Below are 64354 nucleotides of genomic sequence, written 5' to 3'. Positions count from 1 at the left end.
GAGATGAGAAGAACTTTTTTCACACAGAGAGTGGTGAATCTCTGGAACTCCCTGCCACAGAGGGTAGTCGAGGCCAGTTCATTGGCTATATTTAAGAGGGAGTTAGATGTGGCCCTTGTGGCTAAGGGGATCAGAGGGTATGGAGAGAAGGCAGGTACGGGATACTGAGTTGGATGATCAGCCATGATCATATTGAATGGCGGTGCAGGCTCGAAGGGCCGAATGGTCTACTCCTGCACCTAATTTCTATGTTTCTATGTTTCTATATGGTTAAACCTGTTTGATCTTGTGACAAACCAAAATTGATCATATGTAAGAATATGGGTACTTTGGGAAATGGCTGATGGTGCTTTGAAAAATAGCTGACAGTGGCTGTGAGCAAGGTCAAGCTGGATGAGGTAACAAGAACACCAGGTGCATGGATGCCCTCCACCGGAAACGGTGTTTGAGACGGGCTGGGAAGATCATTAAAGACCCCTCCCACCCCAACCATGGACTGTTTGCCCTCCTCCCATCAGGGAGGCGGTACAGGGGCCTCAGGTCTCGTACCAGTAGGATGAGGAACAGCTTCTACAATTATACCATCACATTGCTGAACTCGGAGTCCCACCGATAGATTTCTTCGGTCCCTCCGTCCCCATTGTTTAATTATTCTGTATTTTTGATTATTCTGTATCTCCTTTTTTTTAAATTTCTATATGCACTACTACTACGGACTGACGCAAAACTGCATTTCGTTGTACCCATACTCAGTATTTGTGCAATGACATTAAAGTTGAATTGAATTGAAAAAAAAAGAAGCTATTGTGAGCTCGCGTGAGTGGATCTGAGACAGTCCCTGCAGTCTATACAAATAAAGAAGTGTTTAGACTTCTGTGTTCTACTCAGTTTCTTTTACTGGACCAGACTAGGGGTAAGATTAGATCCGGGCATTCACATTTGGGGGCTTGCCCAGGATCTCAAAGGATTACCACATGATTCTGCGGCCAAAGAGCTGAATCGTCTCGTATTGCGAGAGGAGAAATAGGCGTGTGTGAGTAGTTTTTACTGTATCGGTTTTCCCCGCTCTGCTAATCCGACGACGAATCAGTGAGTCGCTGACTTTGTGTGGGGTCCCGACGAGATCAATAAGGTTAGTAGTCTGGAGAACACTGAATTGGATCCCAGTAGGGTTAAAGTCCCCATCGAGGAATGGTTTAGAGTCCCTTGGTTGAGGGTTAGCCCCTGTAGGGTTAAAGTTCCCACCCCGTAGGATTTGAGGCCCTTGGATTTAGGGTTCGAGTCCCCAGAGGGGTTCGAGTCCCCGCTCAGTATTGGGGTACCGACTGGCAGGATACTTTCAAAGACAATATTGGGATGGTACCGTACTAAGCGGAGTAAATACTGATGCTCATCGCTGAGGTGAGATTGGCAGAGACACTTTAAAAATCAGCGCTGGGAGCCAGCATTAAGAGGGAGTAAGTGCTGAAGACCAGTGCCTTGCAGAGAAGTGGGGTTAGAGTTAATCCTCTGGGCTAACTCTAGCTTGCGAAGGGTTCGAGTCCCTGGTGGGACTGGGATCAGTACTAAGGTAAATTGGCGTTATACTGTAAAAAATAATACTGGGGCTTGATATAAGATGTGTCTGTAATAGTCTTGGATTTTGATCTAAATTTTGATCTAAGTTTTCCTAAATTGGAAGTATTCATATTGAATGCTTTTGCTTAATACTGTGTAATTACTTCTGTATTATAGTTGTCTGTTTTTGCTTTAGTGTGTATATTGTGTAATTTAAGATTGTGTAATTTATTCTTGTATGGTGTAATTGCTGAATGTTCACATATTATAGTTTGCTTCTCTATTATAGTAGCTAGTTGTATTTGTTCTTGCATAAGTGTAATTTTGTCTTTGTGTTATAAGCTTTTGTTTAAATACACTGAGTTTAAATAGTTTTGCTGCTACATTGTGATTGTTGGCTCCTTTTAGAAGGAAGCTGCTGTTTTGATCTGATTTAAAACTTTTTGTGAACTGTGTGTGAGTTGTTGCATTCGGAGTGTGTGATTAGTTTGTTTGAATACCGGTTTTATTGTGTGTGTGCGTGCAGATAGATCTTGTGTGTGATTGTGAGCTAAGATGGGTAATTACCTCGAAACCACTGCTGATCCTAAAAGTCCATTGCAAAAAGTGTGTGCTAGATATCCCGATAAGGCGGAACAATTGAAGAGTCTGTCTGGAATGTTAGGGTGTGAATTGTGGCCCGAGGGAGGAGTTGGAACCCTAGAGTATATAGAGAAAATAATATGGATTTACAATACAAATGTTGCCACGAAAGAGCTTATTGGGTTATGGAGACAGTATTATCAAGAATTAAGCGATGAAAAAGAGGCCAAGATGCGGGCTAATTGGCAAGAGACAGCTTTGAATTTAGGAATACATCCCCCAGACCCAGCGGGTCTATTGATAAATTAAAACGAGATTGCACCGATGCTTCTAGGGAACATAAAAGACGGGGGTCTGAGCAGTCTCCGGAAGGATTACACAAGAAAGGGAAAGAAGGACCACGTGATCCAGTGGTTGGCTTTGGCTTGGAAGAGGGAGACAATTATTATTCTGAAGACTGGGATAGTGTTCATATGAGGGCTAGATTACGGCCCCCACCATATTCAGATGTTGTCCCAGAAGCACCCCCTGTGCCCCCTGAATCAGATCCAGCTCCGAATTTGTTGACCCAGACAGCCCCGGAGTTAGCTGACACCCCAGTTGCACTCAATACCAGAAGTAAAACTAAGGGAAATATACCCATCCCACCAGAGGCAGAGACATCTGAACTACTATACGAGTGTACCATACAGAGTCAAGGGATTTGTGGGCTCTAGTGCAGCAAGTTTTGACCCCAGTAGAACATGTGAGATTCTTGGTTACTCTGGGATCCCCAACTCATGATGCATTGGCTACCCTGCTTGCTCAGAGTGAAAGAGTTTAATGAAGTAGTAAGTTACAAGATGGATTGTGCAGTAGATTTTGAAGTTACAAAATGGTTGCTTAACCTTTCCTCTCACCACTAGCAAAATATCAGCACAAAAACACCAGGTCTTTCAGTGTAGGTGTTTTGAGCACCCTGGATACGCTTCTGCTGCTGGTGATGACTACAAGAGACTACACAGCCATGCAAAGTCAGGAGGTGAAGATTTCTTGGTCAACTGCCTGAGAATCTGCTACGCCCATGAAAAGTCAGGAAGCAGAGACTTATGGGATCTTGGCATAACATCATCATCACTGTTTGACTATTGATATATGTACTTTTGTACATATTTCATTTCATTTTTCCTTGTTTGTGAAGAAGTTGTTATCTTGAAATGATAAAAGGAGGGAATGATAATTTGTAAGAATATGGGTACTTTGGGAAATGGCTGATGGTGCTTTGGAAAATAGATGATAGTGCCTGTGAGCAAGGTCAAGCTGGATGAGGTTACAAGAACACCAGGTGCAAGAGGTCCATGTGACCTAGCTGTTTCCACAAAGTCTAGCTCTTTGCAGAAGATCCAGGGAGATTCTGCACTTATGACCAACTTGCTGCCATTAAGACTAGGTTTCTGCAAGAGACCCGGGTGGTTCCTGTTCTTGTGGCTTCTCTGATGCTATTAAGTCTAGTTCTGGTGAACAGATGCTAAACCTAAGCTTGTGATTGGATAGAGGATTATCTGTTTACACTTGGTATCCATGTGCTAAAATGTTTTGTATACAGCGTTTGTAATTTAACAGAGTAAGTGCTTAATGTGTTTTCGTACCGGTAAGAAGTGATTGGCATGTAGGGGTGGCCTCCCCCATCGTATTTTAGTGTCCCCGCCTTAATTTAGGGGTATAAAAGTGTATGTAATTTGTTTGGGTGTGTCGGTTGTCTTCCTTCTATTCTGTTTGCATGAGGCTACTGTGGGCTCGCATGAGTGGATCTGAGACCGTCCCCGCAGTGTATACAAATAAAGAAGGGTTTGGACTTCAGTGTTCTACTAAGTTTCTTTTACTGAACCAGACTAGGGGTAAGATTTGATACGGGCATTCACATAATCAGATACTGAACAACTGATTTCTATTCCAAGCCTCCTTGCATTTTCACATGTTCTTCTGATATTATTATTATACAATTTAAAAAAAATCTGCCTATGCAAATCATCACAGTTATGCTATAAAAAAAATTTTAGTTGCAAAACAAACTATGGTAGAGCATTTCTTAAAAAGCTAAAATTGGTAAGGGATAGGACTGGACGCATGATTGATGGTGAAGTAGGAATTAAACTTAAACTTGCAATTTAGTTATGTTGGGAGTAGTTGGCAATCAGAGTAGTTGGTCCAAGTAAGGTTAGATGACTTAACAAAGCAGCACTGAAACCTGTCTCAGCTCTGGTTTATGGCCTGCTTTGACTCGTATACATAAAATAATTTAGTGCGAAATGTGCATTGAGTACATAGCCAGGATCAGGATTGAATATATGGAATGGTGCTTGGCATTCACAGAGAGATCTGACGATGGTTAGTAATTAAGTTTTAGATGAAATTCAGTTGAGTAGCATATTAAAATGTTATAATATTCTAGCCCATATTCGTTAAGCAGAAAAATATAATTAATTGGAACATGGGAACTTTTCCAGCTTTGAAGAGTACAAAATTGAACTGCTGCAGCAGCATCACTAGGTGATAATATGGGTAGATAAAGAAATAAATTACAATTATATAATGCATTTCCCAAATTCACGTTATCCCAATCGGTCAAGTTTAAAGTGTGCTAACAAATTGTACTGTAGAACATGAAACAAGATGACAACAAGGACAGGCAACACGGTGGCGCAGTGGTAGAGTTGCTGCCTTACAGCACATGCACCACTAAACACTCGAGTTTGAACACGACTATGGGTGCTGTCTGTATGGAGTTTGTACATTCTCCCCGGGACCGTGTGGGTTTTCGCTGAGATCTCTGGTTTCCTCCCACACTCCAAAGACGTACAGGTTTGTAGGTTCATTGACAATTACATATAAGTGTAAATTGTCCCTAGTGGATGTACGATAGCGTTAATGTGCGGGATCGCTGGTCGGTGCGGACTCAGTGGGCCGAAGAGCCTGTTTCCACTCTATCTCTAAAACTATAAACGAAACTAAGGATATTGTGATAATGACCAGATAGTTTGATTCTAATGTTAATTGAGGTCTCTGGGGACATCTCCTGCTTGTCTGCAAAAATAGTATTACAGTTCATTTATATCCATCTCATGGACATACAGGGACTCAACATCTGAGAAATGCAATCTTCGCAGAGGCGAGTTTCATTACGTGAGGCAAAAAATGGATTACAATGAGAAAATTTACAAAAAAAGGCTTCACAAAGCAGCGGAAGGATTCCATTCTTGTTTTTCCTGATGCATCATCTCTTGCTCTGAACTATTGCAATTCATTATGAAAAATGTAAGATTTTGGACTGTTATTTCTGTTGCTCACAATTAACCAGAATGGAATCATTGTAAGTAATTGCAGTAAACAGTGAAGGGTTTGATTTCAAAACATATTGTTAGCTTATCTTCATGATAAAAAGCTGTAGTAAGGATGTTGACTTTGGGAAGATATTCATCGCTTGCTCCACACCCAGTTGTGATTCATAGAAGTATCTAAAAAAAACATCAACCAAAGTGTTTCTTTTCAAGGCCAAGAAACTCCAATGCATTTTTGGCAAGAAGCTTTTCCTGTAAGGCAAGTGAAAAAAAATTAAATATGAATTCCCATGACTGGCAGAACAAGTTTTCTTTCGCCTCTTTTAGATTTTTTTTCTTATCAATCTTATGGGCTTTTGATGCCATTCATTACAATTCTGGAGAGGAATAGTTACTATATCATGTGATTTAAAAAAAAATAATAATTTCTGATTTACTGGCAAAAATGTGTTACACACTGTGCTAAGTGTGGGTCTTAGGTTTTTTTGTAAGACTGTAGAAAATGCAATTTTGTTCAAGCCAAGCTGTTTGAATGACAATAAAAGGCATTCTATTCTATTCTAAAAATCAAGTTTTGGATGTTTGTTACCTGGAGATGGCCTGTAATTTATTTCGTGTGTTTTAAAAAAAAAAAGGTTATCTCAAAATTATTTACTGCAATTGCTAATGCACAATGGCTTAATTGATTAAAAACAGAAACACCTTTCTTTCCCTTCCTCTCTCTTTGCTTAATTTTTTACACACTTCCTCATGATACCAGAAAAACAGCTAATGGCATTGGATACAACAAATGCTATGGGTTCAGACAACATTCCGGCAATAACACTGAAGACTTGTACTTCAGATCTTTCTGCTCCCTTGGCCAAGCTGTTCTAGTACAGCTACAACACTGGCATCTAACCAAAGATGTGGAAAATTGGCCAGTTTGCCCAGTCCACAAGAAGCAGGAGAAATCCTACCCAACCAATTATGGCCCCATTAGTCTACTCTTGATCATTAGCAAAGTGATGGAAGGGATCACCATTGGTGCTATCCAGCCGCACTTGTCTAGAATAACCTGCTCACATAGCTCAGTTTGGGTTCAGCCCTGACCTAATTACATCCTTAAACCCCTGTCCCACGGTACGAGTTCATTCTAAGAGTTCTCCCGAGTTTGCCCTGATTTGAACTCGGAGATTTACGGTAATGGCCACTCGTCGGTACTCAGGGCTCCCGTGGACATTTTTCATCATGTTGAAAAATCTTCACGTGTCTTCCCGTGCTTACCTGCCGTTAGCGAGTCTTCCTGAGTACCTGCCGTTAGCGCTAAGAGACGTCCCCGAGCTCCGACGTACCCGCTACGCTCATTCTCTGTGCTTACCACAAGTTTGATTTTTTTTTTTTAACTCGGGAGAGCTCTTGGAATGAACTCGCACCATGGGACAGGGCTATTAGTCCATACTTTGTGAAAAGAACTGGACACCAGCTGTGAAGTGAGAGTAACTTTCCATGACATCAAGGCAGCATTTGATCAAATATGGCATCAAGCTCTGGTTAAACTGGAGTCAATAAGATTCAGGGGGTATACACTTTGCTGGTTGGAATCATATTTAGCACAAAACAGGATGTTTTTGGTGGTTGGAGGTAATTATCTCAGCTATAGGATATCTGCAGAAATTCCTAGTGTCCGAGGCCCAACCACCTTCACCTGCTTTGTCAATGACCTTCCTTTAATCCTGTTCATTACCTGCAGATAAACAATATATTTTTCTCAGCTTAGTAATCACGAAAATCACAAAATTAACTACAGTGGTTAATATTCGATGGTTTCCCTGTCCCTCTCAGTTTTTTTTACACTATTTCTATTTCCCTGTTTTCCTGCGCTTTCATATGTCTTCCCCTTTTCGAATATTGGCCTTTCCCCAATTTTCTCTAACTTCTGTCATACAGTACATAGAACAGTACAGCACACGAACAGGCCCTTCAGCCCACAATGTCTACGCTGAACATGATGCCAAGACCATCACTTATCTACCTGCATAGCCACATGCCTATCCAACAGTCTTTTAAATGCCAGTAACATATCTGCTTCAACCACAACCCAGCAGCACATTCCAGACACTCACCATTTATGGTTTAAAAATCCTGCTCCACGCCTTAAACCTATGCCCCCTAGTATTCGATTTTAACATTTTCATAATTTTATATCTGCCCATAACTTCCGGTGTTCCAGGGAAACAATCCAAGTCTGTCCAACCTCTCCCTGTAACTAATCCAGGCATCATTCCAGTAAATCTCCTCTATATACTTTCCAAAGCCTCCACAGCCACTCCAAATGCAGCCAAACCAGAAGCCCTATAAAACTGCATCACGACTGCCTGCGTCTTATATTCAATGCCCTGACCTATTAAAGCATGCCATATGCCTTCATTACCATTCTATCTACTCAGGCCCGTACGAAGCTTTTCAAAAAGGGGGGTGGCATGACAGGATTACAAAAAACTTAATTTGAAATAATGTGCACGCTGCACACATCACGAGCGCGAAGCGTGAAGTCCCTCAATGCCAGGGTCCAGGGCCCGCTTAAGGGCCCTGGAAGCTCAGGGGTTTTAGATGCTCTCTGATCCATTCTGAGCCTTATTTTGGAGCATTTTTGCACCAAATTTATGACCAATATTTCAGAAATTAACAGGAATCTGAGGTAGCTTTTTCACACAAAGGGTGCTGGGTGTATGTAATGAGCTGCCAGAGGAGGTAGTTAAGGCTGGGACTATCCTAATGTTTAAGAGACATTTGGACACGTACATGGATAGGACAGATTTAGATGGATATGGGCCAAATGCGTGTGAGTGGGACTAGTGTAGATGGGACATGTCGGTCGGTGTGGGCAAGTTGGGCTGAAGGGCCTGTTTTCACACTGCATCATTCTATGACTTAAAAAGTGAAGACGAAAAATGCATGTAGATAAGTATAGCAGATTTGAAAGAGGAGTGAAATGTAAAGACAGAGAGAGGTTTATGGGTGGAAAGGAACATAGGAAAGGAGGGGGGAGAGTGGGCTTGGGCAAATGGGTGAAGGGAAAATAGTCACAAAGTGCTGGAGTATCTCAGCGGGACAGGCAGCACCTGCGGAGAATATGAATAGGCGACGTTTCACAGAATGCTGGAGTAACTCAGCGAGTCAGGCAGCATCTGTGGAGGTGACATATCACAGAATGCTGGAGTAACTCAGTGAGTCAGGCAGCATCTGTGGAGAACATGGATAGGTGACATGTCACAGAGTGCTGGAGTAACTTAGTGGGTCAGGCAGCATCTCTGGGGAAAAGGTATAGATTATAGTTCGGGTCAAGACCGTTCTTCAGTAATATTCATGATGTGCCATGCATAGACATTCCTGAATGTTACCCAAACCATCGTGAGCTACTTTGTTACGGTGCTTGCCCTCTCCTATAACGTCTCTGCTGCCTTGGGTGATGCAGGACAGGACACAAGCTTTGGGACATGGTGTGAAGCTGTTGTCGTCTGTCCCAGCCTGGTAAAAACCTGGATGGAGTGGATTTGGAGAGGATGTTTCCACTAGTGGGAGAGTCTAGGACCAGTGGCCACAGCCTCAGAATTAAAATATATTCCTTTAGGAAGGAGATGAGCAGGAATTTCTTAAGTCAGAGGGTGGTGAACTGTGGAATTCATTGCCCCAGACAGCTGTGGAGGTCAAGTCACTGGACATTTTTCAGGAGGAGATTGATAGAGTCTGAAGAAGGGTTTCGGCCCGAAACGTCGCCTATTTCCTTCGCTCCATAGATGCTGCTGCACCCGCTGAGTTCCTCCAGCAATTTTGTGTACCTTTGATAGATTCTTGATTGATAGGGGTGTCAGAGGTAATGGGGAGAAGGCAGGAGAATGGGTTTGAAAGGGAAAGATAGAGTCATAGGGTGATACAGTGTGGAAACAGGAAACAGGCCCTTCGGCCCAGCATGTCCCATCTGCACTAGTCCCACCTGCCCACGTTTGATCCATATCCCTCCGAACCTGTCCTATCCATGTACCTGTCTAACTGTTTCTTAAATGTTGCGATAGTCCCTGCCACAACTACCTCTTCTGGCAGCTTGTTCCATACACCTACCGCCCTTTGTGTGAAAAACATACCCCTCAGATTCCTATTAAATCTTTTGCCCTTCACCTTAAACTTATGTCCTCTGCTCCTCGATTCACTTACTCTGGGCAAAAGGCTCAAACATATCTATTCAAATCATGATTTTATACACCTCTATTAGATCATCCCTCAGCCTCCTGGGCTCCATGAAATAGAGTCCCAGCCTACTCAACCTCTCCCTATAGCTCTGGCCCTCTAGTCCTGGCAACATTCTCATAAACCTTCACTGTACCCTTTCCAGTTTGATGACATCTTTCCTATAACATGGTGCCCAGAACTGAACACAATACTCTGAATGCGGCCTCACCAACTTCTTATGCAACTGCAACATGACCTCCCAACTTCTATACTCACCCGACCCGCTGAGTTACTCCAGCACTGAAACGTCACAGAACAGGGCAAGATTAGCAAGTTTGCTGATGATACAGAAGTGAGTGGTTTTGCAGATAGTGAAGATGGTTGTGAAAGATTGCAGCAGGATCTGGATCAATTAGCCAGGTGGGCAGAGGAATGGTTGATGGTTGCATGGTTCCTTGAAGGTCGTGTCACAGGTATATCAGGTGGTCAAAAACTATTTTGGCACTTTGGTCCTCATCAGTCAGAGTATTGAGTATAGAAGTTGGGAGGTCATGTTGGATCAATCCAATCAGGGTTTTGTCATCCACAAACTTGAGAAGCTTGACAGAGGTGTCTGTGGAGGTGTAGTCATTGGGTGTGAAGTGGTGATTGGAGTGGAGTGGTGATTGGAGTGGGGTGGGTGTAGAAGGGCCCAGTCTTTGCAGACTGAGGTCAGGCTGTGAGTGGGTGTGAAGTCGTTGGGTGGGGTGGGAAAGGTTCCACTCTTTTCATACTGGAGTCTTGCCTTAAGTAGGTGTGAAGTGGTGAATGGGAAGGAGAGGGTGCAGGGTCCATTCTTTGCAGACTGGGATCTGGCTGTGTTTGTTGGGGAGGGGGTATCAGGGTTACGTCTCAGATTTTCAAGCCTGCAGTAATACTCATTCAGGTTGTTCGTCAGCTGACGATTGTCCAAAGAGCGGGGGGCTTTCCTCTTATAGCTGGTGACTTCTTGCATGCCCTTCCAAACTGAAGAAGAATCACTAGCTGAGAACTTGCTCCTCAACTTCTCAGAGTATCTTTCCTTGGCAGCTCTGATTCCTCTTCTCAGAGCTTTATCAATTAGGCTATCTTTTAACTCTTTAACGATTAGGCTATCGGCTTGACGCATATTTGCCCCCAACACCCCCTCCCCCCGATCTCAAAATGGAAATGTTACATCTGTATATAATGATCCCATTAAAATGTGTATTTATGTCACAGACTATGGAATTCATATTTTTCAGTATTGTTATCGAAGAGAAAGCAGTTCCAATTGTTTGATATTATTTGATATTGTTTAATATTATTCATATGGAGGAGAAAATATAATAGCTCTAAAACCTACCTTAATTTTGCAATCTCACTCAAGATAATCCCCCTTTCCCTCTCCCCTCCCCATGACTCTCTCCTCTCCCTTCCCCTCTCTCTCTCCCCCTCCCCCCTCTCACATCCCCCCTCTTTTTTGCGGGGGGGGGCGAAGATGAAGGTGGCGCGGGCCCAGTGGGCGGGGGGGATGAAGGTGGCGTGGGCCCCGTGGAGGTGGCGGGGACCCAGCGGGGACCCAGCAGGTGTCAGTGGGGTTGGCGTGGGCCCAGCTGGGGTGGCGTGAGCCCAGAGGGGATGGCGTAGACCCAGCGGGGGTCAGCGGGGGTGGCGTGGACCCAGCGGGGGTGGCGTGGGCCCAGCAGGGGTCAGCGAAGGTGGCGTGGACCCAGCAGGGGTCAGCAGGGGTGGCATGGGCCCAGCGGGGGTGGCGTGGGTTCAGCGGGGGTGGCGTGGGCTCAGCAGGGGTGGCATGAGTCCAGTGGGGGTGGCATGAGCCCAGCGGGGGTGGGGTGGCGTGGGCCCAGCGGGGGTCAGCGGGGGTGGTGTGGGCTCAGCGGGGGTGGCGTGGACTCAGCGGGGGTGGCATGAGTCCAGTGGGGGTGGCATGAGCCCAGCGGGGGTGGGGTGGCGTGGGCCTAGCGGGGGTCAGCGGGGGTGGTGTGGGGGGAAGATGGTTTGGGCCCCGGCGGCGGGGGGAGGCGAGGGGAGCGGGCTCCGCCGCAGCGTTGACTGGTGTTGGGGTTACAGCCGTTGGGGTCAGATTCAGCCACTCCCGCCGAGGACGAGAGAACAGAGAACTGGCCGTTTCCAAAGTGGAAACGTCTATTTTTTTTTTTGGATGACTTTTTTCTTAAGGGAAAAAAAGGGGGATGCGGTCGCACCCAACGCACCCCCCCTTCGGACGGCCATGCTACTTATGTTGCTGCTTCCAAGGAGTAATGGACCCCAAAAGCCCTCTGTGCATCAATGCTGCTAGGGTCATGCCATTAATGGTATATTTTCCCCTTACATTTGACCTCGCAAAGTGTAACACTGACATTTGCTCTGATTAAATTTCATGTACCATTTATCCATGCATTTCTGTAGCTGATCTATATCCCGCTGTGTAGTATGACAGCTTTTCTCACAATTTGCGACCCCTGCAATGTTGGTGTCATCTGCAAACTCACTAACACTCAAATCCTGAATCGGGTGCTGTCTGTATGGAGTTTGTACATTCTCCCAGTGATCGCATGGATTTTCTCCAAGAACTTCGGTTTCCTCCCACACTCCAAAGATGTACAGGTTTGTAGGTTAATTGGCTTGGTATCAGTGTAAATTGGCCCTGGTCTGTGTAGAATGGCGTTAGTGTGCGGGGATCACTGGGCGGTGCGGTCTGTGGGCCGAAGCGCCTGTTTTCACGTTGTATCTCTAAACTAAACTAAACCCTCTGTCTTCTATCAAGCCAGTTTTGAATCCATGTGACTGTTACTATTAATCTTGTGCCTCAATCTTCTGGATCAGCCTACCATGGGGGAAATTATCAAATGCCTCACTAAAATCCATGTAGATAACATCCACTGCCATATCCTCATCCATCACCTTCATCACCGCTTCAAAAACTTGATTGTTAGTAAGACATGACCTGTCATGTACAGAGCCATTCTGCCTATTTAACTCATTCTCTTCCAAATGGATGTAAATCTTATCCTGAATAATCCTCTCCAATAGCTTCCCTACCACAGACACGAGCCTCACGGCCGATAATTTCCTAGATTCTCCCAACATCCCTGAAATAAAGAAAGGTCGTTAGCTACTCTTTACGATACATTTTACACTCTACGATAAAAAATGTTAAGTGACAAAATAAAAAACTATAGAAGAAAATAGAACACGTTGTGCCAAAAGTAATAAAAGCATAAATGATGCAAAAGATAGAATCAAGGGCACTAGTTGCAGATAGGAATGTTAGGAGAGACTATTTATGAAATATTACAACACAGAAGATAATGTGAATAAGTAGAATTTAGGACATGGGCTCTGTTTGACAGGGGCTTAGGGAATTCAGGCCAAGTAGTAGTAACTTTATGGACTGTGTTAGGAGTTTCTGGGTTAACAGAAACATTGTTACATTTCCCATGTGAGATGCATGGCTGAAGCCAATGCTCAATTATCTTACAGTATGTTAAATATTTATCATGAATTCTATCCCTTAGTAAGGCAGAATCTTCAGCCAGAAATGCCGAGTGGATGATCCATCTTTGCCTCCTTCATTAGTCCCCCAACATGAAAGTCTTCCGCTAAATGAACTCACTCCTCACGATATCAAGAAGCAGCTAAAGGCATTGAATACAGCAAATGCTATGGGCCCTGAGAATATTCTGCCAATAATATTAGACATACTCCAGAACTTGCTGTGTCCTTGGCCAAGCTGATCCAATACAGCTATGCCATGGGTGTCCACACATTAATGTGGAAAATGCCCTGGTAGGGCCAATTACGGCCCCATTAGTCTAATCTCGATTATCAGGAAAGTGTTGGAAAGGATAATCAATTGTGCTATCAGGCAGCACTTGCTAAAGAACAGCCTGCTCACAGAACCCCAATTTGGGTTCTGCGTAAGTACCTAAGCTCCTGACATTGCCGCCGCCATATGGAGAAAAGAGCTGAACTCTGGAATTAAGTGACAGCTTCCCTTTAGATCAAGGCAGCATTTGATTGACTATGGCATCAAGGAGACCTCTAAATTATCTTGAATCAAACCTAACACAAAAGATGTTTGGAGGTCCATCATCTTAGCCACAGGACATCTCTGCAGGAGTTCTAAAGAGTAGTATCTTAGGCCCAACCATCTTCAGCTGCTTCATCAATGATCTTTTAGCTGTAAGATCAGAAGAAGGAATGTTCTCTGATAATGGCACGATATTTGGTATCATTCGCAACTTCTCAGATAATGAACCAGTTCACAAGCAAATGCAGCAAGACCTGGACAATATCTAGGCCACAGCTGGGAGGTGCAAATAGTAATTGCACTACATATATGTAAGGCAATGACGATAAACAAGAGAAAATCCAGCTATCACCCCCTGCCATTCAATAGTATTACCTTCACTGAATCTCCCACTATCAATATCCTGCGGGTTACCATTGACCAGAAATTGAATTTAATTTATCATTTTAATTTAGTTTAGTTTAGAAATACAGCATGGAAACAGGTCCAGGTCTCCCGGCAACCTCCTAACATCCTCTTCACAGTTCTCACTGCCACCCAGCTTTGTGTCTTCCGCAAACTTGCTAGTGTTGCTCCTAATTCCCTCTTCCAAATCATTAATATATATGGTAAACAGTTGCGGCCCCAACACCGAGCCTTGCGGCACTCCACTCGCCACTGCCTGCCATTCTGAAAAGGACCCGTTCACGCCTACTCTTTACTTCCTGTCTGCCAATCACGTAGTGTTGAAATATGTGGATCTTAATGACAATCTTACCTTAAGTTCATTGTCGAATTCTCCCATAGATTCAATAAGATTTCCAGGTTTCAGTTCACCCAGTGGGAAAGGGTAGTCTGTCCCCAGCACCACCTTATCCTAAATACAATAACATTTATTGTGATCAGTTAAGACATTTTAGCACATTGTTATCTGTAACTCAGTGCAAGATTAACCAGTTAAAGAATCACATTTAATTATAAAGGTATAAAGAGTACAATAGGTATTCTACTCACTTCCCCTATCACCTCAACCAACAGCTTTAGTGCGAGGGGATCGTGTACTAATGAATCTGTGTAAAACCGGCCAAGGGATTTTCGAGGATTTATCTTGTTGTCAATGGCACACAAATCAGGACGGATATTAAATCCATGCTCAATCCTACCAATAGTATATGGGAAAGCACCACCTAAAGATAAATAATATTATTTTATTCACAGTTGTGACAAAGAATCAATAATAAAGAGCTTCTTTCAGGTTGGCTGCCTAATGATTGTTTAAATTTTTAGTAATGCTATAAAATAGATTGGCAAGCATTCACAGAACAACACCACACTTTATGCATTAGAGCAGGAGCCTCCAAACTTTTCAGCATGAGGACCACATTATATATTTCGCACATTTTTGCGGGCCGTAGGAAAAAATAAAGAAATTTCACTTTTATAAATTTATCATGAAATATAATTATCATGAATTATAATTATCAAGCAAGTAAAGAAAAAGACGGTAATCATTTATTTTTACCGAGGTGGCGGCCCGGCACCAACTCGCCATGACTCTCTCGCAGCTCTCGGTACAAACGCGCACACACACACTAACCCACTCACTCAGCCACTCACTCACCCACCCACTCACCCACTCACTCAGCCACTCACTGAACCACCCACTCAACCACACACCCACTCACACATCCACCCATCCACTCACTCATTCACTTACTCATCCACTCATTCACCAACTCACTCACCCACCCACCCACTCATCCACTCACTCACCCACTCATTCACCCACCCACTCACTCATCCACTCATTCACCCACCCACTCACTCATCCACTCACCCACCCACTCACTCACAGGCTGCTGTCGCTGACCTTCACTGTCTTCCAGGGGCCACCGATGCTGCTGCCGCCGGTCCGTATCTCTACTCCAGCCCCCCACGGACATCCACTAGTGACTCCGCTGACCCTCATCTCTCCACCGGCCACCAGCAGGCCAGAGCCGTCACCTTCCCATCCAAGCTCAGTACGATGACCGTGGTGTGACTCTGCTGGGTCCTGGTGCTCCTCCCCGTCTACAGGAAACCTCAATAGTGATGGGTCTTCCCCTTCCCCCTCTTTCAACCAGGTTACCCCGACCACACACTCGGTAGTTAAAATTCTCCGCTGTGCATTTTGACCTTTTTTTTTTTACAGAGGTGCCGGAGCGGCGTTCTGGTGAGCTCCGGCAGCACTGCACCCCTGGGTATTAGTCACATACAACTAACGGTAACCTGTGCTACCACAGAACCCTAAAAATAGCCCACCACACAGAACGTGTTAAGAGCTTGCTGCGGGCTGGATAAAATCTTGTGATGGGCCGCATGTGGCCAGCGGGCCATAGTTTGGAAACCCCTGCATTAGAGTAACGGTTAAGTTACTGGACAAGCAGCCAGAGTTCAGGACCATTGGCTGAGGCATAAATTTTGAACCCTTCAAGGCAGCCGGCGAATTTAAATTCAAGTAATTAAATAAACCTGGAACTTAAAGAAAAGCCAGCCTCAGCAACGGTAACTATTAAAATATTGGTAAACTCATCTGGTTCACATGTCCTTTCGGAAAGGTAGTCTATCATCAGTATTTGTGACTCTAGGCCAGCAATTTGATTGAGCCTTAAATGTCTACTCGGTTCATGATTTTGACTTTGATGCTAAGATGCTACCATATAAAATCATGTGAAGGAATTGATTTGGTAGATGCACAGTCTCTTGCCCAGAGTAGGTGAATCAACGACATAGGTTTAAGGTGAAAGGGAAAAGATTTAATAGGAATCTGAGGGGTAATATTTGGACACAGAGGGTGGCGCGTGTGTGGAACAAGATGCCAGAGGACATAGTTGAGGCTGGGATTATCCCAACGTTTAAGAAACAGTTAGACATATTTCACCTTGGAAGATTTAGACTTGCAAAAAGGTAAATGGGAAATTCAGCAAATTCATGGAGATGTAATTTACTAGTTTTTTTTAAATGTTTTTGTAGATAGTTTCATAAGTGTCCTATTTATGTAATGTGTTTAAATCTGAAATTCATCCTTGGCCATCTGTAGAATATATCCTGAAACAATGGGGTCAATTTTATAAATACAAGTGAGGCTGAGCTGCTTGCTGGGTCTGTCAAAAAAATCACGCATATGTTGTCCATAAGTTTTCATTCATTTCCTTTCATGGACAGGAACAGTGCACCCGCTGTTTCCCAAGATGTACTCTAAATACAAAGCTTTTGGCTGATAGTGCACATTTAAGGCAACTTGGAATGTAAGCAAAAAACTATTACATATTTTTTAAATACTTTATGGGACACCATTTCACAGGAATTATTTTAGCCTGGAAATTGAATGATTTTAGTTATCCATAAATGTTGGAGCATATAATAAGTTGTGAACATCTACATTGGAAAAAAGATACATAATTCTTTCAAGTGTTTATGTGTAAATTCTTTATATGAAGAGATGACTGTGATGCACCTGTCCTTATTAAAAGAACCTATGGGTGCAATCTGTTGTTTTGCCACATGGATGTTCAGTCTTATTATAAAGTTGTTTTGTTTTTACCCTGGCATGCAGAGAGAACCATAAATCTGCTGTTCAAATCTGGATTGGCTTTGAAGCAAGTGAACATAAGGAATAAGAGCTGGAATAAGCCATTCAGCCCGTTAAATCTCCTCTGCTATGGAATAAGTTGTGGCTGTTTTGATTCTAGCCTCAGTTACACTTTCCTGCTGCTCTCTGTAACCCTGGAGTCCAAAGATCTGTCAACTTTAGCCTTGAATGTGTTAAAAAGCTACACCATAGCTGTGATGGAGATTGGCAAGAGAAATGGAGAATGGATGTTCTTCTCATGCAGGTATCTTAAATCAGGGAGCATTCTTTGAGAATAAAGACATATCCATTTAACATGGGGAGAAATTAGAATTATTATGTGTTTCCATATAATCACATCTCATTCTTTAAAACTCCAGTGTGCCTTGATTGCAATGAGATTTCCTCATCTAAAGATTCTCATTCCATTTACACTTATTCACTGCCTGAATACATATTTGGGCAGTATTCATTGCATTATATCAACACTATAATTGTAATAGAAAGCAAAAAAAGAAGGTTCTTTTCATTTCAGTTAGTATTATATTTATAACCAACAAATCTTAGGTCTCAACCCAAAATGTCATATATTCCTTTTCTCCAGAGATGCTGCCTGACATGCTGAGTTACTCTAGCATTTTGTGTCTATTTTCAGTGTAAACCAGCATCTGCAGTTCCTTCCTACAAATCTTTAGGGGTGTTATTCTCAAAATTCTGGCTATGCTGCTGCACCATCAGAATTAAAAGAGTTGAATAACCATAGCATTGACCTCATCCATGTCCTGAGCAAAGAGATAATCAACATAAAAATATTGATGGCAATTATACACATGATGTCTGCTAACTAGTGAGAGACCAGAAGTTATGAGTCCCACCCATTTTCCTCCCCTCTCTTCCATTTATTGGTACTCTATCTAATAAGAGGCCTACAATTACCATTTTTTTTCATGGAAAATAAATATTTCAGCAGTTGAAACAAAAATAGAAATGCTGGAAGGATTCAACTAGTCGAGCAGCATCTGTGGAAAGAGAAACCTTCAATAAAACTGGCAGAAAGAGAAAGCAAAATGGAGGCATAAGCGACTGCAGATAATGGAATCTAAAGCTATAGCAGGACAGATGTGAAGAGAAAGCAAGTTGTTCTAAAAGTACGGAATTGATGCGGCAGCTGTACAAAAAAAAAAAGGGTGGGGGAGAGGAATGGCATTTACAAAAAAATGGACTGGCTATTTGTACATGCCATTTCTCTCCCCTTGTTTCAGCATTTTTTTAATAGACTGGTCTGCTCAGTGTGTACCAGTAGGCCAGACTATACAACATAAATCACACTTCACAACATTAGGAGCACATTACAAAGACATAGGAGCTTAACTGGCTATTCAATGGTTGTCCATCATATTCCCCTGTTAAAGATGTTCCCTTTGTACCCCCATTGTCCTCATGGACCTTTATAGTTACTTAGACTAACTTACTTGTCCCTTTCTGTTAAAATGTCTGACCTGAAGTATTAACTGGTTTCTCTTTCCATGGATGCTGCTTGATTAGCATCCAGCTGATGAATTATTCCAGCATTTCTGTTTTATTACATTGGTTGTGTTGTATCTAAATGGGGGCAACTCTCAACACCACCTTCTCAAGGCAGCACGGATGGGTAAGCTTACCAATATTGTCCACCATCCTGCAAACAATTCCTAAAAAGTGAATTGAAATAATATCTAAATGTTATTGGAAGACAGTAGTAGACAATAAATGGTGGAAGACAGTAGTAGACAATAAATGTGTGTCTGCACAGACGATTAACATCAACCGAAAATTAAATTGGACACAGATTAGAACAGAATGGTGCTTTTCTCTCAGTCCTTTCTCAGCCACTGACATTGACTAATTTTGTTGAGATTCTAAATAAAGCATATATCTTACCTCCATGGGCAAAACAGACTTTCAATTTGGGAAATTTTTCAAAGATCCCACCAAACAGCATGCTACAGATTGCAATGGTTGTCTCAGCAGGCATACCTAAAAAAGATGAAAAACATTCATAACCTCTTGCATGTTAATCAAGTATTAAAGTGGTATATTTCACATTCTCCATTTCAAAGATTACATATTCCAGGTTGAAAGGGTTGAGTCCTTGCGATATAAGATAAAACATTCCGCTGTGTTGTTTTCTCAATGCTAAGACTATTCCATTTCTCCCCAAGATGTCTCGGTATTGTTTAGGTAGCAGCATGGATGGGTTCCCTTGATGAAGTCACACTGTTTCAAAAACAACCTTTATCACTGACTGTTATACGAGAATTTTCCCGAATAGTCTGTGACCCATAGGGCTGTGGCCATAGCGCTATGTTTAAACCCCATGGCGCAGCAGCTGGTAGTGCTATATTTAGAACCCATAGTGCTGCAGCCGACAGCTCTTATTAAATTCCCATGCGTTAAGCCGACAGCGTTCTGTTTAAACCTGTTTGCGCCAAACCGGCAGCGCTGTGTGTATGACCTTTTTACGCGCCAAGTCTGTGGTACTGTGTGTATTGCTGTACAAGCCAGTCTGCGGCTGATAGCGCTTTGTTCCCAAACGGGGGGGGGGGGGGGGGGGGGGGGGGGGGGGGAGCTTGTTGGGATGCAGTCCCCTGCCATTGGTTATAGTTAGAATTTGGGAGCAGCGCTATTGGCCAGGACTTACCGGCAGTTATTTCAACACCTGTATAAAGGCAGGCGCTAGTAAGCCAGACGTTTGATCAAATTTTCACACTCCGACATGGTTAGAATAAGAAACAGGTCCACATGCGGAACATTAAAAATTATTAATGAGGATGTTAATAACAGAACTTGTGTGAAGCAAGATGGGAAAGCATTTTGAGTTAAGCAAAGAAATTGTGAGCTGAGAGCATTGATGTCCTCAGCACAAGTTTTAAGATCCAGCTTGCTGTTGAATGTAGAGGCAGGTCACCCCAAGTATTTACCTGCAAATATGTGCACAGGAGGGAATCTTAGCCAAACTCTGCATAGTAGAGGGAAATAATAAAGCTGTGAGGTTTCCGGTTAGTACTGCCAGTATTCATGTGGAGTATAGCACAGCAGATATGGTGCCAACTGCAGAGTGGCATTTTATTTTATTTGAGCAAACAACAAACTGCTGAAGGAACTCCACAGGTTAAGCAATATCCATGAAGGGAAAGAGACAATGATTTGAGTCAGGACCTTTCTTCGGACTGACAGATAAGAGGGGAGAGAGGTAGTCGAAAGAGGTGAGAGGAAGAGGTGGAGCAAGAGCTGCCAAATGGTAGATGAATCCAGGTAAGGGGAGGTTGATTGACAGATGCATCAGGTGGAGGAGAGAAGGATGGAGGCTGGAGGTGGTAAGTAGAGAAGACAAAAAAGTGCAAATGTTGGAATTCGATAAGAATGGAAGGTGGGGAGTGAAATGTAGAAAATAAGGAAGGATGGTGGAAAGAAGGAAAAGGGAAATAAAAATGCGGTACCTGGAATGGGGAGAGTGGTGGTTGGAGGTTACTGAATGGTTGGAGGAGGTAGTGGAGGGAGGAAGTAAATAGGTGAGTGGACCAACGGGTGGAAAGAAACGTGTGCACCAAAGCTATCTTCTTTCTACTCCATCAGTCTGAAGAAGGGTCCTGAACTGATTTGTCTGCAGAATGCAAAAATAAAAGTGGTTCAATCATTCATTTTTTCAAATGTTCTATTGTGTAATGTAATAAAGGTGGTTTTATATTTAATTTTGAGCAAGAAGCAGAGTGAGTGATCAGGAACTAGACATAATGTAACTGCTAATTTATTGCAAAGTGTTCATGGTAATTGGTGGAGTGAAACAGGTGGAGTAGTTCAATTCAATTCAATTCAACTTTAATGTCATTGCACAAATACTGAGTATGGGTACAACGAAATGCAGTTTTGCGTCAGTCCGTAGTAGTAGTGCATATAGAAATTAAAAAAAAGAAGATACAGAATAATCAAAAATACAGAATAATTAAACAATGGGGACGGAGGGACCAGAGAAATCTATCGGCGGGACTCCGAGTTCAGCAATGTGATGGTATAATTGTAGAAGCTGTTCCTCATCCTGCTGGTACGAGACCTGAGGCTCCTGTACCGCCTCACTGATGGGAGGAGGGCAAACAGTCCATGGTTGGGGTGGGAGGGGTCTTTAATGACCTTCCCAGCCCGTCTCAGACACCGTTTTCGGTGGAGGGCATCCATGGCAGGGAGCGGGGCACCGATGATGTGCTGAGCGGTTTTCACCACCCGTTGTAGTGCCTTCCTGTCCGCAACAGTGCAGCTGCTGTACCATACCGTGAAGCAGGTGGTCAGGATGCTCTCGATGGTACAGCGGTAGAAGTTGGTCAGGATCTGGGGGGACAGGTGGGCTTTCTTGAGCCTCCTCTGGAAGTAAAGGTGCGGCTGTGCCTTTTTGATCAGCTTGGAGGTGTTGAGGGACCAGGACAAATCCTCCGAGATATGTACCCCGAGGAATTTGTAGCTGGAGACGCGCTCCACCTCAGTCCCGTTTATATGGATGGGGGTATGACTGCCTCCTCTGACCTTCCTGAAGTCGACAATAATTTCCTTCGTCTTCTTGGAGTTGAGGACGAGGTTATTGTTGGCACACCAGGTTGTCAGGTGCTGGACCTCCTCAAGTGGGGTTTACCAGTACCCCACTTGATTTTCTTTCCAATATTAACTGGTTGAGTGGAAATTGATTTCTAATGAACAATCACTATTTTTTGTAAATTTCCAAGAGGAATTTCTCTACAATTATTTATTTTCCTAACTATATAATCAATACCATGGGAGAATTGCTGACATTTGAGATTTGTTGAAAATGAAACTCGTTCATCCTCCGTTTCCTGGCTATTCCCATGTTTCATATAACTGGTAGGACCCTCAATCGAAATTTTTGTTTTCTTATCCTTGATGAAACATTTGCCCATCGTTGTTGTCACCACAATATTGTGTCTGTGTCTAGGAGTTCAGCTAATAGAGGATTGCAGACTTCATCCTCATGCTTCAGTGTAATATGCTGACGTTTCTGTGAAGATCTCTGTGTTGGTACTAACCTACGAGCCATGGAAGCCAATATTTTGACATCCTCCCATCCATCTTCATGTCCCAAGGGTGCACAAATATGGCACAGCTTAACTTTTCTGCAGCCTTAAAGTGAACCAATGAGAAATGTTGTCATCAATCAGTATTGAAATTGCAAGTAATAATACATAAAATTGATCGTTAGTTTGCAAATAATGATGTTGCTGTACTTTGCCATCATTGATGGGAAATCCCATCGCTGTGTTATTCTGTAAATAACAAAAGATTAGTAGAATGGGAAGGAATGGAGAGGATAGGACAATAAAACCTTTACTTTGATGTAATATTAAACAAATGTCACAAATCAACATTTCAAACAAAATGTATACATACTCATGGAAAAGAATCAACCAATCATCCAATTTATTGCCTTAGTGCTTAATTTCTGGAGGTGTTTGTCTTTTCTGATGCTACGAGGGGATATCCCATTGGTTGTAGCATGATTGGCGGAAAACTGCTGACATTCAGCGGTAGAGTGTACACGCAAGAAACTTCAGATGTTGGCTTACAAAAGGACACTAAGTGCTGGAGTAACTCAACGGGTCAGGCAACATCTCTGGAGAATATTAATATTTAAAATCTTGTGCAAGATAGATGCGGGACTTGCCTTTGTCTCTTGATATTGTGCACAGGTTTTCTGGCTAACTTGCCAAGACACGAGGCATTTCTTGCCTGGGCTATCACATTGAATTCCTCTTCTGAGTTCATGAGTGATTTCACCTTTTGAGACTATTCTGATCCTATGCTCTGGCACTATTTAATAAGATTTTTGCTTATCTGATTGTAACCTCAACTCTGCATTCCCAACCACCGGTCATAACTTAGCTTAGCTTAGAGATACAGCAAGGAAACAGGCCCTTCGGCTCACCGGGTCAGCGCCAACCAGCGATCCCCACTAGGGCCAATTTTTACATTTATCAAGCCAATTAACCTACAAACCTGTATGGCTTTGGAGTGTGGGAGGAAACTGAGGATCTCGAAGAAAACCCACGCTGGTCACGGGGAGTACGTACAAACTCTGTACAGACAGCACAGCACCCATAGTCGGGATCGTACCCGGGTCTCAGGCGCTACATACGCTGTAAGGCATCAACTCTACTGCTGCACCACCGTGATTGCCATAACCTTTAACCTTTTACCTCCTTGCTGATCAGGAATCTAGCGATATTTTTGATAATTAAAAATAAAGACTCTTCTTCCACTGCCCATTGTGAAAAATTACCAAAAACAAAACTCTCAGAAAGAAAAAATAATGTCATCTGTCTTAAACGGATGATTCCTTATATTTAAAAGTGATTGTTGACTCTTGATTCTCCCACAAGAGGAAACATCTTCTTCACATCCACCCCATCAAGGTTTCTCAGAATCTTAAATGCTTCGAAAGAGTGTCCTTTCAATCTCTGCACATGGTTTCCCAAACAATGCTCCTTTGATGTATTACCACAGAAATTGGATTAAATTATGTTTGGAGTTTCCATCATTGGGCACTCTGTTTAAATTCTAAAGTGCCAGATTGAATTCCAATATCCTTTGATCCAACGGGACCTTTCTCTCACTAAATCATTCCAAATTCTCCACCATCCACTATACTAACTCCTCAATTCCCCAAATCCTATACTTGATGCCTCCCAATCCTTGGACTTCCAGGTGATTCTGACCCCTCAATGACCCTGATATCTGAGGGCCCATCCCAATCCTCTAGTTCCCCCAAGGTCCTGACCCCAGTTGGTGTAGGCCCTTGATGCAACAATTTGCAAAGCCGCCAGGGAGGGTTTTAATCTCCAACCTTTCACCTGACTGCATAAGTGTCTGCAGATATTGGAATCAAGAGCAGAGAACAAACTGCTGGTGGAACAGCGGATTAGGCAGTACGATGGAGTCTGAAGAAGGGTTCCAGTCCAAAGTTATCTGTCCGTTATCATCCAAAGTCTGAGTTTCCCCATAAAACATAACATCAGCCCCAAACCAATTAACAGGCTGTCCCCCCCTCTCCTGGTGATTTATTTTGCTTACTGCTCCAATTCCGATCCTCGCGCTTTCTAGCCCTCATTGTTCCTTCCTCTTCATCCCGACACTTCTCCTGCCAAACCTATCCCAACCCCCAGGACTTCCATTGGTAGCAGTAAGTGAAGTTTGTATTAGGGGCCAATGCCCAATGCTTTCCCATAACCTCCATCCAATACAAGTGTTTTGAATCCCATTACGATGACCCTGCCAGATACATTTCCCCCTTTCAGCATTTGTAGGGACCATTCCCTCAACGACAAAATACAGTTTAAAATAAATAAATGCTTACTGCATACACTGGGTAAAGTTCATGAGAGTTCAGATCCCAATCATTTATATGAGAGCCAATTTGGATTCCAGGAAATCCTAACTCTTTTACGCAGCGATACATTTCCTGGACAGCCAGTTCTGGGTCTTGCATTGGCACCGTACCAAGACCAATGAATCTCTTTGAGTGTTTATGTACAGTGGCTGCAAGGTCATCATTCAAAATATGGCACAGGTCCAACGTGTCCTTGGGTTTAGCCTGACAAAAACAACAGAGTAACCGTCAACATACAATTACAGTTTTCTGTGAAAAAGTATTTTCATAGTTCTGTTGAAATATTCTCTGTGAAAGATAAATTAAGTCAAAAAGGGTTGATGCATATCCAAGAACAGGCTTTTGAACCTGCTTCATAAAAAAGGGAACTTTTCATAATTGAGCTTGTCATCCTTAGTAAGGCCTATGCTGATCTCTGTATTATTCCAAAGTATGTAACTAAATATAGTGTGTTGTAAATTATGATTGTTAGTGTTCAAATTACCCAACCTTTCATTTGCTAAACTTAAAATTACTTCACAAAACCTAGAATTACGCTTTATTTGGCACCAACAAACAATAGTTCAGTAAGCTGCACAGCTTGGTGAAACTGAAATACAGTTTTGATTTATTTTTAATTAAATGTGATATAACTATCAGAAAAAAGTGGAGCTCCTTTTCTGCTGAAAAGAGCAATTGAGGTAAGTTAGGCAGGGTGGTTTCATCAGACGTAAAAAGGGAAAACATAGAAACGTAGTAAATTAAAAGCAAGAGTAGGTCATTCAGTCCTTTGAGACATCTCTGCCATTCAATGCAATCTGGCTGACCATCAAAGTCAAAGTCATAGTCAATTTTATTTGTCACATGCACCTGAGGATGCAGTGAAATTAATTTGCCAGCAGCGATACACTTAAAAAGAACACACAATACACAATAAGATTTAACACAAAAATCCACCACAGCATTCTTCACTGTGGTGGTAGGCAACAAAGTTCAGCCAGTCCTCCTCCTTTGTTCACCCGTGGTGGGGGCCATAAATCCTCCGTAGTCGCCGCTATGGACGGCCGGATACACAGGCCCACTCGTCGGGATGATCAAAACTCCGATGTCGGGACAGTCCGAAATCGGCACTTTTCTACCGGAGACCACGGCTTCAGGATGTTATAGGCCGCAGGCCAGCGGTCGGAGCTCTTCTCTGGCGATCCCTGGCAAGGATTCCCAGACTTCCCAGGATGGTAAGTCCATGCCCCGCCCGCGGCTAGAAGCTCCGCAGACCACAGCCCATGATGCCAAGGTCGGAGCATCAAAATGCAGTACCCCATTTCACCTTCCTCCCCATATTCCTCAATCTGTTCAGACATTAGTATTATAGCGCATTCCTTCTTGAGTATATTTAATATTTTTGTATTTACTACGTTCTGCGCTTCTCTACATTTGAACTCTATGCTTACAACAACTGCAATTTGAAAATGGCGCCAAATCTGGCGACTCCGTATACTGTCTCAGTGTACTGCCATATACCTGCTTATCTAAGATGTATCCAAGTGCTTATGCATAGTGATACTTGGATTTAACTGTATACAAAAATGAATTTCACTGTACCTCAGTATATATGACAATAAAGTACCATTGAATATTGATCTGCAGTAGAGGCTTCCACACATTTAACATTCTCTTGGGAAAGAAATTTCGATCATCTATGTCCAAAACAATATAATCTGAATCCAAAGGCTGCAGCCTTAGTTTTGGTACATTTTTCTCTATTCAGTCTGCCAAGTCCCATTAGGAATTCAGAAATTTCAATGAGCTCCTGTTTCATTCTTGTAAAATCTGATGAATCTAATCTTAGCAACCTCTTCATATATCGGTCCCGCCAACCCAAGAATCATTCTGGTGAGCTTTTGCTATACTCCCTACATAACAAGAAAAGCCTTCCTCAGATAAAGAGACCAACATTCCACACAGTAATGAGATGGTGGTCCTGATCTTCTGAAGTCCCTTTCTCTACACTAAAATCATCTTGTACTGAAGCCAACATACCAAGGAACCTCTGCACTAGTGGGAGAGTCTAGAACCAGAGGTCATAGCCTCAGAATTAAAGGACGCTCCTTTAGGAAGGAAATGAGGAGGAATTTATTTATTCAGAGGGTGGTGAATCTGTGGAATCCATAACCACAGAAGGCTGTGGCAGCCAAGACAATGGATATTTTTATGGTAGAGATATATAGATCTTTGATAAATACTGATGTCAGGGATTATGGGGAGAGGGCAGGGGAATGGGGTTAAGAATAGATCAGCAATGATTGAATGGCGGAGTAGACTTGATGGGCAAAATGGCCTAATTCTGCTCCTATCACTTATGAATTAATGAAGTGTAAGTGTACTGGCAAGACCTAATAGTTTTAGTTGTGCACACAAATATCTTTAGTTTTAAAGAGTAGCTTAAAATGCTATGCAAATGCTATGTTACCTGGTTGTGAGACAAAAGCAATCTGATTCTGGTCAGCCCTCATTTCTTCTCCTCCAGGCTCCAACCGCCATAAATCCCTTCTGAAATCCCTCAATCTTTCATTATTCTCCTTTAGAAAAAGTTAGTTTCCTGCTGCTATTTTGATTATATTTTGTTAAAATATAAATTATATGAGGCAGTTCTCTAACATTACTTGCATAAATCTAATCTTATTTCAGAGTCAGAGGATGTTTTCAAGAGAGAGTTAGATTTAGCTCTTAGGGCTAAAGGAAAAGGAATAGGCGGAAAAAGCAGGAACAGGATACTGATTTTAGATGATCAGTCGAATGGTCTATTCCTGCACCTACTATATTTTTCTATGTTTCTATTGTGCCAAAACATTCCTTATTTGTCTGCTGATGAGAGCTATCTGTACGCTTTCAAACCACAACCACAATGCAAGCATTTTATCACTCTTCCTACTTTCTGCTTGTGCCTCATATTTTTAGTCACAAGATTCCAACTTACGTCTGTATTCTTAAAAAATGAATTAGAAAAGGAGACTGAAATGCAGAACGAAATGAAAGAAGAAAGTACAGGAAACAGAGTTGAGAAAGGAAAACAAAGTGAACGGAAATTAAGTCAAGCAAATTATTAAAGAGGAGACCAAACAAAAGTAATGAATGTCAAAGAAAATAAAGGACTGTTTGTGGGATTTTTGTTATATATCAGCATTGAGTCATGCAATAATTTCTGATTCATGCCACCCTGCTGGAAGTGATTTTATTCTATTTCATATTGTATAATTTATCATTGAGTACACCAGTAATTTTGTGCAGAATGCATTTTTCCTAACTTTTTCCCAGGCTCCAAACAGGTCTTATCATTATGAGTGGCCTAACATTTTATGTTTGTTACACATTTATTTCCATGTGTCAAGATTTAATGATGTAATGATGACTAAGATCCAGAGAAATTGCTAGATTGACAAGCAAGAAAAAGGTCTATTTTTTGATAAATTAATTTATAATAACAAAAGCCCTTAATCTACATAACCTGGTACTCACATCCTTCCGGTGTACAAACTTACCCAGTAATTGAACATAACAGGAACAGTAGAAAGAACCTGCAAAGTTACACCTGTAAAATTAAATGTTTTACAAGTAAAAATGTTTGTCCTTTTCATTTCAGTTTTACACTATGTTCCCACATTTAGTTCATTATTACTCCATTTTATGAAATTGCTCGTTATTTGAACACTCTGCCCATGCTAACAGATCTAAATATTTTCAGCTAAATTCATTTATCGTGCCAAGATGTTTAAATCATAACTATTATTAACACAACAATCTAACAGAGCTGCCGATGTAAAGAGCCAAACATTTATATTAGCTTAAAGGGAACTACATGAAGAAACCAGTTTTATTCTGACAGCATTTTGTGTCAGTGATGAGATGATTCATGCTGATATATGTCATTCTAATTCCACTAGATTTGTAACTTACAAATTAGGCACCTTTTAAAACCTTGGAAGGTCTTCAGCACTGGGTGGCCTGGCCAAAAGTCTGTCTGTCCCTTCCTTCTCAATTGTTTCTTTAGTATGTGTTAAATGTATCTTTTTGGGGTTCTTTAGCTTGTTTTATGTGGGGGTTGGGGAAACTTCTTTTAATCTCTTACCTCGACGGAGATGCGATTCTTTCCCGTATCGTATATCCATCCGTACTGCGGCCTTACATCAAGAGGCTGGTGGCCTCTGCAGGAGACCGACTTCGGGAGCTCCAAGTGCGGGAGCCTGCAGAACTTTAACATTGCGGAGCTCACGATCCCTTTGCCAGGGATCGACCTCTGAACTCCAACTGCGGGAGCCTGCGGACTTTAACATCGTGGAGCTCGCGGTCTCTGGTTAGAGACCGCCTTCGGGAGCTCCGAGCCGCAGGAGCTTCAACCGCCCCGACGCAGGAGCTTCAACCGCTCCGACACGGGGCTTCAACCGCCGGCTGCGGGAGCGTCGATCGCCCCTACGGATGGTTCGACTGCTCCGACCGCGGGTGAAAATGAGGGAAGATTAGACTTTATTGCCTTCCATCATAGTGAGGGATGTGGGGAATCCGCTGTGATGGATGTTTATGTTAACTTGGGCTGTTATGCTAACAAGGACCTGTACATCGGGCCATCCATAGCGGCGACTATGGGTGAACAAAGGGGGAAGATTGACTGAACGTTATTGCCTTCCATCACAGTGAAGAATGTTGATTCCACTGTGGTGGTTGTTTATGTTAAATTCTATTATGTATTGTGTTCTTTTTGATTGTATGGCTGCATGGTAACTCAAATTTCACTATAACGTAATTGGTGCATGTGACAATAAATGTGAACTTGAACTAACTTTTATGTAGCTGTGCATCTTGTTGCTTTTTTTTAATATGGCTGTATGGTAATACGAATGTCACTGTACCTTAATTGGTACACGTGACAATAAAAGGCCTTTGAAACGGAACTATGTTTGCATAAATTTTTTTTGGAGTGCCATTTTTTAACTGTACAAAAATAAAATTAAAGTCCGTTTAAGAATACACTGGTATGCTGGGAGCATAAATCAATACTTTACAAGGCTGTAATTGTTATATGGTTATATGGTTATAAGGCAATTTTTAACAATGCAATAACGTTTTTAACATTGTTTAAGTTCACTCGGAAAATGTTATTTTGTTAAATTGTAATTCCTGCAGTGCTGCAATTGAATGACTAGGAATAAGGCTTGCACACTCTAGACAAAAGGTCTTTAGCCTAAAACATGAACTCTATTTATCTTTCCACAGACAGTGATTAACCTGCTGAGTGTTTCGAGCATTTTCTGTTTTTCTGGCAATATATTGCTTCCTTGCCAAAGCTTGGAGTGCTAGGACCATATTCGATCCTAATACTGGGCTTATATTCACTGGAATTTAGAAGAATGAGAGGGGATCTTATAGAAACATATAACAATCTTAAGGGTTTGGACAGGCTAGATGCAGGAAAAATGGTCCCGATGTTGGGGGAGTCCAGAACCAGGGGTCACAGTTTAAGAATAAGGGGTAGGACATTTAGGGCTGAGAAGAGGAAAAACATTTTCACCCAGAGAGTTGTGGATCTGTGGAATTCTCTGCCACTGAAGGCAGTGGAGGCCAATTCATTGGATATATTCAAGAGAGAGTTAGATATAGCTCTCAGGGCTAACAGAATCGAGGGATATGGGGAGAAAGCAGGAACGGGGTACTGATTTTGGATGATCAGGCATTATCACATTGAATGGCTGTGCTGGCTCGAAGGGCCGAATGGCCTACTCCAGCACCTATTTTCTATGTTTCTATGTCAGCCATTGCAGAGCTCACCTTGCTGTCCCCCCCCTCCAACATGTTCATGCACGGATGATTGATTGGGGTGACAATGTAAAAATTTGGAATAGAAGTTGACTAATTTTTCCTTACTTGTCTCAGGATTACAGCTTCAGACAAGATTAACTAATGATCAAAACATTTCAAGGAACCGTCTGAGCTGAACTAACCCCTTATTGATATACAAAAATTAGAAGACGACAAATGTTACGTGAACTTCTATACATGCCGCACATTTGCGATGGCTGGAACATCATGAATAGATCTTCTCTAAACAATGCACCATCCATTTACTACCAGACACCAGTAACACGACACCTATTCTACAACCCGACCATTACATTCCTCTCTAGCCCACCTTCACAATGCACTTGCTAACAGACCAAATTATAAACTTATTCAATGTTTGATAGGTTCAAAAATTGTATTCTAGAGATTCAAAGCAAATCTATATTTTACAGTAGGAACAGGCTGGTAAGACTATAAATTTGTAGTGGTTATTGAACTGGAAATCTGTCTTTCATAGTATGTCACTTCACAGTCATCCCCAATTCATCAGCCTTTCAAATATTTTTCATAATAAATACCAGCACGGCATGATGGTTCCACCTCTAATTGTCATCCAGATTGACACATGGTGAAACGGCCAGAAAATGAGACCTACTTACCTGACTGATCCATATCTTGAATTCGTACTTGTGGATCCCAGCAGTTTTCTTGTATGACTCTGAAGACGTTACCATCTTTCATCATTTTTGCTTCTCCCTTTTTGTAAACAGCACATTTTAATGTAAGAGTCTGTATTGTTATATTGTGATGGCATGTTGAATTTAGGCAATTAGTAGTCGAGCTATTGTGACTTAGAAATCCTGAGCACTCAAAAGGGTACAATGGATGGGTATTCTTGCTGGGTGCCAGCGACTGTTGTCTCCCCTTTCCAAACTTCAATCATTCCCAGAGGAGATTTGAAAATCTTTTGTTGTGATTGGTTAAGAGATGTCGTTGAAGCATTTTGATCCTATTCTGTGTTCATGTGGAGTCTTTTGACATCTCATGGACATTTGATACATTACGATATGATAGTCTTTATTTATCTCAGGATGAAAATTGGTCTGCCAATAGTCATACAACACAACAAGATAGATGAAACATGAAATTAAAGTGACGAGTGGAAAGTCCAGAATTGGGGATGTGCAAATATTGGGGGGGGGGGGGGAGTGGAGGGGGGGGGGGGGGGAGTCAGTCTACCCCACGTTAGAAAGGGAAGGAGTTGTAAAGTTTGATAGCCACATGGAAAAAGGATATCCTTCGTAGTTCTGTGCTGCATCTTGATGGAGCCAGTCTGTTGCCAAAGGTGCTCCTCAGGTTGACCAGTGTGTCATGGAGGGGGTGACCTGTAATTGTCCAATATGCTCTGTAGTTTGAGGAGAACCCTCCCCTCCAAGACCATCTCCAGTGAATCCAACTCCATCCCCAGGACAGAGCCAGCCTTCCTGGTGAGCCCGTTAATTCTGTTGGCGTCCGCGGCCTTTGCCCTGCTGCCCCAGCACATGACTGCGAAGAAGACGGCACTGGCCACCAGCAATTGACAGAACATCTGCAGCATCTTACTGCAGACATTGAAAGAGCGGAGCCTCCTCAGAGAGTACAGACGGCTCTGTCCCTTCTCATACTGAGTGCCTCAGCATTCCTGGACCAGTCCAGTTTACTGGCCAGGTAAATTCCAAGGCACTTGTACTCCTTGGTAAACTGCACATCCACACCCTTGATGGAGACAGGGGATAGGGGTGTATCAGTGATTCTGGCCAGAACGTGACAATAATAAATCTAAACCTAAATCCAATTTCCAGTGTGATGCAAAATTACCTGAAAAGGGTAGTTACTGTGTTTCTCTCCAGAAGAAAAAAAAACTGCAAGACTCTTTTTCTTTCAGGTTTATGCAATTAAATGTTTATGTATGTGTACCTGACTGTCTTAGAAACATAGAAACATAGAAAATAGGTGCAGGAGTAGGCCATGCGGCCCTTCGAGCCTGCACCGCCATTCAATATGATCATGGCCGATCATCCAACTCAGTATCCTGTACCTGCCTTCTCTCCATACCCCCTGATCCCTTTAGCCACAAGGGCCACATCTAATTCCCTCTTAAATATAGCCAATGAACTGGCCTCAACTACCTCCTGTGGCAGAGATTCACCACTCTCTGTGTGAAAAATGTTTTTCTCATCTCGGTCCTAAAAGATTTCACCCTTATCCTTAAACTGTGACCCCTTGTTCTGGACTTCCCCAACATCGGGAACAATCTTCCTGCATTTAGCCTGTCCAACCCCTTAAGAATTTTGTAAGTTTCTATAAGATCCCCCCTCAATCTTCTAAATTCTAGCGAATACAAGCCGAGTCTATCCTGTCCTATGGATATTCAAAATGTACATTGTACCAATGTCTTTTTTGGCTTAATCTCCAATCTGGGCTGGTGATGAAACTGTATGAATGAGATTGCAGAGGGATCTGTAGACAAGATTCTAACGGGACTTCTTGCAAAAAACAGATGATTGCCTTTGGACAGCAGGATCAAGAAGAGCAACAGAGTAAATAACAAAAGAAAACACAATTAAACAAGAAAACACAACCAAAAATACTTCCAATACAATCAAGGAGATTAAAAAAATGGAGCAAAGCTGCAATTTTATATCTCATATCAGAATTCCTGCAATCAATCATCCATCACTCTTAGAATTAGAATAACTATACCTTGCAGTGATGGTGAAGTTGGATCCAACCTTCATATCCATATCTCTGGCAAAAGAGAAAGTCTGGTTACATACAGATAGAAATCACTTTTAATTATATGGTTTCATTAAAATTTCATAATGCCCCAAAATGCTCTAAATTCACTGATTGTTATTGAACTGTAATTGCTGCTTTGTTTGGAAACATTAGAATTATCGTCTCAACAGGAATCTTGCTTCAATATTAAAAGAGGTCTTGCATTACCCCAAAATCTTTAACCAAGCTGCATCTGTGAGCCTATGACCTGGGAAGCCTGCAGAAGATCAGGATACTTCATTGGACAATGCGAGGACAGACATGCCCATTTGGGTGCACTAGAACCTCCGGGTATGTTAAGCTTAATACTTAGGGTGTGTCAGGTACAGTATTAGAGCAAAGAAAATGAAACATCATTGATGTGAAATTATAGTCATCTCCAAGTATTGAGTGCAATAGGAAAGACACAAAATGCTCAATGGGTCAGGTAGCATCCTTGGAGAACATGGATAGGCGATGTTTCAGGTCTGGACTTTGCTTCAGACTGTGGGGACATCATGTACAATATAGTGGTAAGGTCACATTTGGATTACTGTGTGCTGTTCTGGTTATCCTGTTCTAGAACAAACTTCATTCAACTAAAATGGGTGGCAAAAGGATTTACCAGGATGTTACTGGGTCTGGATTGTTTCAGTTGTTAAGGCAGGCTGGATAAACGAGGACCCTTTTCTTCCTTTAAAGCCTATGAGTCTGTGGGGTGTCCTTATAAAAGTAGATACAATCATGTGGGGAATACATAAGGCCCAGTATCCTTTTCCCAAGGTAGGGCTGCCTAAAACCAGAGGGCATAGGTTTTAAGATGAGTGGGGATTTAAAAAAGACTCAAGAGGCAGGGTTATATTTTTTTATGGAGAGGGTGGTATGTATTTCAAAGTCAAAAAGTCAAAGTCAAAGTCAAATTTATTTGTCACATGCACCAACGAAGGTGCAGTGAAATGAATTTGCCATGCAGCGATACACTTGAAAAAACCCACACAATACACAATAGAATTTAACATAAGCATCCACCACAGCATTCTTCACTGTGGTGGAAGGCAACAAAGTTCAGTCAGTCCTCCTCCTTTGTTCATCTGTGGTTGCGGCCATGAAGCCTCCGTTGTCGCCGCTACAGCCGTCAGATGTACAGGCCCTCTCGTCGGGTTGATCTAAACTCCGACGTCGGGACGGTCGAATACACTCCGCAGTTTGGAGTGCCAGAATCGGCACTTTCCTACCGGAGACCACGGCTTCAGGATGTTATAGGCCGTAGGTCGGCGGTCAGAGCTCTTCTCTGGCGAACCCCGGCAAGGGATCCCAGGCTCTGGATGGTAAGTCCACGCCATGCCCGCAGCTAGAAGCTTCCCTAACCACAGCCCCATGATGCCAAAGTCACCAAGCCAGCGATCGGAACACTCCTCTCTGGCGACCCCCGGCTGGCTCGCCCCCGCTCTGCGATGGAAAAGTTCACGCTGCACCCGCTGCTGAAGAGATTAGAAAATGTTTCCCCCAAACCCCCCGCCCCCCCAGATAAAACAAGCTAAAGAACACTAAAAACATACATTTAACACATACTATTAAAACTCAAAAGAAGGACAGACAGAGTGTTGGCGAGGCAGTCATTGCTGGTGCCACTTCTGTGACTCTGTGACAATGACTCTTGATTTAACTTGATCTCTTTCACCATTGACAAAATAGGGTCAGTTTGAAGAAGGTGAGTCAAATATATCCAAGTCATTAAACCTATGGCATTTCCATCCCTTTGAAATCACAGTGCAGAAATCAAGCTGTGGATGGGACTTTTGCAAGTGAATGGCTAGTTAACAAACCAAATTCATGGCCTGACTGCGCTAATAAAGCCCTTTTGTTAAAATCAATTGGCCCTCCCCACCTCCAGCTTTGCTAGAATTTCACTGCTCCTCTCAACTCTCATTCTCTTTCTTGAAATAAAACAAAAGTGCTCAACTTAATTTATTTTGCCACAGAAGCTTTCTGCTTCTGAATTTTCAGCATTTCCTACTTGGGAGAATGCTGATATTTTTCAATGAATGTCATGCTTTGCATTTTAACATGAAATTTAACATTCTTGCAATTCTTCCCTGCCAACTTATAGTGTGCCTTTAAGATAAAATGCAAGGTATTAAAGCTGTGGAGCAAAATGGATAAACCAGTTAAACAATAGGATTATGAATTCTTAATTTATATATAATAAGTTAAAATATAAACAGTAATATTTTCCGGTGATCAGTGTTTACACAACTGTTTTTTTAATATATTATCCAAGTGTTTCTTTTATCTATCTGCAATGCACCAAAACTCATGGGCTGGATATAGGAAGTGGCCAGCCAGTTTCCTGTCAAGTTTGTGTGATGGAAAAAAATTACGCCCGTATCTAAAACTGGGATGTGCTTCCTTCCCTTATTTTTGGGTGGTGCCGTGACTGAACTACCATTATAATATCCTCCATTTACACCAATAAGAGAGATGACCAGAGAACTTAAGTGTGATGTCAAAAGGTTAATATTCCTGTTCTGAGAAAATTGAAAATGTGAAGATATTCTGTGATAATGAAACTTTTATCCAAATGATGTTCAGTAAAATTAATGATTTTTGTTTTCCTCTTGTGGATAGTTAAGTGAAAAAATTGTAATGTCCTGCAGCAGTGGCATTCTTATGTCATCATTATTTTGCATTGAAGTGTGCTAATAGCAGGCATCGTTGATAATGTGAACAACAGCAGAGCTAGTTAGCAAAAATGCACATCGGCAGACTTTGTAATCTAATTCTTGAAAGTAGCTTTTGATCTCATACAAATATCGAGTGCCTATTTTGTTAAGTTCTTTATCTCCAATGAATTAATACCTTAATGCTATGTTTGCTGTCTTTGAGGGAAAACTAAAAGTGTGAGGTAGGATCTGAATGCAATCCTTTATTGATCACACAGATGTGACTGTGTACTTTTGCTTTGATTTGTTATCTTTAAATTTGTTCTTCTATCACTTTGTTCCAACTGCAGTGTTTTTCGGAAGTGAACATTCCGGAAGTGGCGGCGCTGTGATACAGCTGCAGCTCGCCTGCAGTCTGTCTGTTTTTACTTTTTGTGTTGTTTTTTTTGTCTAGTTTAGTAATTTTTTTGGTTATTAGGTGGTGTTATGTGTGTGGGGGGAGGGTGTAACAGAGCTTTCTGTCTCTCCCTTCGGGGGAATGCGACTTTTTGTCGTATCCCCCTTCTCTTCCCCCGTCTGCGCTGAGGCCTAATGGCGGAGCTGGCGGCCTCCAACCTGCGACCGACCTCGAGGGTCCGGAGGTAGAGCCAGCCAGGACTCACCAACGCGAGGCTGGCCGTCTTCGAGCTGTGGCGACGTCCGGGTAGCGGCACGACTCGGCGCTCCGGTGGGGGCGGACGGCGCGGAGCTGAGACACTGCCGTGTGGGCGGACCGGCTCCCGGCTGGAAGGTGCTCTCGTGGGGGTAGCCCGGTGCGGGGCTGAGACGCTGCCTTGTGGGTGGCCTGGTGCGGGGCGGAGACGGTGCTACGGCGGCTGAGGCGGCGTTCTGGCGGCGGCGACCTGGATCCGGGGCTCGGCCGCGGGCCAGTGGAGGACAATGTCGGGAGCTCGCAGGTCACAGGCTGGTGCCTGTTTTCCGGAGCACCCGTTGCAACAGCTGCGGGTAGCTTCGACCACCCCCGGGCCGCGGAGCTTGAACCGCGGGACTGATGCCATCGCCCGGTGGGGTATCGCCTCGGCGCAGAGGGAGAAGAGGAGGGAAGAGACAGTAACTCTAAGACTTTTGCCTCCATCACAGTGAGGAGGTGTTTGGTGAACTCACTGTGGTGGATGTTAATTTGTGTTTATTGTGTTTTGTTATTATTACATGTATGGCTGCAGGCAACAGCATTTCGTTCAGACCGAAAGGTCTGAATGACAAATAAAGGATTCAATTCAATTAAAGTAATTGCTGCTTTGACACTATTGGTGTGCACTCTCTACAAACATTCCCTTTGTTCCTTCCACTTTGCAATTTAAACAAGCCTTTCTTTTCACTTTGACATTAATGAGAAAGGTCCTTGACATAAGTGTTGATTATGTTCCTTTCTCCACTCATGCTGCCGGTTCAACTGAATGCTTCAGCATTCTCTGTTTTTGTGTTTGAAGTTATTCATTGCTATCAACATGATGTTTCAGGAGCTTTCAACATGAGTGCATTTCAGCCTTCCTCGACAGTTGTTTTCCACTCTCTCGTGGATTCAACATTATTCTAAATTTCACGAGCAATAATAAATGTACCTTTTCTCAGATAACGTGGAAATGTGACTGCATCACAGTATTTTCATGTTTCAGTACTGCAGCATAGAAACCGATGAGAGCACAAGTAAACTTTCACTAACTGCAAATCAATGATTAAAGTGCAAAGTACAATTTAGAAACAGAAACAACATATGCATTTACAACCAAAAGGACAAGGAAGCAAAGATAGAATTTGATAAGAACATTTTAAAACTGGTTACTTGTCTGTGGCACATTCAACTCATGTCAACACTTTAGAATTCTGTTTTATAGTCTCACTGTTATTGGCTTTGAACAAATCTTTATTATTTTGGATGATTTCTTTAAACCTAGAATGGCCTTTTCCATTCTTGCCTATGCTTTATCACCAGTTATTTCAAGTCTGCTAAGTGTTTAACTTCATATTAGGTTTCATTGAGGTACTTGTTATTGTTTTATTTTCTTTACGCATTTATACATCTGTTCCTTCAGGAATTTATTTGCCTGGTTGTTCAATGTTTAAAACAGAAAACAATACAGCTCGAGTGTTACCTGCTTCAGATTTGGCCATTCCTTAGGCAAGATGTGACTGTGTAAGTCTATCTTCATTCCTGTACAGCAAGCAATTCGACTTCAAAATTCGACACTGTGACAAGATCTCCTGATGCAGGCCAATAGCTCACTCTTTTTAATCTTACCTTCATTTGAGGGGTATAGCTGTGCACCAGCCAATCACAGCTCATAATATTTAATTAAACTGGTAAATAATCATTACAGTACAAAGTACAGAATAGAGGGAGTTGCAATTTATGTGTTCATCACCAACAGATAAACATGAAGAATATTTTAATTATGATAAGGATTTATTGGTTAAACAACATGTAAACTGGTTGTTTTCAACCTCAAACATTAAGGTGCAATATTAACACAAATTATAGAAACATTTTATATGGTTGTGCTTCAGTTATTAAATGTTAGAATTAAGAGTAATAAAAGAAAACCAATGATCTAGATCATTTTCAAAGATGTAGAATGAAGTATAAGCATGAGTATTTTATGCAGAGAAACAGTAATAGAGACCTAACATGTTCTTAGTGGATTGTGAACTAAATATTCACATATTTAAAAATATGTTTATCTATCTATCTATATCTATACATAGCTAAAATTCTGATCTTGTTATCTTCCGGTTTGTGCGGTCTTTCTATTTGCGCAAAAGCAGTTTGCGATAGCGCTACGATTTTTCACCAGTTCACTCACCGTTCTCCTACGCTGCGATTGCACCAAGTTTCGTTCTGATCGGTTGAATTTTGTAAAAGTTAGTGAGGGTTAAAAAAATCTTAAAAACCGCGCGTGCGCAGATCGATCTCTTCTCTTGCCATTCAGCGCCGTGCGGATTAGTCTCTTCCCCTGTCACTCACCATGACCAGAGCCGGATTTACGTATCAGCTAGACAAGCTTAAGCTTAGGGCCTCGAGATCTAGGGGGGCCTCTGCTCGCTCCACCAAGGTGTATAAAACTTTTGAGATAGTGGCGTTGTTACAAAACCTACCATCAGTGGCGCTGTGCGATAGTGGCATTGTTATAAAACCCACCATCGGTGGCACTGTGCTTGCGATTGTGGGGGGGCGGGGGGGGGGAGGGATTAAAATGCAGGTGAGGTATATATTCGTTGTGGAGAGGAATTTGCTCCAAAGATCCTTGGATCATTGGAAGTGCAGGACAAAGCAAAAGGTATGTTGTTTATTTACCCCTTTTCCCCCGCCGAACCTCGCCGCCGCACCTGGGGGCCTACCCACCTCACCACCGCACTGGGGGCCTACCCAATTCGCCGCCGCACCTGGCCGACCCACCTCACCGCCGCACTGGGGGCCGACCCACCTTGCTGCCGCACCAGACCCATCAAACCTCGCCATCCCACCGACCAACGGGACCTCCCACGCTTTGCACGTCGACCGTCACCTTACCTGCAGCCTGGATTCAGCACCGGGCCTGAAGTTTCCACAAAAGATACTAGAGGAGGCCCTCTTGTATCTTTGGTTTCCACGCTGCAGATTCCCACTCCCCCGGGTTTGACTGCGCTGGGTCCTAATGCTAGTCCCCCCAACTCTGGTAACCTCTGTGGCTGTTCCACTGGGTCTTCCCCATTCCCCTCAAACCATGTGACCTCAGCTCATCCCCACCCACACTACAGTCCTCATACCCCCCTACCCCCTGACCACCCACCACCCCCCCACCAGACATCGCCTTGGCCTCAGTCCACTCACCTGCCTTCCTCCAGCCCCAACCCCCATCCCAGCCCTGTGTTCACCATCCCCCCTCACCTCCCCCCCTCAGATGCCGAACGGTTTGTCCGCAGCAGAGGCCTCACCTTTGTTCCCCTCCATACCCACCTCAATGAGTTCCGCGCCCGCGCGATTTGGAGCCCTTCTTCCGTCGCCTCCGCCTCATACCGTTCTTCCATGGGAAGGAGTCCTCGCCCCCATTGATGATCCCTTTCCCGGTCTCCAACGAACGCCCTCCTCTTGGACCCCCCGTCATGGCCATCTTCTGGCCTTAGACCATTTTATTTTAAACTGCCGGCAGGACATCAACCGCCTCAACAGTATATAACACCATGTAATTCTGTGTTCAGGGAAGTGGAGAGAGGACAGCCAAGTGTCTGTGTTGCTCACTTGGCTGGGGTTTGTTTTCCTTGCCACTTCCATCGGCCGATAATTAGTAAAGTTTTGAATTGGTCTACCAAACTGCTTTGTGAGTTGTTTATTAAGAAGTGAACCTGTTTGTTTAGTTATGTTAGTCTTTTTCAAGCAGATTTGATTCAGGTTTTGCAATATAATTGTCAATAAGGAACAATTCTTTAAGAAATATTTCCCAACTATGGGACTTCCGAATCGGCCACTTCCTACCGGAGACCGCGGCTCCCGAAGTCCACAGGCTGTTCTTGGTGGAGATTCACGCTGGCGGCCCTCGGCAAAGGGATCGCAGGGCTCCACGATGTTGAAATCAGCGTTGCCCGAGGCTGGGAGCTCCGCAAACCACAGCTTCATGATGTTGAAGCAGCAGGCCCAACACTCCAGAGCTTCAAACGGCGATCCAGGTAAGGCATCACCTGCTCCGCGGTGAATCCAATATGTATTTTAAAACCAACTGTTTAATGACAACATACAGTGGGATCTAAAAGTGTCACACTGTCACTGTCGGGTAGTCATGGTCCTCTAGTCGTGGGGGTGGGGGATTGGGAGGGGGGGGGGGGCCTCACAAATGAAATAGCTTAGGGCCTCTCTCCAAATCCGGCCCTGACCATGACGGTCTTCCCCTTTCTGCCCCATCACGCCATCACTGATGGCCGGCGGCGGTTTCCAACCGGGCACAATTTTCAAAGGGACCCGAAGCAGCCCAGCCTCGTGCAGCCCAGCCCCAAGCAGCCCAGTCCCGAGCAGCCCAGCCCCGAGTAGCCCAGCGTCGACCAGCCAGCGTCAGAGACCCTGCCCAGCCCAGAGTCTGAGACCCAGCCGAGCATCGGAGACCCAGCCCAGCCCGGACTCAGAGATGTCTCCAATGTCGCCAATGTCACCAAACGGAAAGCGGAGACTCTGATCCCGGTGGAGAAGAACGACCAGCGACCAGCGCCCGCTGTGAGTCCCCATTACACCGCCAATTCCAGCCACTACCCCTCTGGTCCCCCTCGCTGGCTCCTCACCCGTGATGGCCCTCTCTCCCCCATGGCTCTTCCCCCGTCTTTTCTCCGAGCTCACTCCCCCCCCGCCCACGCACCACTCTCCCCACACAACCCCCCCCCCCTGCCCACACCCCCTTCCCCCACAACTCCCCCAGCCCACACCCCCCCTCTCGCCACAACCCCCCGCTCACACGCACCCCTCCCCTGCCCACTCGCCCTCCCCCCTGCCCACATAACCCCTCCCCCCTCCCAAGAGAGAGTGTTGCCCTGAGGGGAGCCATGGTGGATTTGTGTCTAAGCTGTGTGCAGAAAAACCAAACCAATTTGAATGGTCAAAGTCATCATAAAGATAAATAGTAAATAAATACATTTCACCCCAGGAGCAAGAAATTCAACATAGCAGGCAAACACTGCTGAAAGAATTACACTGTGGGCCGAGGTGCTTTTTCGTTTCATTTCGTGACCCACATCCCATATCTACCTGTATTTATAACATTTTGTGTAAAAATATTTTAGAAATCATATCTGAAATCCGTCAAGAAAAAAACCTGTACATATTTTTAAAATATGGAAAAAACCTCCAATTTTCCAAGAGGTAATTGTCCAATCAAAGCACGTTTGACATTGAGTCAGACGCCTACTGACCAATCACGTGCTCTCTTTCAGGCTAGCTAGGCAGGGAGCATACTGGGGTCATGGTGATGGGAGATTCCGAGGAAGGTTAGTGCAAGAGGTTTTAACTATCAAAACAATAATACAAATACCCTCACATGATTATCGTACATCATATTAAACCATGGCAGTATGATTGAGGATTACTGTGAACTTTCAGCAAATTATCATCGTTTTTGCAAGAGAATGAACTGCAGATTACTGTGCATGCATACGTTTGAAAGAGTTCAACTTTGAATAATACCCAACTGTACTGAAGTAGCAATGTTCTCCAAAAAGGAGACCGGTCCAAGACATGGTTATTATTGTGAGATTGTAGCGCTTTCTTTCGTACATCGCATGTGCAGTTGGGGGTTATGAGTGAGTGGCTAGGGCGAGGGATGGGGTAAAAGGAACGAACGAATAATATTAATATAATATCAAGGGGGAGGTGGGGTTAGTGTGTGTGTGTGTAGGGTGGTTAACCGCGTGTTGAGCGGACTGGACCCAACGGGTGCCACTTGGTCTAGTAAAGAAATAAAAATGCAATGTTTCTGTTTCTAAACTACCCATTCATGACAGTATTCACACCTATGAAATCTAAACCAAAAGATTGGGAAAATAAATGATTATATAAGTCAACTTTCGTTGTTTAGTGTTTCGAATTAAGTGTTACTGAGTTTATAAACTTCCATTAGCTGTTGGGTCTGGAACAAGATGTAAAACTTTTTTTTAATAACTCCATTCTTAACCTTCTGCTGTGCATTTCAGGTTTATGACAATCAAGAAACGTGCCAATCCCATATCAAAGAATAAAATACATTTGGTCTTACTTCAACATCATGCAGAAGAAACTTTCCAACGAGTTGGTGGAGAGTTCCTTTCCACAGCATGTGGAGAGTCTGGTCTGGGTCAGCAAGGCCTGGGCTGCACAAAGTACAAACTTGGCTGGGCCGCCAGGGGTAAAGTTGCGGGGAGGGCAGGAGCGTTGAGAAGGAGGGGGTCGGGGATCATGCCAGTAACTCACTCACTCACCGCTGCAGCGGTGCTCCGGGCGCAGAGCCACCACATTGTGGGCGGGAAGGAAAGTAGCTCGGGTGGCTGCGAGCGGCCGCCGGGATCAGACAGCGACCTGACATAGGTGGAAATCCTGGGGAGGAGTTATTAGGGTGAATGCACAGTCTTTTTTCCCCAAGGTAGGGGAATCAAGAACTAGAGGACGTAAGTTTAAAGTGCGAGGGGAAAGATTTAATGGGAACCTGAAGGGCAACTTTTTCCACACAGGCAGTGGTGGGTATATGGAATAAACTTCCAGTGGGGGTAGTTGAGGCAGTTACAATAACAATATTTCATTAAGTATTGGACAGGCACTTGTATAGGAAGGTTTTAGAAGGATATGGGCCAAATGCAGGTGTGGGATTAGCTTAGATGGAGCATCTTGGTCACCATGGATGAGTTGGGCCAAAGGGCCTGTTTCTACTATGACTATGTCATATGTTTGATCTATGACTATGCTGGTCAGTAATATATAAAAACAAATACTGGTTCCAGAATACACTTCATCCTATCAGAAGGAAAAAAACGAGTTTACCTTGATTATTTGCTTCCTTCCTTTAAGCCATACATGCAGCTGCTGATTCATCAGTTTCATCAGCCTCAATATTTCTCAGCAGATTTTTGTGTCAGAGTTAATCAAATGCATTCTGAAAATCCAGGCATTATTAACATACCTACAGAAGACTTTCCTCTCCATCTCCATCTCCATCTTACCCCTGGCCTTTGTTATTATCTTTACCCAAGTGCCAATCATCCCCTTTCACCTGAATCCACCCATCTCTTGCCAGTTTTGCCCCAACCCTTCTCTTCACCTCTCTTTGCATTTTTTTCTCTCCTCTACTCCATCAATCGGACCAGAAATATTTCTTGTCCATTTCCCTGCACAGATGCTGCCTGGCCTGCTAAATTCCTTTGCCACTTTTTTATTGCTCAGGATTCCAGCATCTGCAACCTCTGTGTCTAAATAAACTCATATCTATGCTAACGGATTGACATCATGTTATCATTGGTTAATACAGCATAGAAGATAGGAATTTGATCTATCAAACTTTGCTACTTATTTGATAAAGCTGTCTGATTGATGGAGGAACAGCACCTCATATTTTGCTTGAACAGTGGTATGAATATTTATTTCTCTATTTTCAAGTAACCCTTGCATTCCCTCTCTCTCCATCCCTCCCCCACCCTGATTGTCCTGCTAGTTTTACTGTTTCCCTCATAATCACCTCCTCCACATCCAACAATGGACCATTGTGGGCCCTTTGGCCATCGGTATCGGATCTAATTTGTCATGTAACTTTTCATACCTCTAGTTTCGCTCTCCCCGACTCTCAGTTTGAAGAAGGGACGACCCAAAACTTCACCTATTCCTTTTCTCCAGAGATGCTGCTTGACCCACTGAGTTACTTCAGCGTTTTGTGTTCATCTTTGGTATAGGAGTCAGCATCTAACCATGAATGGTCAGCATCTAACCATTCTGCTGCTGTTTCTTCATACTCCTGCAAATAATTTCCTTTTTAATGTCTATATAATTCCTTTTGAAAGCTGAAAGCTCTAATCTTTTCTTCCTATACATTCCTGACCGTAACAATTCGTTATGTAAATGTATTTGTGCTACCTTTGTTTTTGCCAATCTCTGTAATTTCTGTTTACATGTGCTTTTGCTTCAGAAAACATTTTCTCCTAAATCACTCTGTAAATGTGCTTCATGATTTGTGCTTGCCTGTCAAATCTTCTCTTGCCCTTTTCTGCTTGATATTAACTCATTTCAACTAGTTTCTCCATCCCGTTTCTATGCAAGTAAATCCCTTTTAAGCCATGCAGGTTGGTTGAAAACAATGCAGTAAAATTCACTGGAAATATCTGAGTTTCTGCAGAGGACTGCCAGCAATTTTTTGTAATTGTCAGCAACTTTTAGACTCCTGCTTGAATGTGTAACTCCAGGCAGAGATCTTTCCCAAGTTCATGAACACAGCATAAACTCATGAATTATCCAGCATTCACATCAGGGACACTCATTTACAGTTCTAGTCCATTTTTCAGTCAGTATCAGTCATTATCACCTGGCCCACAGCCAGCAATGGACCATTGTAGGCTCCACCTTTCCTTGATCATCATTACTTCTTGCGTCTTTCATTCATTTGTTCTTATTCTCTATATCACTGTCTATATATCTCGTTTCCCTGTCCCCTGACTCTCATTCTGAAGAAGCGTCGACCCAAAACGTCACCTATTATTTTTCTCCAGAGATGCTGCCCAATCCGCTGAGTTACTCTAGCTTTTGTGTCTATCTTAAGCCTGAAATCGCCGTTAAACAGAGTGTGGCAAGAAATAACTGTGCACTACATTTCTTATTTAGAAACATAGAAACATAGAAAATAGGTGCAGGAGGAGGCCATTTGGCCCTTCGAGCCAGCACCGCCATTCATTGTGATCATGGCTGATCGTCCCCAATCAATAACCTGTGCCTTTTTCTCCCCATATCCCTTGATTCCACTAGCCCCTAGAGCTCTATCTAACTCTCTCTTAAATCCATCCAGTGATTTGGCCTCCACTGCCCTCTGTGGCAGGGAATTCCACAAATTCACACCTCTGTGGGTGAAAAGTTTTTTCTCACCTCAGTCTTAAATGGCCTTCCCTTTATTCTAAGACTGTGACCCCTGGTTCTGAACACGCCCAACATTGGGAACATTTTCCCTGCAACTAGCTTGTCCAGTCCTTTTATAATTTTATATGGTCCTATAAGATATCCCCTCATCCTTCTAAACTCCAGTGAATACAAGCCTAGTCTTTTCAATCTTTCCTCATATGACAGTCCCGCCATCCCAGGGATCAATCTCGTGAACCTACGCTGCACTGCCTCAATCACAAGGATGTCCTTCCTCAAATTAGGAGACCAAAACTGTACACAATACTCCAGATGTGGTCTTACCAGAGCCCTATACAACTGCAGAAGAACCTCACTAGTCCTATACTGAAATCCTCTTGTTTTCAAGGCCAACATTCCATTAGTTTTCCTCACTGCTTGCTGTACCTGCACGACAACTTTCAGTGACCAGTGTACAAGGACACCCAGGTCTCGTCGTACCTCCCCCTTACCTAACCTAACCCCATTGAGGTAATAATCTGCCCCCTTGTTTTTGCCACCTAAGTGGATGACCTCACATTTATCTATATTATACTGCAACTGCCACGCATCTGCCCACTCACTCAACCTGTCCAGGTCACCCTGCAACCTCCTAACATCCTCTTCGCAGTTCACACTGCCACCCAGCTTTGTGTCATCCGCAAACTTGCTAGTGTTGCTCCTAATTCCCTTTTCCAAATCATTAATATATATGGTAAACAGTTGCGGCCCTAACACCGAGCCTTGCGGCATTCCATTTGCCTCTGCCTCTGAAAAGGACCCGTTCACTCCTACTCTTTGCTTCCTCTCTGCCAACCAATTTTCTATCCACGTCAACACCCTACCCCCAATACCACGTGCTCTAATTTTAGTCACCAGTCTCCCGTGCGGGATCTTATCAAAGGCTTTCTGAAAGTCTAGATACACTACATCCACTGGCTCCTCTTTATCTATTTTACTTGTCACATCCTCAAAATATTCCAGAAGATTAGTCAAGCATGATTTCCCTTTCATAAATCCATGTTGACTTGGACTAATCCTTTTACTGCTATCTAAATGCTCCATTATTACCTCTTTAATAATTGACTCCAGCATCTTTCCTACCACTGAAGTCAGGCTAACTGGTCTGTAATTCCCCGTTTTCTCTCTCGCTCCATTCTTGAAAAGTGGGATGACATTAGCTATCCTCCAGTCCACAGGAACTGATCCTGAATTTATTGAACATTGGAAAATGATCACCAATGCGTCCACTATTTCTAGAGCCACCTCCCTTTCATTTATAATACAGATTAATTTACAAAGAACCACTTCTTAATTACTTTCCTTAATTTTTTTACCTTTAAGGCATCATTCAAAAACTGTATATAAATTATTGTTGTGGTTATTATGGTCAAATAATGGCTTCTGTGAAATATAATGGCTGAAAATTAAATTTTCCATTCTCACATCATTCATGCTTTTTAATTTATTTAAAGAGATTTATTTTGTTCTATTTTTCTTGCTTCAAGCAATGTAATCGAGTCAAGAGCTATAGACTCAGGATCAGTTCCTGTGGATTGGAGGGTAGCCAATGTTATCCCATTTTTTAAGAAAGGCGGGAGAGAGAAAACAGGGAATTATAGACCAGTTAGCCTTACATCGGTGATGGGGAAGATGCTGGAGTCAATTATAAAAGATGAGATAGCCGAACATTTGGATAGCAGTAACAGGATCGGTCCGAGTCAGCATGGATTTACGAAGGGGAAATCATGCTTGACTAATCTTCTGGAATGTTTTGATGATGTAACTAGGAAAATGGACAAGGGAGAGTCAGTGGATGTAGTGTACCTGGACTTTCAGAAAGCATTTGATAAGGTCCCACATAGGAGATTAGTGGGCAAAATTAGGGCACATGGTATTGGGGGTAGAGTGCTGACATGGATAGAGAAGTGGTTGGCAGACAGGAAACACAGAGTATGGATTAACGAGTCCCTTTCAGAATGGCAGACAGTGACTAGTGGCTTAACGCAAGGCTCGGTGCTGGGACCACTGCTATTTACAATATACATCAATGATTTGGATGAAGGGATTCAAAGTAGCATTAGCAAATTTGTAGATGACACAAAGCTGGGTGGCAGTGTGAACTGTGAGAAGGATGCTATGAGAATGCAGGGTGATTTGGACAGGTTGGGGGAGTGGGCAGATGCATGGCAGATGAAGTTTAATGCGGTTAAATGTGAGGTTATCCACTTTGGTAGCAAAAACAGGAAAGCAGATTACTATCTAAATGGCGTCAAGTTGGGAAAAGGGGAAGTACAACGGGAGCTGGGGGTCCTTGTACATCAGTCTATGAAAGTAAGCATGCAGGTACAGCAGGCAGTGAAGAAAGCGAATGGCATGTTGGCCTTTATAACAAGAGGAATCGAGTATAGGAACAAAGAGATATTTCTGCAGTTGTGCAGAGCCCTAGTGAGACCACACCTGGAGTATTGTGTGCAATTTTGGTCCCCTAATTTGAGGTAGGACATTCTTGCTATTGAGGGAGTGCAGAGTAGGTTTACAAGGTTAATTTCCGGGATGGCGGGACTGTCATATGCAGAGAGAATGGACCAGCTGGGCTTGTATACTCTGGAGTTTGGGAGGATGACAGGGATCTCATTGAAACATATAAGATTGTTAAGGGCTTGGACATGATAGAGGCAGGAAACATGTTCCCGATGTTGGGGGAGACCAGAACCAGGGGCCACAATAAGGAGTAAGCCATTTAGAACGGAGATAAGGAAACACTTTTTCTCACAGAGAGAGGTGAATCTGTGGAATTCTCTGCCTCAGAGGGCGGTGGAGGAAGGTTCTCTGGATGCTTCCAAGAGAGAGCTAGATAGGGCTCTTAAAAAGAGCGGAGTCAGGGGATATGGGGAGAAGGCAGGAACAGGGTACTGATTGGGGATGATTAGCCATGATCACATTGAATGGTGGTGCTGGCTCGAAGGGCCGAATGGCCTACTCCTGCACTTATTGCCTATTGTCTATTGTCTATAAGAGAGTTTTATTGTCATGTGTCCCAGATAGGACAATGCTGCAGCACAACAGAATATGTAAACGTAATACAGAATGGGAGGTAAAAGTTCAGTGTATAGACCGTAGACCATTATACACAATAAATAACAGATAAAGGCAATAGTATAATAGACTATTATTGTTCAGAGCTTATTTGATAGCCTGATGGCGTGGGGAAGAAGCTGTTCCTGAACCTGGATGTTACAGGTTTCAGGCTCCTGTACCTTCTTCCTGATGGCAATGGAGAGATGAGTGTGTGAACAGGATGGTGTGGGTCTTTGATGATGTTGGCAGCCTTTTTGAGGCAGCGACTGCGATAGATCCCTTCAATGGTGGGGAGTTCAGAGCCGATGATGGACTGGGCAGTGTTCACAACTTTCTGCATTCTTTTCCACTCCTGGATGTTCAAGTTGCCGAACCAGGCCATGATGCAGCCAGTCAGTATGCTCTCTACTGTGCACCTGTAGATGTTCGAGAGAGTCCTCCTTGACATACCGACTCTGTAATCTTCTCAGGAAGTAGAGGCGCTGATGTGCCTTCTTTATTATTACATCAGTGTGCTGGGACCAGAAAAGATCTTTGGAAATGCGCACGCCCAGGAATTTGAGGTCGACCATGGTCCACTATCAGTTCTTGGTTTTGCAGGTGTTGTGAGCCAGGTTATGGTGCTGGCTACATTTGGTCAATCGGTTATCTCACTTTTATTCTCTGACTCATCACCATCTGTGATTCGTCCCATAACAGTGGTGTCGTCGGCGTACTTCATGATGGAATTCGCACTATGTCCGGCTACACAGTCATGAGTATAGAGTGAGTACAGCAGGGGCTGAGCACGCAGCCTTGAGGTGCTCTCGTGCTGATTGTTATCGAGGATGACATATTTCCACCAATACAGACAGACTATGGTCTGTGGATGAGGAAGTTGAGGATCCAATTGCAGAGGGACCCAGATCTAAGAGCTCGAACTATCTTTTGAATGCATCTAGTGAATCGGCCTCCACTGCTTCTGAGGTAGATAATTCCACAAATTCACAACTCTGTGAAAACACGTTTTCCTCATCTCCGTTCTAAATGGCCAAGTGCTTATTTTTAAGGGGTGTTGTTCTTGCAGAAGGGTCAGAAAGTCTACAAACTTCAGACATGTTTGGAGCAAACTATTTGCGCTGTGTGTGCATTGCTTCCACCAGGTAAAACATGGGTAAAATCAAGCAGTCTGTTTTACCTTTTACCTTGTACCTTCTGAAGAGTCCACCAGTGACTATACTGGAAGTTGGACAATTTTAAACTGGACATTTAAAAAAAAACATTTAACAAGCCAATTAAGCCAATTTAACTACAAACCATTTCAAAGGGTTTTTGGAGAGAAAAATCTTTTGGGCATTTGTGCTAAACATATGCAAATGTGTATTCACCTCATTAAATCCAGTTCCTTTGAACACATTGTAAATCAAATAATTTCTGTTTAGAAGTAAAGCCTAATGTCAGTGTGGGGGGATAGCTGGTCGGTGCGGACTCGGTGGGTTGGAGGGCATGTTTCGGTACTATATTTCTAAACTAAAATAAACTAAACCTAAAACTGGCACTGTTCTGGGTCTAGAGTCAGCTGTTGTCGCTGCCCTCCTGTGTGCATCTGAGAAATTAATTACCTACAGCAGGCATCTCAAAGCTCTGAAATGATCCCACGCAGGGTATGTGGTCCAAAATCATTCCAAGCTATCCTCCCCCACAGAGTTGTGTTCCTCCTTCATCAGTCAAAGTATTGAGTATAGAAGTTGGGGGGTCATTTTGCAGTTATATAAGACGTCAGTGAAGTCACATCTAGAGTATTGTGTTCGGTTCTGCGAACCATGTTATAGAAAAGATGTCAAGCTAGAATTGCAGAGAAGATTTACACGGATGTCGCCGAGACAAGGGCCTGAGCTCTAAGGAACGGCTGAGCAGGCTAGGACTGAGGGGTGATCTTATAGAAGTGTAAAAAAAAATGTGAGAGGAATAGAACGGGCAAATGCACAATCTCTTGCCCAGAGTCGAAGAATTGAGAACCAGAGGACAAAGGTTTAAGGTGAGGGGGAGATGACTTGATAAGAACCTGAGGGGTAAGTTTTTTTACATAAAGAGTGGTGGGTATTTGGATAGAGCTGCTGGAAGAGATATTTGAGGCAGGTACTATCCCAACGTTTATAAAGACAGGTTGGGCCGATGAGCCTGTTTGCACACTGAAGAAGGGTCTCGACCTGAAACGTCACCCATTCCTTCTCTCCAGAGATGCTGCCTGTCCCGTTGAGTTACTCCAGCTTTTTGTTTCTATCCACACTATGACTCCTTTCTACCTTAATCTGTGGGTCCCACAGAACTGATATGGAAGCGAGTCATCAAGTCGTGACAGTCTGAGAAGAGAAGATGTGATCACGGAAAATTAGAATACAGGAATGACAAGTAATTAAGAAGCAAATGCACTAGGTCAACGTCCACAGCACTGAGGTCCTAAATACCTTGTCTGATGGATAAGCTACATTGTTTGCATGCTTGACGCCAGAGTCCTGAAAGACTGTGTACCCTTAAAACTGACTTGGCAAACAATTGCCAGATGGACCGAGGAAACGCATCCCCACCATTTGTGGGAATCATTTAGAGATAGACACAAATAACTAAAGCGGACAGGCAGCATCTCAGGATAGAAGGAATAGGTGATGTTTTGGGTCGAGTCACTTCCTCAGACTGTCAGGTGAAAGAGAAACGAAAGATATGAAGTTAGAATGTGAAAACGAGAAATCAAAGGGGACATAGATAAGGAAAATGTAGAATAGATCATTGTTTGCTAATGGAAGGTGAATCAAGTTGAAAGAATGTTTTATTGTAATATGTCCCAAAACGGAATGATAATATACTTACTTGCAACAACACAATAGATATGTGAACACAATTTAGCTGAAAGGACCTGTGGTGCATGGTGATGGGTCATGTAAGTTTCCTTATAGGGGCTATTTACGATGTGCTTCCATCACCGCAGAACCTTAAACAGTGGGTAGGTGGCCAGAGCGGTGTTGTCTTTGATGCAGTGACTTCCTTCAATGGCGGGAAGGTCAGTACCAGTGATGGTCTGGTCAGCGTTCACCACATTTTGTAATATTCAGGCATTTGAGTTGCCAAACCAGACCATGATACATATCGGTCAATAAGCCCAGTACTGTCCACCTATATAAGTTCAAGAGAGTATTCGTTGACATTCATTGATTAGAATTTGTTCAGGATAGCAACCAAAGCCTCGATTAATATACAGGCACCGTGACATCATATGTCAGCTTTTGTGAGGACAGTTGCATTCCCACTAGGACCCGGATCTGGTTCAACAACAACAGCAGAACTCAGACAGCTCCGCCAGTTTAAAGATGAGGCCTATAGGAGCGGGGATGCAAAGCTCGACAGGCAGGCCAAGTACAAGCTGAGAAGAGGAATCAGAGCTGCCAAGGAAAGGTACTCTGCGAAGTTGAGGAGCAAGTTCTCAGCTAATGACTCTTCTTCAGTGTGGCTTGCAAGAAATCACCAGCTACAAGAGGAACCCCCCCCCCCCCCCCCCCCGCTCCTTGGACAATCGTCAGCTGACCAACGACTTGAACGAGTTCTGCTGCAGGTTTGATAGGCAGAAACATAACCCTGGTACCCCCTCCCTCCCTCCCCCACCCACTCCTCCCCAATCACCAACACACCTCCTTACAGCCTGACCAGTCTGCAAAGTCTGAACCCTTCCCCACACACTTCTCCCCAATCGCCACTTCACACCCACTTGCAGCCTGACTCCAGTCTGCAAAGACTGAGCCCTCGTCCACCATCCACCGCCTCCTTGCTGCCCAACATCAATCTGGCCACTTCTCCATCACTGACAATAGCAATTGAGGAGGTGGAAAAGCTATTCAGGAGACAGAAAATCCGGAAATTTCCAGGACCGGATAATGTTTCCCCATCTACCTTCAAGCTCTGTCGAACCACTGGCTCCAGTCTACACAGACATTTTCAATCGGTCTCTGCGAACCTACACTGGCACAGCCTGCTTAAGTCTCCACTATTGTTCCCAAAAGCCAAGGACTACTGGTCTTAATGACTACAGGCCTCTCGCACTGACCTCTGTAATCATGAGCAGCACCCCTTGAAAGACTTGTGCTGGCCCACATGAAAAATATCACAAACCCCCTGCTAGACCCCCCCTGCAGTTTGCTTACCGGGCAAATAGATCAGTGGATGATGCATTGGATGAACCTAGGCCTGCAGTTCATCCTCCAGCACCAAGACTGCCAGGGGACCTATGCAAGGATTTTGTTTGTGGATTTTAGCTGCATTCAACACCATTGTGCCAGAGCTACTACACTCCAAACTCTCCCAGTTGACTGTGCCTGAACCCCTCTGTCAGTGGATCACCAACTTCCTGACAGACAGAAAGCAGCATGTGAGGCTGGGAAAGCACATCCCGGACCCGCAAACATTCAGCATAGGAGCACCGCAAGACTGCATATTCTCCCCTCTCCTCTACTCTCTCTACACCAACAACTGCACCTCCACAGACTCCTCTGTCAAGCTTCTTAAGTTTGCGGACGATACAACCCTGATTGGACTGATCCAGGATGGGGAGGAATCAGCCCATTGACAGGAAGTGACACAGCTGCTGTCCTGGTGCCACCGCAACAACTGTAAGCCTTAGGAGAGCTCCCCCTCCCTCCACTCACCATCAACAGCACCACAGTCACATCTGTGGAGTCATTTAAGATCCTTGGAACCAACATCTGAAGGGGCCTTAAATGGGGGGGCCACCATCGACTACATAGTCAAAAAAGCCCAATAGAGGATGTACTTCCTGTGGCAGCTGAGACAATCTGCCACAGGCAATGATGGTCCAATTCTATACTGCAATCATAAAGTCTGTCCTCACCTTCTCCATCACAGTCTGGTTTGGCTCAGCCACCAAGCATGATATCCGGTGGCTGCAGCGCATCATTCGATCAGCCGAGAAGGTTGTTGGCTGCAACCTTCCCCCCAATTGACAAACTGTACACTGCAAGGGCCAGGAAGCAAGCGGGTAAGATCATCTCGGATCCCTATCACCCTGGCCACATACTCTTTGAAGTACTTGCCTCTGGAAGACGACTCCGGCTTGTCAAAGCCGCCACAGCCAGACATAAAAAAAGTTTTTTTTTCACAAGCTCTACTCAATAGCCAAAAGTCTGTAGCCTCCTTGTGCTCTGGTATTTTATTTCATTCTTCAAATGTTTAAATTTTAATGTTTTATTTTTAATTGTCTACTGTATATCGTGTTGTTACTTGCGAGCAAAGCACCAAAGCAAATTCCTTGTATGTATACATATTTGGCTAATAAAATGTATTCAATTCAATTCAATACCAAATTCCCTCAGTCTTCTTAGACAGTAGAGGTGTTGATAGGCATTCTTTATAATTGCATCAATGTGCTGGGTCCAGGACAGAGCTTCCAAGATATGCATGCCCAGGAGTTTGATTCCTTCAGGAGTGAAAATATTCTTATCGATCTCTAGATGTAACTCACCAGACAGTTGGTGCTCAGAAGCCATTTGAAATGGCCTAACAAGGCACTTGCTTGTACCAGAACTGCTACTGAAACAAAGAATGAACACAGATGGGCCACACAGAATTGCAGTCAGTTCCAGCCCAGTCATCCTTGTGAACCGCTCCTCACAAACATCTGCGGAATTGTATCTGAATTTTAAGAGCTGTCCCGCAGATTAACCAAGCAAAGGGGTCATAGAGCTGTACAGTGCGGCAACAGGACATTCAGCCCACTGGACCATGCTGACCAGGTTTCCAGGTTGGGCTAGTCCCATTTGTTTGTATTTACCCCATATCAGGGCTCGAAATTAACAGTTGCCTGGGTGCCAATGGCCACCTAAAGTCCCGCCGGGCAACCTAAAAGCCATGCCGTTTTGCCCGGCTTGGCAAGCACCTGCCATTCAACTCTGAGCAGGGCCCTCCTCTCTATCTCTCTCTCTGTCACTCTCCGTCTCCGCCCGCCATCGTGTCCGGGCCGCCGGGTTCCACTCTATGATCTTTGGCCGGGTCTCGGGTCTCCGCTCTCTGGCCGCTCCTCATCCACCGGCACAGCCGGCCGCCTTGCACATGCGCACTGCCACGGCCTGCACATCCTCCCCCTGCACATGCGCACAACCATGGCCAGCACATCATCGGCCACGGCAACTGGTCGGTGCCGGGCACTTTCTCCCACCCTTTACATTGTGGGAGATCTGGCCGCCATTGCTGTACATCAATATACATCAATGATTTAGATGAAGGGATTCAAAGTAACATTAGCAAATTTGCAGATGACACAAAGCTGGGTTGCAGTGTTAAAAATGAGGAGTGTGAACTGTGAGGGTGATGCTATGAGAATGCAGGGTGACTTGGACAGGTTGGGGGAGTGGGCAGATGCATGGCAGATTACGTTTAATGTGGCGGCAAAAACAAGTGGCAGATTATTATCTCAATGGGGTTAAGTTAGGTAAGGGGGAGGTACAGCGAGACCTGGGTGTCCTTGTACACCGGTCACTGAAAGTTGGCGTGCAGGTACAGCAGGCAGTGAAGAAAGCTAATGGAATGTTGGCCTTGAAAACAAGAGGATTTCAGTATAGGAGTAGTGAGGTTCTTCTGCAGTTATATAGGGCTCTGGTAAGACCACATCTGGAGTATTGTGTACAGTTTTGGTCTCCTAATTTGAGGTAGAACATCCTTGTGATTGAGGCAGTGCAGCGTAGGTTCACGAGATTGATCCCTGGGATGGCGGGACTGCCATATGAGGAAAGATTGAAAAGACTAGGCTTGTATTCACTGGAGTTTAGAAGGATGAGGGGGTATCTTATAGAAATATATAAAATTATAAAAGGACTGGCCAAGCTAGATGCAGGAAAAATGTTCCCAATGTTGGGCGAGTCCAGAACTAGGGGCTACAGTCTTAGAATAAAGGGGCGGTCATTTAAGACTGAGGTGAGAAAAAACTTTTTCACCCAGAGAGTTGTGAATTTATGGAAGGCAATTGGTTGCACTGGATTTTATTTAGGGGTATCAAAGTAAAGGGGGCTGAATACTTTTGCTCGCCATACTTTTCAGTTTTTTATTTGTAAAAAAATTTGAAAACCATGTATCATTTTCCTTCCACTTCACAATTATGCACCACTTTGTGTTGGTCTATCACATAAAATCCCAATAAAATACATTTGCGTTTGTGGTTGTAACGTGACAAAATGTGGAAAAGTTCAAGGGGTATGAAAACTTTTGCAAGCCACTGTAGATAGATCTCTAGGGGTCAAGGGGTATGGGGAGAAGGTAGGCACGGGTTATTGATAGGGGACGATCAGCCATATTTAAAAATAAACAGCCATATTTAAAAATAAATTGGATAGGTATATGGACAGGAAAGGAATGGAGGGTTATGGTCTGAGTGCAGGTAGATGGGACTAGGGGAATATTAATGTTCGGCACGGACTTGAAGGCCCGAGATGGCCTGTTTTCCGTGCTGTAATTGTTATATGGTTATATGGTTATCTGGTTATATGATCACAATGAATGGCGGTGCTGGCTTGAAGTGCCGAATGGCCTCCTCCTGCACCTATTTTCTATGTTTCTATGTTTCTATGGATAAATGTGAGGTTATCCACTTTGGTATCAAAAACAGGAAGGCAGATTACTATCTAAATGGCGTCGTTGGGAAAAGGGGAAGTACAATGGGATCTGGGGGTCTTTGTTCATCAGTCTATGAAAGTAAGCATGCAGATACAGCAGGCAGTGAAGAATGGCATGTTGGCCTTTATAACATGAGGCGTCGTGTATAGGAGCAAAGAGGTCCTTCTTCAGTTGTACAGAGCCCTAGTGAGACCACACCTGGAGTATTGTGTGCAGTTTTGGTCCCCTAATATGAGGAAGGATATTCTTGCTATTGAGGGAGTGCAGCGTAGGTTTACAAGGTTAATTCCCGGGATGGCGGGACTGTCATATGCTGAGAGAATGGAGCGGCTGGGCTTGTACACTCTGGTATTTAGAAGGATGAGAGGGAATCTTATTGAAACATATAAGATTGTTAAGGGTTTGGACACACTAGAGGCAGGAAACATGTTCCCGATGTTGGGGGAGTCCAGAACCAGGGGCCACAGTTTAAGAATAAGGGGTAAGCCATTTAGAACGGAGATGAGGAAACACTTTATCTAACAGAGAGTTGTTTATGGAATTCTCTGCCTCAGAGGGTGGTGGAGACCGGTTCTCTGGATACTTTCAAGAGAGAGCTAGATAGGGCTCTTAAAAATGGCGGAGTCAGGGGATATGGGGAGAAGGCAGGAACGGGGTACTGATTGGGGATGATCAGCCATGATCACATTGAATGGCAGTGCTGGCTCGAAGGGCCGAATGGCCTACTCCTGCACCTATTATCTATTGAAAGTGGGATAACTGAACTTGTGTGAATGGGTAGACAAAAATGCTGGAAAAATTCAGCGGGTGAGGCAGCATCTTTGGAGCGAAGGAAATAGGCAACGTTTCAGGTCGAGTCCCTTTGAAGTCTGAAGGATGTGAGGGTGGGGGGGACGGGAAGAAGAAAGGAAGAGGTGGAGACAGTGGGCTGAGAGAGAGCTGGAAAGGGGAGGAAAAAGCAGGGAGTACCTGAAATTGGAGAAGTCAATGTTCATACCACTGGGGTGTAATCTGCCCAAGCAAAATATGAGGTGCTGCTCCTCCAATTTACGGTGGGCCGCACTCTGGCCATGGAGGAGGCCTAGGACAGAAAGGTCGGATTCGGAATGGGAGGGGGAGTTGAAGTGCTGAGCCACCGGGAGATCAGGTTGGTTATTGCGAACCGAGCCGAGGTGTTGGGCGAAGCGATCGCCAACCCTACGCCTGGTCTCACTGATGTAGAGCAGCTGACACCTAGAGCAGCGGATGCAATAGATGAGGTTGGATGAGGTGCAGGTGAACCTCTGCCGCACCTGGAAGCCTATTCCTTCACTCCATGGATTTTGCCTCACCCGCTGATTTTCTCCAGCGTTTTTGTCTGCCAACGGGGTCCCACCGCTGGCCACATTTTCCCACCTCTCCCCTGTCGGCTTTCCTCTGTAATTCCCTGGTTAATTCATCTTTTCCCACCCAAACCTCCCCCTCTCCTGGCACTTTCCCTTGCAACCGCAGGAAATGCTACACTTGTCGCTTTACCTCCCCCCTTGACTCCATTCGTTGAAGTGCTGAGCCACTGGGAGATCAGGTTGGTTATTGCGAACTGAGTGGAGGTATTGTGCGAAGCGATCGCCAAGCCTGCGCTTCATCTCACCGAGGTTGATCATACGCTGAATAATCCAACCACATTTTTGTTTGGAAGTGGAAAGAAATAATAGAAATTGCATTCATTGCAATGTATGAAAAGAGTTGAGATACTGTATTATAATTTTGCTGCATATCATTTGTGGTATATATCATGTCCTGATTGGTGAATATGTTTAGTTTGTGACTTTATTTGAAGCATATATAATATGTGAATGCTTCATTGAGCATAATTCCGACTGGTAGCTACGCACTTCGTCCGAGCACTTTATCGCACGCGTCATGCAAGCCGTCTTAGATGACCACCTAAACTGTCATTTGGCAACCTAAAAAACTGCCTAGGTTGCCCGGCTGGCAGCAGAGAAAAAAAGTTAAGTATGCTTCTTAACCCTTCCTATCCACACATCTGTCCAAATGTATTTTGAAAGTCGTAATTCAATCTGTTTCTGTAAGTTCCTCTGGCAGCTCATTCCAGATACAAACTACTGTGAGTGAAAATGTTGCCCATGAGGACCATCTTAATTTTTTCCCCACTCACCTTTAGCCTATACCTCTAGTTTTAGAATCCTCTACCCTGGAAAAAAAGCTGTGAGCATTCACTTTGTCTATGCCCTACATGATTTTGTATACTACAATAAGGCCATGTCTCTGCCTCATGCATTCTAAAGAAGAAAGTTCCAGTTTATCCTGCCCCCCCCCCCCCCCCCTTTAACTCAAGCTCAGAAGTCCAGGCAACATCCTGGTGAATCTGTACACCACCTTTTTCAACAATGACATACTTCATCAAACCAGGTGACCAGAATTGCACACAATACTTACTATTGTTACATTTATTATTCTTACAGCTAACTGTAATTTCCCTATATATCTGCTCTTCTAATTCCTGATGTCTAATGGGAGGCCTATAATTCAGTCCCATCAAATGATAATTTCCTTCCTGTTTCAAAGTCCTACCGATTTAGCATCACTGTTGATTCCCCAGAATGCCCTCTCTAAGCAGAGTAGTTATGTCTTCCCATATCAATAAGGCAACCCTTCACCTCTTCTCTTACCTGCATCTCTATCATGTGTGTGGTATCTGTACCCTGGAACAATGAGCTGCCTTCAAAATGTTGAAATGCTGTCCTCATGGAATAATGCCTTATGCTATGCCAGACTCCATGTACACAACTGTTCAATATCCCCACCAATGTTAAGCTGCTGAGAGGGAGTAGGCCTGAGAGTTGGTAGGGGTTGTTTGAGAACAGCCTAAGGAATTTGTCAAGCCTGTGCCTTAGACCCACCATCTTCAACTGGTTCATCAATGACGTTTGTTCCATTATAACATCAGGAGTGTGGATACTTTCTCTGGTTGCATAGCATTCATGTGCATGTGGAGATGGGGACTCCACCAGAGCCCAGCCTGTGAATGCGGAGCAGAACAGCAGACAGCCAACCATGTCATCTCTAGGTACCCACCAAATGGAGCTCAGGGCCTGGCAGACATTGACGCAGAGACAACAACCTGGCTGTTCAACACCCGACTTGAGATCTAACTATTCCTTTGGTTTATGTTTCATTCGCATGAAGAAGATTGAACCATTCAGAATAGTGAAAGGCTTGAGTAGAGTGGATTTGGAGAGGATGTTTCCATTAGTGGGAGAGTCTAGAACTAGTCATAGCCTCAGAATTAAATGATGTTCTTTTAGGAAGGAGATGAGGAGAAATGTCTTTAGTCAGAGAGTGAATCTGTGGAATTATTTGCCATAGACGGCTGTAGAGGCCAATTCATTGGATATTTTTAAGAGATAGATAGATTCTTGATTAGTACAGGTATCAGAGGTTATGGGGAGAAGGCAGGATAATGGGGTTAGGAGGGAGAGATAGATCAGCCATGATTGAATGGCGGAGTAGACTTGATGGGCCGAATGGCCTAATTCTACTATTCCTTATGATCTTATGACCTTATTCATTTCCTTCTCAAATGATGCAGTCCACAAAATGATGCAACGATCTGAACAACATTCACTGATGCTTGGCAAGTTCCATTTAAACCACAAAAGTGTCAAACACAGCGCATACTAACATATGGCATCTCTGTGTGGTATCTCAGCTGCACGGAGGCAGAGAGGAGAGCTCTTCAGCGCGTCGTCCACAGAGCACAGAAGATTATTGGGACACAGCTACCAGCCTTGGAGGGCATCTACTACACACGGTGCCTCAGGAAGGCCGTCAGCATCCACAAAGACTCCTCACACCCTTGTGATGGACTGTTCGAACTCCTACCTTCCGACAGACGTTACAAGGCCTTCTACCTCCAGACTCAGGAACAGCTTCATCCCCAGAGCCATAGCTGCTCTGAACCGGCCCTGCTGAGTGCCCTCCCCCACCCCCATGAACTGTCTACCCCGGATGGTCACGTCACACATCGACCCGGCACAGGCACATTTGCACTTTAGACTGTTTTGACTGTTTTACTGTTTTATGCCCCTGTCCCACTGAGGAAACCTGAATGGAAACCTCTGGAGACTTTGCGCCCCACCCAAGGTTTCCGTGCGGTTCCCGGAGGTTTTTGCCAGTCTCCCTACCTGCTTCCACTACCTGCAACCTCCGGCAACCACCTGCAACCTCCAGGAACCGCACGGAAACCTTGGGTGGGGCGCAAAGTCTCCAGAGGTTTCCGTTCAGGTTTCCTAAGTAGGACAGGGGCATTACTGTTCTTTTTATAAATCATGTTTCTCGGGGTATCTAAATCTAAATTTTATTAGTTGTTTAAGTTATGACATCAGATGGAAGCTGCATATCAAATCTCGTTGCACATATGTGCAATGACAATAAAAGATATTATTATTATTATTATAATTACAATTACTATTTTTAACAAGGATGAGTGTATTCACCTTCCCTTGATATTTAATAGCATTGTCATTGATGGGTCCTTCACCTTTGATAACTTGGGAATCATATTGACTAGCAACTCAGTTGAACCAGCCACCATCTTTTAGGACAAGTCAGGAGTGTGTTGGAATAGTCTTTACTTGCCTGGATATGTACAGTGTCACCCAGATTTAAAAACCATAATAATTAAATGAAATTCCAGAGCTCAGACAGACAAAGGGACATGCATCCCTACATCTTTAACAACTCATTAAGAATCTGACAGAATGTTATAATTTATTTCTAATGCAATTGAGTATTTCTTCAATCTTATGGGTCTTGCTTCAATCCTAATGGGGCATTATGATTTGGAAATATATTGGTTTCCTTCATCATTAATGGGTCTTAATTAATTTATTCATCATTAATAAATCCTAACAGCGCTTCCCAACAGCTCTGCAAGTAAGCCTTCACCAGAATATATCAGCCAGTAAGGCCAACTTATTAAATGGCTGAACAGGCTTGAGGGGCCAAAAGGTTTTTTCCTACTCCCAATTGAAGGTTTTGTATGTTCGTATGCAAGAAGGCAGTTGAACATCACTTTCTCAAATGCTTGCATCAAAGCTTGTGATACCAGAAACTAAAATATTTGGATGTATCATATTTTAGATGTAAGAAAAGTCAACAACGAGTCTTATCATCAAGCTTGCATTTGCTCGCTGGAATCAATGGAATGTATTTCAGACATTGATATTTCATACATAGGCTGCTTTGAAAATTGAATTACTATTTTTTTACAGCATAGTTAATTATACTGCATTCAGATTTAAATTTTAAAGGCATACTTTAATGATTAATCTTTAAATTAGGTCAAAACATATGCTTCTTTTTTGTAGGCACAAATAGGATCTTTATCCTACTGTAGTAATGGACAGGATCTTGCCACACCATACCCACAATTATCATGCTTCTGTCTTGTGTTCAACAGTTCAATCATATTTAATTGTCACAGGCATGGGACCGGATATGCTGACATGCATCAGACTATTCATTAGTAATAGCTGATAGTTGAATAAAATATATATTCATCCATTCAGTAATTGATGTCTGTCAAATTAGCAATGGTTACAGTAGGAATGAGTGAAAAGCTTAGCGTGTCTTTTTTATCAAAGGGTATAAGGTTTGTATTGTGCTCTAGATATTTGCTTTTAGTATAAACTAGACATGTTCACATGGGAGGGCTGGTCCCCCAATGCAATATTCCAACTCTCCACCAATTACAATATTGGTGGCCAGTGCGGTGGGGGGGTTTCTGGAGCGCTAGTATGGGTGTTGTGGGCCGAAGGGACTGGTTTCCAGAGGTCTAGTATGGACATTGTGGGCCAAATGGATTCTTGGGCTGGCAGCTCAGTCACTCAGGCCTGGCAGCCCAGTCACTCAGGCCTGGCAGCTCAGTCAGGCCTGGCAGCTCAGTCACTCAGGCCTGGCCGCACAGTCACTCAGGCCTGGCAGCTCAGTCACTCAGGCCTGGGGGGCTGGCAGCTCAGTCACTCAGGCTTGGCGGGCTGGCAGCTCAGTCACTCAGGCTTGGCGGGCTGGCAGCTCAGTCACTCAGAGCTGGTGGGCTGGCAGCTCAGTCACTCAGGGCTGGCAGCTCAGAAACTACCAGAAATTCTGCGCAAAACAGGTGAGAGACTGTGAGAGAGAAGGGGGGAGTGGGTGCAGAATCAATTTTAGACATTTTTCATCTTTTTCTACAGATCACAACAATGAAGGAGGAAAGTCTCTCCTGGTGTGGATCTCACAGGGAGCCGATGAAGGGAGGGAGAAAAATACTGGGGTAAGATTTAGTACTTACAGGGGGAATACTTACGGATGGGCCGAAGATACACATCCTGGGCTAGTATAGGCCTGATGGGCCGAAGGGACCCAAAAGAAATCTGTGAAATCTCAGTGAAAGGCACTTTTTCTGCACTTTTCCTGGCCTTTTCTTGGCCTGGCACTGGCCTTTTGGGCCAAAATGCTCCACCTGCGCTAATACGGGCATTTTGGGCAAAGGGGACTGGTTTCTAGGCTAATAGGGGCCGTGGGCCGAAATGAGTGTTTTCAGGTAGGCCAAAGGTGGACTGGAAGTTGACTCACTCACTCACGGCTGGTGGGCTGGCAGTTGACTCACTCACTCCGGTTGATGGGCTGGCAGTTGACTCACGGCTGGTGGGCTGGCAGTTGACTCATGGCTGGTGGGCTGGAAGTTGACTCATGGCTGGTGGGCTCACACACACACACCCTCCATCACACACAGGGCCGGCGTTAAGCCGATTTGACCGATTGCTCCCAATTGGGCCCCGCGCCTAAGCGGGGCCCCGCACTAATGTTCAGTATTTCGTACGGAAATACGAATTCTCTTTGTTAAATAAAGATTTTTTTTAATTCGCCATCCGGATTTTTTTAAACGAACATGTATAACAACCGCTGCACGGCCATCATACACAAACGATTTGTTAACTAGTGCTGTTAGCACATCTTAACGGTAAGTACTTAACACCTTGTTATGCAATGTCATGAATCTGCATCTATCCGCATTCCTCAGTAAATGTTATAGTGTTTTGAACAAGTATTAATGACGCCGTGTTCCTTTGAATAAAATTCACGCGGCGTCATTAATACTTGTTTAAAACACAATTACATTTACTGAGGAATGTAGATCGATGACACGTTGAGAATTTCATTTAACTCACCATCATGAATGAGGGCCCCGGACCGCGAGAAGGGGCTTCTTCCTGGTGTGCAGGTTTGTCACTCACCTACCGACCCACGTTGTGTCCAAAGATCTTGGATCCAGTTCCCTTTTGAACATCTTATAGCGGATCTTTGGTTGTGTCTCTCTGTCTTTTGCTCACTCCCTCCCTCCCCCCCTCCCTCTTTCTCTCGCGCTCTCTCTCCCGCTCCCCATATTGTCTCTCTCTAGCTCTCCTACTCCCTCTCTATCACCCTGTCCCCTCAGCATACCCGGAATCATTGACGTTTTGCAGTAGACAAAAATGCTGAAGAAACCCTGCGGGTGAGGCAGCCGCCTGGCCCGCTGAGTTCCTCCAGCACTCTGTGTTTTTTGTTTGGCTCTGAAGTTGAAGTTGGCTCAGCGGGACGGGCAGCGGCTCTGGGGAGAGGGTTGTGTTTCTGGTCGAGACCCTTCTTCAGACAATCACAAGTACTCTCATCGACGCGAGTTCAGTTCGGTCTGAAGAAGGGTCTTCTCTCCAGAGTCGCTGCACTGCCTGTCTGCTGAGTTACTCCAGCTTTATGTCTATCTTCAATTTCAGAGAATTACAATTTCTCACGGGGGGCTTATAACGTCTCTAAACCCCTCTGGGACCCTCTGAACACCTCCAAACCCCCTCTAGCCCCCCTATTTCCCTCTATTCCCCTCTAAACAATTGTAAACACACCTGAACCCATCTGAAGCCCTCTAAACATCTCTAACCCGTTTAAACCCCTCTAAACTAGGAGGCTGCAAGGTGACTTGGATA

The 64354-nt window shown here is 43.8% G+C and overlaps 1 protein-coding gene across 2 annotated transcripts; it reads right to left on the bottom strand.

Moving 5' to 3' along the window:
* Window positions 1–3979: 3979 nt before the first annotated feature.
* On the bottom strand, window positions 3980–38328 carry acmsd (aminocarboxymuconate semialdehyde decarboxylase). 2 transcript variants are annotated; one of them, XM_033024657.1, is made up of 10 exons: window positions 38158–38328; window positions 33288–33332; window positions 31205–31301; window positions 28253–28302; window positions 24702–24938; window positions 22378–22471; window positions 19229–19324; window positions 14713–14885; window positions 14477–14575; window positions 3980–5708 (listed from the first exon to the last, which is right to left on the bottom strand). In XM_033024657.1, the coding sequence occupies exons 1-10, from the start codon at window positions 38212–38214 to the stop codon at window positions 5646–5648; spliced, it is 1011 nt and encodes a 336-aa protein (XP_032880548.1). In that variant the 5' UTR covers window positions 38215–38328; the 3' UTR covers window positions 3980–5645. The 2 variants fall into 2 exon arrangements, with proteins under 2 accessions (XP_032880548.1, XP_032880550.1); XM_033024659.1 differs by lacking the exon at window positions 3980–5708 and adding an exon at window positions 12721–12778.
* Window positions 38329–64354: the final 26026 nt, after the last annotated feature.

The sequence above is a fragment of the Amblyraja radiata genome, chromosome 7 (assembly GCF_010909765.2).
Source record: "Amblyraja radiata isolate CabotCenter1 chromosome 7, sAmbRad1.1.pri, whole genome shotgun sequence".
NCBI classification, from domain to species: Eukaryota; Metazoa; Chordata; class Chondrichthyes; order Rajiformes; family Rajidae; genus Amblyraja; species Amblyraja radiata.
This window is presented reverse-complemented; position numbering and strand designations above follow the sequence as displayed.

Bases quoted from the DNA above. Each gene is read 5' to 3' on its own strand.
- acmsd (XM_033024657.1), bottom strand. From the start codon at position 38,214: ATGAAGATAGACTTACACAGTCACATCTTGCCTAAGGAATGGCCAAAT. The intron at 31,302-33,287 runs GTATAGTTATTC...GTTTACAAAAAG, and splicing joins AACTTCACCATCACTGCAAG to GGAGAAGCAAAAATGATGAA. The intron at 28,303-31,204 runs GTAAGTAGGTCT...TTAATTTTACAG, and splicing joins TCAAGATATGGATCAGTCAG to GTGTAACTTTGCAGGTTCTT.